This window comes from Solanum dulcamara, chromosome 1 (genome assembly GCF_947179165.1).
Source record: "Solanum dulcamara chromosome 1, daSolDulc1.2, whole genome shotgun sequence".
NCBI classification, from domain to species: domain Eukaryota; kingdom Viridiplantae; phylum Streptophyta; class Magnoliopsida; order Solanales; family Solanaceae; genus Solanum; species Solanum dulcamara.
This window is the reverse complement of record NC_077237.1, coordinates 56189030-56261118: the sequence shown is the minus strand read 5'-3', so window position 1 is coordinate 56261118 and position 72089 is coordinate 56189030. Positions and strand designations below refer to the sequence as shown.

The 72089-nt window shown below is 35.1% G+C and overlaps 2 protein-coding genes, 1 long non-coding RNA gene and 1 pseudogene across 3 annotated transcripts; 2 read left to right on the top strand and 2 right to left on the bottom strand.

Moving 5' to 3' along the window:
• Positions 1–23375: 23375 nt before the first annotated feature.
• LOC129893242 (uncharacterized) lies at positions 23376–25830 on the bottom strand. The gene is made up of 4 exons (XM_055968750.1): positions 25533–25830; positions 25276–25427; positions 24180–24610; positions 23376–24075 (listed from the first exon to the last, which is right to left on the bottom strand). The coding sequence occupies exons 1-4, from the start codon at positions 25828–25830 to the stop codon at positions 23376–23378; spliced, it is 1581 nt and encodes a 526-aa protein (XP_055824725.1).
• A 2047-nt stretch (positions 25831–27877) lies between these two features.
• Positions 27878–32581, top strand: LOC129886727 (uncharacterized). The gene is made up of 2 exons (XR_008766249.1): positions 27878–28567; positions 31979–32581. It is a non-coding gene; the product is annotated as an uncharacterized LOC129886727 (long non-coding RNA).
• A 786-nt stretch (positions 32582–33367) lies between these two features.
• On the bottom strand, positions 33368–35794 carry LOC129886644 (uncharacterized; annotated as a pseudogene).
• Positions 35795–65951: 30157 nt separating this feature from the next.
• Positions 65952–70089, top strand: LOC129886567 (putative glucose-6-phosphate 1-epimerase). Its single transcript, XM_055961345.1, has 9 exons — positions 65952–66313; positions 66430–66555; positions 67676–67750; positions 68274–68330; positions 68412–68569; positions 68661–68792; positions 69207–69309; positions 69514–69613; positions 69707–70089. Exons 2-9 carry the CDS (start codon positions 66487–66489, stop codon positions 69922–69924), a joined length of 912 nt encoding a protein of 303 aa, XP_055817320.1. The 5' UTR covers positions 65952–66313; positions 66430–66486; the 3' UTR covers positions 69925–70089.
• The last annotated feature ends 2000 nt before the right edge of the window (positions 70090–72089 follow it).

The window sequence follows — 72089 nt, the reverse complement described above, 5'->3', positions numbered from 1 at the left end:
AGAATATATCCCAATATATATGAATTTAGGGGACCTATTATATATCTAATTAAAGGTATATGAGTCTAGTTTTCAACTCACAAAACTTCTTGATAATTTGATATTGGAGTAAAGAGTTATGATCATTTTACTGTAGCCTGTCCTGGCAAACCGAATCACAGATCCAACTTGCATTTGCCCACCTTTAAAATGTGCTTTTTGACTTCAAAAAGGATAATTTTGAAATTTTCTCAAAGTAAAAATGTCCAGCAGCCATTGAAAAGGGATCTAAGACCTTTGAGGTAAGAAAATACCCCTTCTAGCTTGATTCTTCCATGCTCAAGTTCGAAGAAATGTTCTCCTCATCGCAAGCGTTGTTTTTTGCTATTTCTTTTTATTTTTTATTATGGTTAAATTTAGTTCATGTGTAAGATGGTTGTTAAGTTAAGTACAAGGTTGAGCTACTTTGAGGTAAGGCTCTACACCTACTTTTCTTAGAATCTCATGGCTTAAAGATTGAAATCAATTCCTATGACCTAGGCTTATTTTGGTTTATTTTCTTAAGGTTTTGGAGTTGGGATGATGTTGGAACCTTGAGGAATATTGTTTTACTCTACAAATAGAATCTTTTTGATTAAGTTAAGTTTCCTCCAATCACCTCCCTCGTATTTTTTATATTTTTTTGTCATTTTGTCAGTTTTTGAGCCACGAGGTGGCACTTGAGTGTCGTGGTTTTGGAAAACCTAGCTGTTATCTTATTGTAATCTGTTTTGATGTTTATATTGATGGTATTAAAATTATGGAGGGATGCGGGATTGTATCACCACTTGTAGGTGTTGCATACGGAGGTTATAATTGAATGGCATGAAGTGTGCCTTGTTATATTACCTTGGGAGCTTGTCTCTCTTGTGAGGTGTTGATAAACTCGTGTTGTTGTTATTAGCAACTGGTTATGTTTAGATTATGCTTTTATTTGTTGAGTTAAAATTCTTCTAGTCATGATGATGATCTTAACGCCTTATTGATTGATTATGGCTCAATTTTGCAGCCTAGTTGATTCTTGCATTATTTCATTACTTTTGATTTTCTAAGCTTCTTAGAGAACTTTGGGAATTCGATGGAAAGATATGTTAAGTCTATTATTTTTCTTCTAGCATGATCCTAATGGACTAAGCTTGTTATGGCCGGACAACTGAATGAAACTAAGGTTGTACTTCTTCATTGTCAACAACTGTTGTTTCAGATTCATGAACTCTTCCATTTTTGCCTATCTCGTTTCTCAAGGAAAAAGTGATCTAGAAATGCACTCTTAAACTCGTTCCAAATAGCAGGCTCAACATCCTCACCACGACTCTCCCCCTAGTAGTTGTACCAAACATTATCCACCTCTTTGAGATGACTAAAAACAAGCTCAACTCCTTTAACCTTAGTGGCATGCATAGCCTTAAGGATCTTCCACATCTCATTGATGAAGTTCTGTATCCTGATCTACCTTGGACTATGTGAAGACTGGTGGATTCATCCTCAAAAAGTCTCTAATCCTTGTAGCAGCTGAAGGATCTTGGGAACTAGAGCTAGGGACTAGAGTGATTTGACGGCCTGACTGGGCAGCCATCAACTGAGTGAGCATTGTTATAGCTCCTCTAAATTCTGCCTCAGAAGTAGGGGAAGGGTGAATAGTAGGGGTTTGTGAAACCTCTTAAGTTCCATTGTCATTCTCTTGCTCAGCTACCCGAGACCTATTCTTTGTCTGCAATCCCGATTGTAGAGGTATGGTAGTCGGTAGAATCTCAGTGTAGGGGATATTTCTCGAGCTATCTGTGAATTTTGCAGGCAATACCTGAAAATGTGTAAGCACACGAGTTAGAAGAAACTTTTATAGATTTGATCTCTATCACACTAATTGAGAGTATGAAAGAAATGAGGCAATCCCTAAAGTCACGTAGCCTCCCCATTATATATGTGGCACCCTTCACACTAATAAGAAGGACTATACTAGACACGACTTCATAAAAATCCTAGGACTCTTGAACTCTGTGTTGTGATACCAAGTGAACCTATACCCTGGATGTGAACGACACTCAGAAACTATTGTTGATCCCAAGTGAACGGTTGGCATGGCAAACTTTCAGTAGAAGACTCAAATCAATAGAAAGAATATCTAAAGCAGTGAGAATTTAAAGTACATTAAAAGTAAAATCATACATATCTGAAATAAGTGTCTAAATAAGATAAAATCAATGTTTAAGACATCACTTAAGAAATACAGGTCTGACTCTCTACTCTGTCAATGAAGCCTCTAAATACTGTAGATAGGTATCCAGACAGGTTCATGTCCACCTCAAAGACTAGAAATCGTGAATAACTGAACTAAAAAGGAGTTACTCTGTAAGCAAGGATGTCTCACCTAAAGCTAGATGAATGCGATCTTCAACGATGCATCTATTGAGGATCTCTATCACCTGTATCTACATCATAAAATGATGCAATTTTAAAATACATCAACACATGTAATGTATGTATATAAAATAGCTGGAAAAAAACATACTCGCTGAATACTCAACTGAAATGAATATTGAAATATCTAACTAGAAGTAAAGCATGTAAGTATAAAGAAAACTTCACAACTTTACAATAAAATAAGGTAATAAATGCAACTCAAAATAATATAGTGTATTCTCTTATTGGGGAGTTTCTCTAACTAACAAAAATCTCTATGAGTCTTGTGTTGATACAATGTAATGCTCTCATTGCTAGAACCGTCCATTATCTTGCCAGGATAAGGGATGCAAACTCAACTCATAAATACATATAAAAATATGTATCAGGGACTGAAATAAGGAATCGCCTGAATCAACAACATGATCGTATCCTACGGTGGCTATCTAGTTTATGGGGTTTGACTTATCTAAACTCTTACCCAAATAGATGCTCAATACTACTCTAAAAAATATGCAATAATGCATATATACTCAGGTGAGCGAAATTACTCAAAATATATCTCATCTAGTCTCATTATGCTTTACTTTGATAAGCCCAAACTCTTTTCTGAAAACTCTTTAATACTATTTTTAAACAGACATGCATTTTGGGATTACTCGTGTTCCTTCAAAACTCATTCTCAAAATAATTCATAATACTCTTACTCATTTAAACTTGGTAAACTCATGCATAAAATTAGTAATGAAAAACTTCATAAACTCAAGTAATGCACTTCTAACACTTATGTTTCCTAAAAATTCACCTTTCCTTAATACATGAAAATACATCATTCTTCAAGTCAAAACAATGCATAGTAAAAAGCATTGTAAATACTCAACTAGGGTTCATTTGAATGTAAGAATAAGCAATAAATTCAAGAATTCAAATTATGAAAATAATCGCAAAAAATAAATAAATATATACAAAACTCAATGAAGCAAGCAGAGTAAAAGGTGGGTAAAACTCACATAAGCAGAGGGGGAGGCACATTCATGAAAAGCGAGAAGCTCTGCTATGAGGGACTGACCAAGTATGAATAGATCTTACTTATGCTTACAGGTAAGAACATATATTAGTCTGTATCGTGGGTCTATTTGTTATAAAAGGTGAATATCCCCTTTCCAAAACATTAACATAGGTCTTCAGGCAGACATCAAAAAGGGGGCGAAAAGAGTCTATTTACCTTTACGATATTTCAGAATGTATCATGGCTCTATCAACTCAATATAATAGAATTAAAACTCAAGCCTGAACTCTTTAGTGATATAATTGATATGCAAGGTGCAAGGACAAACTTGATATAATGCTATGATTAAATTTACATATCCACAAGAACGATGCTCTTTGTGAAACTCGAAGAACTTAATGAGCGCTCTTGAAACCCTATATCTTCTCCTCTTTAAAATTTTCTCTAAGTCTTTGAACTGTTAATGAGGGAAAAAGTGTCATAGGGTACCAATAAGGGACTTAATTTAGTCCCAAAATGTCAGAATTTTAACTTGAAATGGTGGAGAAAATAAAAAAATACCCCTCATTAAAAGTTGATTGTTCCTCTATGGTTACGTCCTATGATCCACAGGAACTCCTACGGTCCATATGATCCTTCTCATAGAAGTTAACTGCAAAATTTGAAGCTCACTGGAAATTGCAAGATTGGATGTATGGATCCCTTCTACAAGTAGTAGGAGATTGTTCGTAGAAAGTGGAACCTGAGGTTTGGGTTTGTGGACCATTCTACGGGTTGTAGACCCTTTTATGGGTCATTGAACCTAGTCATGGAAACTTGGTACAATTTCCATTTTCTACTGGAAGTGTAAGGCTGGGTCTATGGGCCCTTTCTATGGGTCGTAAGAGTTGGCTCATGGAGTGGATATGAAACTAGGCTTCAAGGTCTCCCTTCCAAACACTACCTACGGTCCGTAGAAACTTCTATGAGTGGTAGAAGCCATTTGTAGAAGAGGCATGATAATCTTAGGATTTCACTAAGTTAGGAGGTGACCTACGAGTCCCTCTTACAGACTGTAGAACTTCCATGGGTTGTAAATAACACTCGTAACAATCCTCTTATGCAAAAACTCAACTTTCTTTCAGGGCAATTTAGACTGATCTAAGTTAGGATATTTTGAGGTGTTACAAGAAATTTTTGAGAATGAGAAGATTGAACTAATGAAAACTGATTAACTTTGGCTTTTGGAAAAAGTTAATAGTTGTGGGTTGGGGTTATGGGATGAGAAAAATTAAAAAACACCCCTCCTAGAATGTGAAAAGAAGAGAAAAGTAAAAGAATTCCAAAGTAACATATGCAGTCGCGCAACTAAAGCCTTCGCTCGACTGACGTCCACTTCGTGTGCCGGTTTGCACATACTATGCAGTGTCCTAAAAAATGATCATAACTTGGATTGACAAACGGTCAAAAGAAGTTGAAAGAATACTTCAAGACCTTTCATTTGATTGGTATTAAGTCATAAAACTCTTCATATGCTAGGATATATGATTGATTGAAGTTGATCCTTGAATGAACTTACACAAAAAGCTTAGCTGATAGAAATGCTTTGAACTTGGGTTCGTGTTTGAGGTACCTTAGGATCCTGAAACACATATGATACACTTACTACACTTACTAAGAGACCTTAACATATGTTTACAACTTAAATATAATCAGGTTCAAGTCTATATGCATATAAAAAATGGTTTGGATTCTAGCTTAAATGTTTTTGAGGTGTCATAAATTCGAAGACTGGGGTGATCTCCTAAAGTTCGAACTTTCCATTTTCATTCGATGGTTGCTAGATTAGTCTTTATTTTATATTCAGAGACTAGCCTATATATATATATATATTTGTAATGCCTTTATATCTGATTTTTTATTAGTAGCTCGAGTACCGGCTGATACCAGGTCATGTGAAATGTTGTTGTATATTGATTCTATCTACCCCTTTCATTTTGAATTGGTTTCTTGTTTTCCATATATTTATCTCCCACATAATAGCCTGTTGCTTCTGGCGTAGGCTATGGGTTGAATTTACCTATTGGTGGAGTGTTAGTAGTTTTCATCATGATCTGAAATTTTGGATTGTGACATTACAAGAAGCAAAACGGTAACCATGTTAATGAATATTAATTATCCCTGGCTATTCTTATTCATTATTCCACTGTTTCATGTATTAACTAAAGCATCAATTCACAATTCTATTCATATTCCCCACTAATGATCCCTAAATTTTAAGAAAGCTTTAGTATACCACCGTGACAAATCAAGATTTATATATGGTAAACATATATGAATGTATTTCTTTACTTAATTCTTTTTCGTTTCCAGATTTTCTTTGTTCATGTGTTGTAAAATTGTTTGGTAACTTTTCTTTAAAAACTTCACTTCAATTATAATTTTATCAAGCATCTATGTTCATCTCTCATCTAAAAGTCTCAATTATCGCACTGCATTCATTCATATTTCTTACTAATGCAAATTATTATTCTTATAGATCACTACTGTAAGGCCCCGTAAGTTGGAAAATTGGAAAATGAGGTTAAAAAAGAAGTTACTCTGAAAAATCTCAGTTTTTGGCACCAGGTGGACTTTTCGGAGCCCTTCATAGTATGTGGAGAGATCACATGGTCCAGCTTTTGGAAGTGGTCACTTAGGGGTGGAGGACCACGAGAGGGTTCACGGACCGTAAGGTGCATCACGAGCCATAGTGGTGTCCTATGGTCCGACCCCCTCAAGGGTCCTGAGGAGTCCAAACCATGAGTGATGTCCACGATACGTAGAGACCTCCACATAACATGGTGATCTCCGTGGAGGGAACCCCTACCAAACCCAATTTCCCCAGAGTTCAATTCCCTTACCACGACCACCACGACGGGCCGTGGTGGGTCTCCTATCCAGGTTAAAATTCAATTTAAGTTAAGGGGTGTTTTGATATTTTTCTATATTTTTATTAATGAATATGGACAGTTTTAGGGATTTATTCTAACCTATTAACTACCCTAAGCCCTCTCCTAATCCTCTCATTATCATCAAAACACTCAAAATAAAATCCTCTCTCTAAAAGTATTCTCTTAAGGGTCTTCTTCTTCCTCAAGCAACCCAAAGGATTTCTTCAAGATCAAAGCCTCAGTTCTTGGCAATTTAGGGCACCTAAGGTCAAAGGTATGTGGAAATTCATCCATGGTCCCTTTCACCCATGGAATCCCAAGTTTTCTCTCAAAATCTCTTATGAATTCCTCTTCTAAAAGCCCTAATTTCATGATTTCACATTGGATCTTCTTTCTTATGATTATTCTCATGATTATTGATTAAATTATGCATAATTCACATAACATTAATGATTTCAAGATAAATTTCAACGATCTGTGCTATGTGCTAGTTCAAGTATGTTTTCAATGAACTATGATCATGATTTTCAAGAAATTTTAATGAAAGTTTTATAAATGATTACCAAGGTTTATTAATGACTCATGAAAGAATATGAATGATGTTTCAACGATACTTTAAGCAAGAAATCATAGTGCGATAAGTTCAGTTCTCGCACAATCATGTTAAAGAGGCTATAAGGACAATTCTCACCAACTCATGGATTCTATGAACCAATCATGTTAATGAGCTATTCCTATAATTTTACTATGATGAGTATTGATATCTATTATTATATTTCCTAATGATGTTAATAACTATATTTTAATATAATTTCTTTGGGATAATTACTAAGCACCGAGATTACTTTTAGGTAGGGTTCGGTCCGGTAGCAATTATAGCTACCCAAGGAAATCCTAGTAGCAACCTTTAATCCCTAACTAGGTTTCCCGCATAGGTTTAGGATGCCAATATAGCGTACCTAGTGGATGCACATATAGCACAAAATTAGAGTAAGTATCATCAAGAAGTCTACCCTGGCAAAGGAATCATCAGATTCCATGTTATAGTTTCCATGGTCTTATATGCCGGTTAAAGATACTATCCCACATTATGGTAAAGAAAAGGTATAAAGTTTTCATGATGATATTTTGATGCATTGACTAATGATTATGATGATTTTAAGGTTTCATGGTTTTATTCATGGTTTAAGATATTGGTCTTGCATCTTATATTTCATATTGATTATGTCGTATATTTATTGTTGATGCACATTTCTCACATACTTAGTGCATTACATGTACTAACGCATACTTTTGCCTATATTTTTTATCATAAGGTTGGATCTGATGATCACGGTCATCCTCTTATTCTTAGCTAAAGCTTTTTATATTTGTATTAGTGGTGAGTCCTCATGTTTCAAGGAAAAGACTTTCATCTTTATCATTTTTATAACTTTCTATATGTTGTCATGGGTGAGCTGGGATCTTGTCTTACGCTCCCGCTAGTTAGTAAAGGCATATTAGATGAGTTTATGTTGTCTTTCATTTGAGTTTGAGATTTATTCTCCTTTATCGAGACTTTAATGTTGAGACATTACTTTTGCATCTATATTGTTGTTTATTTCCTTTACTTACATTATGTATGCTTACGTATGATATGCTTAGAGGCTTGGTTGGGTCTTTCAGGATTTTAATTGCCATATTCACCTAGGGTCTAGCTTGGGTCGTGACAAACTTGGTATCAAAGCACAAGGTTTAAAGTGTCATAGAGAGTCTAACATACCGCATCGAGTAAAGTCTTATTAATTGGTGTGAAGTGTGCCACATCTATGAATAGGAGGCTATGAGGCATCATAGTAAAAATATTATTTCTTTCATGATCTCATCATGTGATAGAGTTGAACTCTAAGGATTTTCCCTCTAATGCTTTCTCTTTGTGATTTTTATAAATATACCTCCAAGAAAGAACCCTTTTCGAAGGAATGTTGAAGAGAATCAATAAGCTCTAAATGACCCTTTGAATGAATAAATGTCTCATGCAGACTTCCAAGCTGCTTCCCAAGTTCTTTCTCAAGCCATGGTGGCTCAAGTTAATTAAGACGTGGTAACTCTCGTGAAACCAAATATGGGTAACGAATCTAGCTGAGTTTTGATTTCACCCATATAAACCCTCGTGATTTTCATAGTTTTAAGGTGGATAAGGATCCACAAGAGTTCATGAAGGGTATTGGTAGAATTATTGATATCATGGGTGTTAGCCTAGTGGAAAAAGAGGACTTAGAAGCGTATCAACTCAAATGGGTTGCTCAAGTTTGGTATGATAAATGGAAAGAGGAAATAGGTAGAGATGATGGTCTGGTTGATTAGAAGAATTCAAGGATACTTTTCTTGACTGATTCTTTTCGTTGGAGTTAAGGGAGGCTAAGGTGCAAGAGTTCATTAATTTGTGCTAAGGTAACACAAGTAAGTTGTCCAAATATGCTCCTTTCATGTTTATGGATCCAAGGGATCATATGAGCAAGTTTGTTTCGGGTGTGTCCGATTTGGTGGTCAAAAAATGTAGAAATGCCATGCTTATCAAAGGGATGAATATTTTGAAACTTATGACACATGCCGATACATGTCGACACATGCCGAGCAAATCAAGGAGGAAAAGTTAAAGGAGACATCTAGAAGGGAGTCTAAGTGGGCTTGAAATGATAGTGGCAATATCTCTCATGGTATGTTCGAGAATGGTGGCCTCGTCTATTTTGTCAGAAGTATTCCAGCCAAAAATCTTCAAAAACTCTGGCTCCAAAATTTAAGAGAGATAAGGTGCCTAATCCTAAGGCATAAGGAGGAGCTCTGGGTGGTTAAGGCATCCCTCCATGCAAAATGTGTGAGAGAAATCACAAGCAAGAATGCTTAGCCAAATCAGATTTGTGCTATAGATGTGGAAATTGGGTCATCATGTGAGAGAGTGTAGGAGTGGTACTAGACCCCAGACTTAGACTTAGGGTATCGGTCGTCCGGATTTGCATGCTACTACTTCGGGTGGCAGTCAAAGCTAAAACAAATTTTATGCCCTTCAGACTCGTCAGAAGTTATAGGATTCGCTCGATGTTGTGACTGTTATGTTAAAAGTATTTGACTTTGATATTTATTCATTTTTAGATTTGGGTGCTACTCTACCATTAGTTACTCCTTATCTTGCTATTAGGTTCATTGTTAGTCCTGAGATCTTGCTAGAAACTTTTAGGTCTATACTCCTATTGGTGATTCAGTTGTTGCTAATAGTCTATCGAAATTGCCCAGTTTCAATTTTTCATAAAATCACCTCAGTTGATCTTGTAGAGATTGACATGACCGATTTTAATGTTATTCTTGGTATGGATTGACTACATGCATGCTATGCATCAATATGTTGTAGGACCCAGGTGGTCAAGTTCCATTTTTCTAATGAGCCAGTCCTAGAATGTAAAGGTAGTAATTTCATATTTAAATGTGAATTCATCTCATGCCTTAAATATCGGAACATAATTTCCAAGGGTTGCATTTATAATCTAGTTCGGGTAAGGGATATAAATTTCAAAGCTCTTACTCTTGAGTCAGTTTCAGTTGTTAAAGAGTTTTTGAACATTTTTTATGATGATCTCCTAGGTATTCCTCCCGAAAGAAAAATAGAATTTGGTATCGATTATCTCCCCGATACTTAACCTATCTCTATCCCTTCTTATCAAATAGCCCCGACAGAGTTGAAGGATTTAAAGGATTAGTTGAAGCATTTATTGGATAAGGGTTTCATTAGATCGAATATCTCTCCATAGAGTGCTACAGTTCTCTATGTTGGGAAGAAGGATGTCTCTTTCCGTATGTGTATTGATTACCGGCATTTGAACAAGGTCACAATTAAGAATAAGTATCTCATTCCAAAGATTGATGACTTGTTCGATAAACTTCAAGGAACAAGTTAACTTTGAAAGATTGATCTTTGATCGGGTTATCATGAACTCTGAATAAGAGAATGTGACATTCCAAAGACAACATTTAGAACTTGGAATGGTCATTTTGAATTCTTGGTTATGTCTTTTGGACTAACGAATGTTCCTGCAACTTTTATGAATTTGATGAATAGGGTGTTCAATCAATACTTAGATATGTTTGTTATTGTGTTCATTGATAATATTTTGATCTATTCTCAGAGTGAGAAAGAGCATGCCGATCATTTGAGGATTCTCTTGCAAATTCTCAAGGATCGTCGGTTGTTTGCTAAGTTCACCATGTGTAAATTTTGGTTGAGGTCTGTTACTTTCCTTGGCCATATTATCTCCGATGAAGGTATTATGATTAATCTTAAGAAGACCGAAGCGGTTAAGAATTGTCTTAGATCGATGTATCCTTTCGATATTTGGAGTTTCTTGGGCTTAGCTGGTTATTGTAGATGATTTGTGAAATATTTCTCTTCCATTGCATCACCTTTGACTAATTTTACTCAAAAGTAAGTGAAATTCCAATGGTTCAAGCCATGTGAGAAGTGTGTTCAAGAGTTGATGGATAGACTTACTTCCGCTTTGGTGTTGACTTTATTGAAAGATTTTGATGGGTTTTTTGCTATTGTGATGCTTCATGAGTTGGTCTTGGTTGTGTTTTAATGCAAAACTGTAAAGTAATAGCCTATTCTTCTTGGCAACTCAAGGTGCATGAGAAGAACTAATCAACCCATGACATGGAGTTGGCGGCAGTGATCTTTGCTTTGAAGTTGTGGAAACACTGTCTTTATGGCATCTGTGTCGATGTTTTCACCGATCACAAGAAATTGCAATATGTGTTTACTCAAAAGAATTTTAATCTACGACAAAGGAGATGGCTCGAATTGTTGACGGACTATGACATGAGTGTGTTATACCATCTGGGAAAGGAAAATATGGTTGCCAACGCTCTTATTATATTGTCCATGAAAAGTGTTGCCCATGTTGAGAATGAGAAGAAAGAGGTAGTTCAGGATGTTTATACATTAGTCTGTTTGGGAGTTCAATTGGTTAATTCCAAGGATAATGGTGTTATTATTCAAAATTGTTCTGAATCGTCTCTTATGGCGAATGTTAAGGCAAAGTAAGATGATGATCCTACTTAGGTTGAGTTAAAGAAAGCGATTTACCAAAAATCCATTGAGGCTTTCTCCTAAGGGGGAGATGGTATGTTGAGATATCAAGGCCAATTGTGTGTTCCTGATGTTGATGGCTTAAGGGAAATGATATTGTCTGAATCTCATAGTTTACGATATTCTATCCATCTGGGTTCCACCAAGATGTATCATGATTTAAATAAAGTGTATTGGTGAAATGACATGAAGAGGGATATTATGGAGTTTGTGGCTAATTATCTAAATTGTCAATAAATGAAGGTTGAGCATCAGAAACTGAGAGGTTTGATTCAAGATATTGAGATTCCTACTTGGAAGTGGGAAGCCTTGAATATGGACTTCATTATAGGTTTACTTCATACCCGTAGGCAACATGACTTGATTTGGGTGGTCATTGAACGAATGACTAAGTCAACTCATTTTCTTCCTACTTAGTCTTCATATTCAGCCAAGGATTATGCTAGATTGTATATCCGAGAGTTGGTTAAGCTTTATGGTTTCCCATTGTCTATCATCTCAGATCAAGGTAATCAGTTTATATCTCAATTTTGTAGATCTTCCAAAAGGGTCTTGACACTCAAGTGAAGCTTAGTACAACTTTTCACCCGTAGATGGATGGCCAGGCTGAGCGTACCATTCAGACCTTGGAGAACATGTTGAGAGCTTGTGTTATTGATTTAAAAGGTAATTGGGATGATTAATTACCGTTGATAGAGTTTGCCTATAATAACAGTTACTATTCGACCATTCAGATGGATCCATTTGAGGATTATATGGTAGAAGGTATAGGTCTCCTATTGGTTGGTTTGAGGTGGGTGAAGTTTCTTTGATAGGACCCGAGTTGGTGTACGAGGCTATGGAAAGAGTGAGATCAATTAGACAAAGATTAAAGACTTCCCAGAGTCAAGAAAAGTCCTTTTCAGATATGAGGAGAAGGGAACTTAAATTTGAGGTTAACGATTGTGTTTTATTTTAAAATCTCACCCATGAAGGCTGTGATACGCTTAGTCAAGAAAGGGAAGCTTGGTCCCCACTATGCTGGTCAATCAAATTTTAAGGCGGATTGGCAAGATGGCGTTTGAATTGGATTTTCTTTCTAAGTTGACATCCGACATTTCATGTGTCGTTGTTGAGGAAATTTATTGGTAATCCTAGCTCCAATGTGACTTTGGATAGCATTGGTGTGAAAGAGAGTCTTTCATATGAGGAAGTTTTGCTTGAGATCCTTGATCTGCAAGTTAGAAAATTGAGGTATGGAACCAAGAAGTTGAGGGTGGTACATGGGAACCCGAAGACGATATTATGTCACAATATCCTCATCTCTTTCCCTCCATTCCAAGTTGAGGTACTGAGTTCCTTCATGAACCACTCAGTCAAAATCATGTGTTACAGTCATTCTCATATTTTCATATGCATTCATGTTCATGAAATGAATTTTAAAGTCATGTTTTAGCTTGGGATTGAATATTTCAAGTTTTTTATGCATTATCGAGATGTTTTGCATTTATGTTGGGCTTCTATGTCACTTCCTATCCTTCTCATGCTAGTTTGATTCCCATTCAAGGCGAATGTTCTCAAGAAGAAGATATTCTAAGGCCCTAAAAGTTGGAAAGTCGAAAAATGAGGTTCAAAAAAGGTTTCTCAGAAAAATCTTAGCTTTTGGCATCACGTGGACTTCACAGAGCCCTTCACGGGATGAAAAAAGGACCACGGGCCTTGGAGAGATTACATGGTCTAGCTATGGAAATGGTCACTTAGGTGTGGAGGACCAAAATAGGGCTTACGGACCTTGAGGTGCACAACAAGCTGTGGTGGTGTCCTGTGGTTCGACCCCTTCATGGTCCTGAGGCGTCCATATCATGGGTAATGTCCATGATCCGTAGAGACTTCCACGGACCATGGTGGTCTCCGTGGTGGGAAACCCTGCCAAAACCAACTTCCCCAGAGTTCAACTCTCTCACCACAACCACCACCATAGGCCGTAGTAGGCTTCACGGGCCGAGGTGGTTGCCCTGTCCAGATGAAAATTCACTTTAAGTTTAGAGGTATTTTGGAATTTTTTTAAGCTTTCATTAATGAATGTCGATGGTTTTGGTATTTATTATAACCTATTAACAAACCTAAGCCCTCCTAACCCTCTCAATATTACCTAAACACTCAAAATTAAAATTCTCTCTGTAAAAGTGTTCTCTCAAGAGTTTTCTTCTTCCTCAAGAAACCCAAAGGATTTTTTCAAGATTAAAGTGTCACCAAGAACAGGTTCATCACAAAACAGGCTACTAAGTGATCATTTTACATAAAATCTAGCATGTTTCCCTATTCATATACACATATGCATACTATGAAGCAATTTAACAAGTATATGAAACACTTACAGGAAACTAAACCATCACCTACCTCAAATTCGAGCTTCAACAACCTTAACGTGCAAGAGCGTTCCCTTTTCAGGTTTGTTCCACTAGTTCTTGCTCTAAAATAAGTCACATATATACAAAGGATCAATACAATGACCTAGCTCACATGAATTATAAGATAATTCCTTTCCTATACCAAACCCATAATCCTAACCCTACCCTAGGGCTATTTTTCACCCTTACCCACATGCCAAAACCCTTCTACAATGACCACCCATCCTAGTTTATGGGTTTTAGGAATCTAATGATGGATTTAGGGAGTAGAATCCTTACCTTAAGCGTGGAAATCCATGGAAAACCGATGAAAATCGCCCTAGGTCTCCTCATGTCGTTTTAGGAATTGTATTTATAGAATAAAATCATTTCTGGGGTTTTACCCATCTTATTTCACGACTGTCCTGCTCTACGGGACCCCTCCCTCTTTGGCGGGATATGCAAAAATAGTGAGCTTGGAACTTGAGCTCCAAGCCCCCATTTTACAACACACACCCTTCCAAAGACGTATTAAATTGTACCTTTCACGCTAACTCCAATTTCGGGAGTTTTACTCGCCCGAATGCGATTCTGTGAAGCTGTAAATACTCTGTATCATCTTAGCTATCATATTACCTAATAAAATTAGAGATTGGATCCCCCACCATTTACAAGGTCATCCTAGACCTCACCTGACTTAGAATTCGTCCAAGTCTGGTCTAGGCTAAATTTTTCTGAAGTTACTACCCAAAGTTTTCTAGCCCAAAATCCTTTCCCATTGGCCTATCCATAATAATGGGGATAGGTCATTATAGATATAGAATATAAGAAAAACTAAATTTGCATAACAATGACTAATACATATAGAGTTTGAGGACACAAACTAACTTTACTTGTTAGGTAGCTAAAAGTGCGTGAAAGAGCTCTTCGGATAGAGGTCGGGAGTATCCAATAAGTTATATAGAGTGGAGGTAGCCTTTAAAACTTTATCATTGATCTGCACATGCCATCACCTAAGAACAGGCAAAGAGACAATATTTCATTGGCTAAAATAGAGACATGAAAGTGAAAAAGCTCTTCAATAGTTTTTCAGTAGATAATCTGGCTATCACATTACACCAATTGCTGAAATAGCATGTGGGTGTGGAAGAGGCTAAGTGTAAAACCTGGGTGATACTTCTCTACCGTACTGCTTCACTTGAAAAGTAGAAGTTGATTGCATATAGCAAGGGCAACCGGAGGTAGATGCTACTACTTCTTGACAGCTAGTTGTTTAAAGCATTTATTCACGCTTGAGGAGGAAGAAGAGGATTTTGGTGACAAGTAGGGATGGATAGCTGTACACCTGTGGTACTTAGATTTGTTTCTTTATTTCAAAAATCTCTTCCGTATATATTGACATCAATCTTAGGTCGGTAGATACATAGAGTATAAAAATATTGTGAATGAGAAGGACAAGTTATCAAACTTTGTGTTGGTTGAAGACAGATCTATTATAGAGCATATTTTTTTACTAAATAAGGAATTGAGCTGGTTCCAAACCCTAGCCATTTCTTGTTCAGTCAATACAACTTATAGCCTTATATAGTAGTAATCAGAAACCTATTGAGGACGTGGAGTTACTTTGGCAACGAAAAACTCTATCCTCAAAGACTAGCGTGGTTAGAGTAGAGAGTATTGTGATTTATGGTTGCGTTTATGGAGTTCTTTTGGAATCAGGCTGACTGTTTAATTTTTCTTGCATGTAAATTTTCATGCTGAAGGACCGGAAGATTCACTTTCTCCTTATCCTTTTCTTCCACAGATGATAATGTTTACAACAACAACATACCTAGTGAAATCCCATAAGTAGAGTCTGGGGAGGGTAGGATGTATGCAAACCTTACCACTACCTCATGGAGGTAGAGATGTTGTTTTCAAAAGACTCTCAGCTCAAAAGTTACATTCCAAGTAAGGGAGAAAAATAACATATATAGCATATAGAGGGAAAAAATGTCAAGTAATGCAAATTTTACAAGACAAGAACAATAATGATAGAAAATTAATGTGATAATAAAAGACAATAACAACACAACTATAAAGGCAGGCTTATACCTATGACCATCCTAAACTGACACACGACAAGACACCATTTTATCCCTACTAGCCTTCTACCCTAATCTACGACCTCCACTCTTTTCTATCTAAGGTCATGTCCTTGATGTTATGGAGTAGCGCCATATCTTGTCTAGTCATCTCTCTCCAATACTTTTTCGATCTACCCCTACCCCTCTGTATAACCCCTAAATCCAACTGCTCGCACCTCCTAACTGGGGCGTCGATACCCCTTCTCTGTATATGCCCAAACTATCTAAGTCTCGCTTCTATCATCTTGTCTGACACAGATGCCACTCCCACCTTCTTCCGAATAACCTCATTCCTGGTTTTATCACTCCTAGTGTGTCCATACATCCATTTCAACATGTTCATCTCTACAACATGCATCTTCTGAACATGAGAGTTCTTTACTGGCCAACACTCCACTCCATATAACAACGATGGTCTAACCACCATTTTGTAGAACTTACATTTAAGGTTAGGTGGTACTTTCTTATCACACAAGACTCTTGAGGCTAGCCTCCATTTCATCCATGCTGCCTCAATGCGGTGCGTGACATCATCATCTATATTCCTACTGCTCTGGATGATGGATCCAAGATATTTAAAGCTTTCTGTCTTGGGGATAGGTAGGGTGGAAAGCCTCCCTTCCATGCCCTCTTCATCCATCGCAACACTAAACTTGCACTCCAAGTATTTTGTTTTGGTCCTGCTCAATCTGAACCCTTTGGACTTCAGCGTTTGTCTCCAAACCTCCAACCTATCATTAACTCTGTCCCGAGTCTCATCAATCAATGTTTAATATCCAAAATTAAGTTCAAGTCAACTATCTATATTTAACATCCAAAATTAAAGCACAAACACGTCTTCTTCCTTTTGCATTGAAAAAAAAGTCATGATGCTCAATAGTTCCTTACAACATCACATGAGGTGGTTTTGTTGGGAATCCTTTTTATCTGCTGAATTTAACCTTCTATTTTCTTCTTTCCTCAAGAACTATGAGGGTTACTCACCCGTCTTCCACTGGAAACACCATTTCTCATGTTTCCCATCTGACTTGCATGTGTTAAGCATGCCGCCAGCTTTCATCTTGTGGCAGGATCGAACTTTCCATGAGATTCATAGTTGCATTACTTATAGCTTCCTTGTTCGTAGACAAAGCGGATTTGAAATTATTTTTTCATTCCAAGGCATAATATATATCTAGGAGCGTATATTTACCCCAAAACTGAGCATGGTCCATATTTAATATTTTGAATAACCTTATTAATTATTATAGCGTTACAAAGCTTCCACCTCCCAGTCCTGATGTGCATTTTCTTTTCCCACCACAAGTATCATATAGTTAAAAGTTAAACTTGTATTCAATTATCGTTGCATCATTCTTCTAATTATTGCACAATCTGCTGGTTGATGGTTATAACTCAAAGTCTGGCATTTGGTTTACTAGAATATGTGCCAAGTAAAGCCTTGGATTTCAACGCCATGTTTGCTTCACCCTCATTTAGATTTGCTAACATCACTTTTTCCCCTCTGCAATTTCACTATCATGGATGTTGTACTGACTCAACTCTGGTTGTTGTCATGCAGATGAAAGCTGAGGTGTAGAATAATTGATTTTGAGAGTTTTGACTTTTTCTTTTTTCTGTAAGTTTGATATTCGAAGAAGACATCATCAGGATCACCAACTAGCCAGAATCTTTTCTAGATGGGATGTACATACACATATATAGTAGAAATCTTCCTGTCTACTGTGATCCAACTAGTCCTTAGCTACTGACAGTATATTATTGTAGCTAATTCTTTTTGGCCAGGTATTTAAAGAGGTATAGAATATTTGTTTCTTCAAATGTTGAGTGAAGTGAATAGTATGAACTTATCTTCCTCTGGTATCTGACTTAGGTTAATATTGTTCATCTTAAACTTCTGTTGGTTCTTCAAGGGGGAAAAAGTCCCCTATTTTTTTTTTGAGTTTTGTCATGCAAAAGTGATTTATTAGAAGATCTATCTACCTGAGTTGTTTGTTGAAATAAGCATCGAGTCGAGTTGTTCTATTTCACAGGCAAGTTATACGAGGATGGTCATGCATGGGGTGGATTGAACCCATAACTTTCAATGTCGAGTATAAATTTATATGAAAAAATTTTAATAAAATTGTGATATATAGTAGACATGAACCTCTAACCTTAAGTATTGTAAGAATTGATGAACACTATTAGGAAATTTTCTGAATATGTCAAAAGAGAGAAAACTACAACTGATTTGTCCCAAGGATTGATGCACCTATTTATACTACATACAAGTAGGGAAAATTAGCTAAAAGGGATGTTTGAGAGTTGAATAAAGGATAAGCAATTTGTATTCTTTTTCTTTTTCTTTTATTATAAATATTTAATTAGGGGCTAATTATTAAGAATTGGGGTTGATTTGAAATATTTATAAATTTAGGGTAAAAAATTAAAATATCAAAACTTATAATAAAAACCCTAAATCTATTCATTTCCTTCATCTATTTTGTTTCCTCCTCTTCTTCTCTTCTCTTTTCTTTTTTCGAATTCGTTCTCCTTTATTCGAATTTCTTTGTTCTCCTCTCCTCTCTTCTCTTTTCTTTCCCCAATTCTTTCTCCTTTATTCAAAAATCAAAGGTAGATCAACATTATTTTGTCAGCCTTCAAGTTCACCTTGAAGACAATTTTAATTTTAAGGTAATTTTTTTTTCCTTTTCATGTTTTCCTCTTTTTGAATCAGTGAAATATTGTATTATGTGATGTCATAGTTGTATATGAAATTAATTTTGTGGCTGCTATTATTTTAGAATTTCTTCTATGGGTAAACAATCGATGATTGTTTAAACAACTTGTGTTTATTTTATAACTTCCAGAAGTTTATTTATTTGGTCTATTGTTGATAATTTTATGATAATTTATGTATGTAGATAAAATGGCTAGCTCAACTGAAGAGGAATCCGCTTCTGTTGGAGAAGCGGATAGGTTTCCATAAGCTCAAAAAACAGAAGAATTGACCTTATCAGCCCGTGGTTCAGTTAGAGAAGATGAAAGTGTAGAAGATGAGGAATCAATAGATCAGGAAGATAAAAATGAAAGTGGAAAAGAAAGCGTAGAAGATGAGGAATCAACGCATCAGGAAGGACAAAATGAAAGTGGAGAAGAAAATGCAAAAGATGAGAAATCAACGAATCAACAAGAAGAAAATGAAAGCGGAGAAGAAAGGGAAGAAGAAACAAATCATGTACTTTTCGAACAAAGAAAAAAAGTATTACATGATGAGAATGCTACCCCTTCAAAATCAAATGTGAGTGTTTTTTTTAAATTGTTATTAGTGAAAATAAAGAGTAGGTATTTTTCTTGAGCTTGTGGAAACCTGCAGTTGTTTAAACAACATGCAGTTGTTTATAAACAACTGCATGTTGTTTAGTTGTTTATAAACAACTGCATGTTGTTTAGTTGTTTATAAACAACGTGTAGTTGTTTATTAACAATATAGAAGAACAGAATGTTTAATTTAGAAAACGATAAAGAAGTTAAATTATTACCTTAAATCACTGAGATGAAATGTTTATCCCCTTTGAAGCAAATTCCCAAACTATGTATTAACAAATTACTATCAAGAACACAAAAGTAACACAATTCAATAAACAGCATTCAATACACTACATGTTTCAATTGATCATGTTTCAAACAAACAATTATTATTTAAGCATCAACTAGTTGTTTAAACTACCACCAGTTCAAACAATATATGTTTGTGGATTTTTTATACTTTCTTTTAATTAATCAATTTTATAATCATGTACAGTTTGCTGATGACTCTGATATTGAGATTCCTGAATGCATCAAGTCCATTGATCTTACAAAATATAGCTTCAAGACACATTATTCCACGCACGGTGATATTCTGGGAAAGATTTTTGTAAGGTCACCTCTAGGAGGAAAAGCATTTCTTGAATTTAGAGGACTTCTAGTAGAACAAGGTATTTTAGAGGTGTTCAAAAAAAGTTGTTTTGGGCATTTTATAGATATTCCGATGCAGCGGATAAATTTTGGGTCGATGATAGTTCATGGTCTTCTACTCCGACGCATCATTTATCAGAAAAAGTTAAAGCTATGGTTTGAATATGAAAATATGCCTGTGTGTTTTGAATTAAGGGAATTTGCCTTGATGACGGGACTATGGTGTCACCCTTTTCCTTCTGAAAAAGTATTGGCTAGTCGGGTAAAGAAGGGTGAACCATTATGGAAATTTGTTTCCAAAAAAGAAAAAACTGTTACTGCTAACCTCCTCCTTGAAAAGATCAAATCACCTGAAACACCAAAAAATTATAAGTTTTCACTTGCCTTGGTTTGGTTCTATCACTGCATCTTATGTGCAAGAGATATATCATCAAGTGTTGATGCCGACATGACCAAGTTAGCTTGCAATTCCTCGGTCTTCAACGAATATCCATGGGGTCTCAAAAGCTATCTTTTGACTGTTGAGTATCTTGCAAAACCAATAAAATCTGAATACAACCTCTACGGCTTCCCGTGGGCATTCCTGGTAAGTAAATATTTTTTTTAATATTATTTTCTTTTAATATTTATATTGATTGTACTTTATTGTTACGTAATTTAGGCTTGGGATTTTGAAGCTATTCCGAAACTTCAACGAAATGCTAAGAATGTTCCCCCTGAGAGGACATTGCCACGTATGCTAAGGTGGATGTCGTATGGAGGCCTAAAAAAATCTATGGATCCATTCGGTACCACTGAAGAAAACGTAAGTCTCTAAACTTGTTAAACAACTTGAGACTTGATTAAACAACCTGAGACTTGATTAAACAACTTGAGGTTGTTTGAACTAAACAATTTTTAGTTGTTTAATATACATGATGTTGTTTATAAAGGAAGATCATAACATTGAATTTTTTGTTCTTTCTATGCAGGTAATGCATCCTTTCTTGTTTCCTACAAATGTAGAAAAAAAAAGAAAAATACATGAAGGACTTTGAGCCATTTTTCAGTGAGGAAGCTGATGAAAAAATTGATATGTTAAAAGCAAAATTGGTTGGGGTGAAAAAAATCACAACGGGTGAAGTAGGAGCTACGGAAGTTGGTGGTGAGGACAAGATCTCAGTAAGGAGTGGGGCAGAGAAAAGGAGCCCGCAGAGTCCTTTAGTGAATTCTGGTGACAAATTTGTTGGTAGTCCAGCCAACTTTGATTTTGGTGGTCAGTATAGTGAAGCAGGAGTTGGTGCAGGATCTTTTGGTGTTTGTCCTTCAAATGCAAAGTGCTCCTGTGAATGTCTCACTTGTGCAGAGAAACAAAGACAATTGGAACTGAAAATTTCTAAAATGGAGGAGGAGTTCAAAAAAATGGGGAACTCTGTCAAACAACTTGTAGAAGAATTATCCACTTTGAATAAAAAGCTCGAGCCTAGGAGGATGTTAAGGAATTCCAAATACATAAGAACTCCATTTACAGCTAGTGCACGTAAAACGAAGAAGAGGATAAGTGTGACAAATATACTACCTGATATTTACAAGACTCTTGACATTGATAAGAGCAAGGAAAGAGTGGAACCATAAACTAAGAATGTGTTTGTTGGATAATTTTTGTTGATAAATTTGTGGTGGATCTTTTTGTTGGACTATTTGTTGATGTGGAAATATAATAAACTATTTATGGATAATTTGTAGAAGATGCTATGAGTCTTTTTGTGATGTTGATATATGGTTGCTTAAACATTCACAATAGATGTTTATAGATGGTTGTTTACTAAAACAACATGATGTTGTTTAACAGCTTCAGTGGTTGCTTAAACATTAATAGTAGTTGTTTATGCTATTCATAAAAAGTAGGCTTGTTAACAGTTTAAAGTTTTTCCCTTAAAAAGTAGGTAAACAACTAGTGGTTGCTTAAATAGACACTAGTTGTTTCAGACACTAGTTATTTTAGAAAATATATAATTATTTATACTGGAAAATTATTGTTCATAAAAATATTGTTAAAAAAGTAGTGATTGCTTAAACAAATAATTGTTGCTTAGAATAAACAACAAGAAGTTGTTCAAACAACTCTTGATTGCTTATACAATAACTTTATATCTCGTAAAAATAGGTAAACAACTAGTGGCTGCTTAAACAACTATGGATTGTTTACAATAAACAACTAGTGGCTGCTTAAACAACTATGGATTGTTTACAATAAACAACTAGTGGTTGCTTAAACAAATATTGATTGCTTACAATAAACAACAAGAAGTTGTTCAAACAACTCCTGATTGTTTATACAATAACTTCATATCTCGTAAAAAGTAGGTAAACAACTAGGGGTTACTTAAACAACTATGGATTGTTTACAATAAACAACTAGTGGCTGCTTAAACAACTATGGATTGTTTACTTTAAAATCCATCAAATGACTCGTTTGATGTTGAATTGTTGTCAAGTCAATAAGTTGATGTTCAAATATTCATATAATCAAACAACATATCACTTGATCAATAAGTTATAGTTATACTATTAGTAGGGTCAATCAGTTGATGATCAAATTATCAAGTTGGATTAAATTACTAATTGAACGACTCGTTTGATGTTGAATTATTGTCAAGTCAATAAGTTGATGTTCAAATATTCATATAATCAAACAACATATCACTTGATCAATAAGTTATAGTTATACTATTAGTAGGGTCAATCAGTTGATGATCAAATTATCAAGTAGGGTTTAATTACTAATTGAACAACTCGTTTGATGTTGAATTATTGTCAAGTCAATAAGTTGATGTTCAAATATTCATATAAATGTCCAATTGAAATTCTTGTATAAGTAATAAGAAGTTGTTTGAAGAACTTCTTGTTGTTTATTGTAAGCAATCAATATTTGTTTAAGCAGCCACTAGTTGTTTATTGTAAACAATCCATAGTTGTTTAAGCAACCCCTAGTTGTTTACCTACTTTTTACGAGATATGAAGTTATTGTATAAGCAATCAGGAGTTGTTTGAACAACTTGTTGTTGTTTATTGTAAGCAATCAATATTTGTTTAAGCAGCCACTAGTTGTTTATTGTAAATAATCCATAGTTGTTTAAGCAGCCACTAGTTGCTTACCTACTTTTTACGAGATATAAAGTTATTGTATAAGCAATCAAGAGTTGTTTGAACAACTTCTTGTTGTTTATTCTAAGCAACAATTATTTGTTTAAGCAATTACTACTTGTTTAACAATATTTTTATGAACAATAATTTTCCAGTATAAATAATTATACATTTTCTGAAACAACTAGTGTCTGTTTAAGCAACCACTAGTTGTTTACCTACTTTTTAAGGGAAAAACTTTAAGCTGTTAACAAACAATATCCACTTGTAAAGTCCAATAGAAAAAAACAGCCAACTTAGTACATTGATTCAGTTTCAAGCACAAAATAGATTGATTCGGTTACAAGTACGAATTTAAGAAGCTACACTACTGCTTGTTTCTTCATTTTGTCTCGCTCTGAGACTACATGTAGTTCTTTTGTGACCAACTCTTTTGCATATGGAACTTTTATTTTTCTTCTTCTTTGAACCCCGCTCCAAGACTGAAAGTGCACGTTTTCTCTTCTTTCGGCCTGGTTTGCGCACCACATATGGACAAGGTATTTTACTCTCCAAAAGCTCTAGAGGAAGCTCCCAAAATTCTTCAGATAACACTGGATGAATTAATTTTTCATATGCATGTTTGTATGACCATACTGAATAATATGGAGAAACAAAATCATAAACTCTTAATCCATAATCATCTCCGAACTGGATTCTTGTTGCTGCAATAGCATGTGGACAAGGTATTTTGTTCAAATCAAACTCTCTACAAGAACATGTTCTATTGTTTAGATCAACCATAGCCACTGAACCATGACCAATGATGCTAAAAGTGTGGAAGCTTATTTGATGGGCCAATAGTGTATTGCCTATAGTTACATTTTCTCTTATTTTTCTTTCAACAGAAGGGACACATATGGTTGATGTGTTGGCCAACATCATACGCCTCTCATGAAATTTTTGAGCAAATCTCCTATTTATAGAATTGAATAGAGCAGTGATTGGAAATTCTCTTTCCGCCAAGAACATCGAGTTAATTGACTCAGCAATGTTGGTGGTCATTACATCATACCTAAAACATCAACAAATACATACATATTAACTAAGAATCTACAATATTGTTTAGTGTAAGCAAATATAATTTGTTTAAGCAATCAATGGTTGCTTATAACGTACCTATTGCCAGGAAAGTGTGCTCTACTCCATCTGTGGAAATCAACATCCTCAAGATATTTGGCGACACTCATATCCAAATCTTTGATTTGTTGAAAATGATCATTAAACTCGTCCCTCTGATATGCTTTCGCTGCATCATAAAAATGGTGCATCCAATCTCCACAGTGAAAGTTTTTGCAAATGCTTTCACCAAGATGCCTCACACAAACTCCATAATGAGCTTCAGTATAAATCTTTGAAATAATTTTCTTTATAGATGGATGTCTATCAGAAATTATGCACAACTCATTAGTGTTGGGGACGATCTCGAGCAATTGTTCAAAAAAGTACTGATACGAGGCATCATCCTCTGAATTTACAATACAAAATGCCAAGGGAAATATGTGATTTTCGGTATCCAACACCACAGCAGACAACAACACTCCGCCATACTTTCCAAACAAATGTGTTCCATCAACAGCTAGGACTTTTCTTGTATAAGCAAATTCATTTATTCAAGCTCCATAGGATACAAAAAAATACAAGAACCTACCATAAGAATCAACCTTCAAATCTGTCTTGCTTCTTTCATTTGTAACATGAATCATATGACGGTACTTATCTATAACTTGATATCCGTATTCTGGTGTTCCTCTTGTCAAATATTTTACAATATAACTACCCGCCAAACATTTCCAATAACTAATCTTGCATCCCAATTCTACACGAATTATTTCCTTAATTTCTCTTGTAGATAGACTGTTCCCCTCGATAAATTTATTTTCAATGTGTTTAGCAACGACTTCAGCTGTTGCGTGTCGATGATGGCTTGTAAGATGTTGTACTCTACATGTGTGCATATTATGGTATGTGGTAATATAAAATCTATCGGTACCCTTAAACTTCATAGCTCGTAGTCGCCACTTGCAATTCTTATCTACACATTTGACATTGTAGTTTTTTTTGTGTTCTTTACCTACTCAAAACTAAAATTATTCTTCACAGCAGCAAGGTTCAATAGGATTTTCAATTCTTGTTTCTTCTTGAAAGTTAGGCCCGAGAAAAATCATGTGTCGTCTTCACAACTGTGGCTACATTGTGTTGAGACCTCAACCACCTGTGTACTGGACAGATTAATAGAAGCATATGTTTCTTCTTCTGCCCTTTCTGCCCCTTCGGTATTGTAATCAAAATCTGAAAATTCTGAAGTAGCTTCAACTCTCGCTGTATTGTAATCAAATCCAGAAAAATTTCCAGCTTCTTCTTGCCCTATTGTATTACTAGCAAGTCCAGGGAACACTCCAATTGCTTCTCTAAATTGTGGAACTTATGTCGGCCCAATTTCAACCACATTTACCCTTAGAATGGGCCAACGACGATCATCTTTGTCAACATCATCTAAATAAGTGAGCAAATCATCATCATTCTTTATTTCAGAAAAATATGCTTTTTCCGTTGCAACAATGCTGAGCATGTAAGTGATTGAGAGATTCTTTGGCGCACAACATAACTTACACCTAGTAATGATGATATCAACAAACTCATCATACGCAACATCCCTCCTCACTAATATCGGTACTGTAAGACCACCCTTCGACTTCCAACTATAACGCTCATCGATCTCTATCCATTCACCATGTAGATCAACTGCTAATAATATTGTGTCCCCCATTAATTGTCACAACACCTGTGGATATTACATAGATACATATTATAATTTGTGACAATATTATAGTCAGTACAGTATTTAAACATAGATAATTTATTTGCAGGTTCACAATGCAAATAACTTTTGGTTGTTTAAACAAAATTTGATTGTTTACATGGAGCATGCATGTGCAGTGCAAACTCTTAGCATAAGTACCATGTTGTGCAATGCAGATCATTTGTGTAAACATAATGCAGTTGTTTATAAACAACTGCATGTTGTTTAGTTGTTTATAAACAACATGTAGTTGTTTATTAACAATATAGAAGAACAAAATGTTTAATTTAGGAAACGATAAAGAAGTTAAATTATTACCTTAAATCACTGAGATGAAATGTTTATCCCCTTTTAAGCAAATTCCCAAACTATGTATTAACAAATTACTATCAAGAACACAGAAGTAACACAAATTAAAAAATCTTTGATTTAGTTATGATGAAGAAGGCAAATGCATATTTCATTTTTGTTCAATGAAGATAAATCTAACCCTAGTTTGAAGAGAGCATGGAGTTTGGAAAGCTGAAATGTGTTGAGATTGAAAAAAAAAAGATATGGAAGGAGAGGAAGATAATGTGGCTGCTGCTGCTCCCGCTAAAAAAAATGAGCAGATTTGCTGGAAATTGTTGCCGCCCTTTTGGCTAAACCTCTTATATGTTGGGTCTGTTTGTAAATAGCAAAATTTTGGGGTGTATAAAAATATTCTTTTTTTAAATTAGCATAAACCATTAATCTCTAATTATACTAGAGTCCCTTTTACCTAATTCTTATAACTTGTGTCCTAAATCTTCAAATACATAACTCAAAGATCCCTTTTAATTCTATCCCCCCATACAAGTATGGGTGTCTTGGATTATAAAAAGGGAATATCTAAAGTAGTTGCTCCTCTAAGTCATGAGTGGAAATTGTGTAATCATATTCTAGAGTGGCAGCTCCACTTAGTCAGAAGGACTTGTCTTCTTCGATTCTTCATCTGTTTTCACCATAGTTACTTCGGGAAAATAAGATAAAAGGGACCTTTGAGAGTGAAATGAAGGAAGGATAGGGGTTTGTATTTTTTTTTTTTTTATTATAAATATTTAATTAGATGTTAATTATGAAGAGATGGGGTTAAATTAGAATATTTAAAAGTTTAGGATAAAAATTAAAAGATCAATTTTTTTTAATAAAACCCTATTTTCATTCATTTACTCCACTTTTTTAAACTTATGTTCTCTATTTCCCTCTTCTCTTCTCTTTTCTTTACTCCATTTTTTAAAACTTCTGTTCTTCATTTCCCTCCTCTCTTCTCTTCATTTTTTTAAACGCTTTTGTTTTTTTTTCTTTCATCTTCTTCTTCCTTAACTTCTTTACTTTTTTTCTTCTCCGTTTTTCCCTTTCTTTTTAAACTTTTTGTGTTTTCATCTTCTTCTTCTTCGGATGTTGTCATTCTCATTTTTTTCTTCACTCCGATTTGATTGTGAAAATTATATTAAAAAATTGATGAAAAGAGAAGAGAACAGAAGAGAGGATATGTTGTAAATGTTTATATAAACATGAGTTGTTCAAGCAACCAAGAAGATATTTAAACAACCAAAAGTTGTTTAGTTCAAACAACCAGAAGATATTTAAACAACCCTAAATTGTTTCGTTCAAACAACAGAACAGAAGTTGTTTAAACAACCAAAAATTATTTAAACAACCAAAAGTTGTTTAGTTCAAACAATCAGAAGATATTTAAACAACCCTAAGTTGTTTAGGTCAAACAACCAGAAGTTGTTTAAACCACCAAAAGTTGTTTAGTTCAAACAAGAAGATATTTAAACAACCCTAAGTTGTTTAGGTGTTTTTTACAACCCTCTTATATATTGGATCTATTTATAAATAGCAAAACTTTAAAGTGTATAAAAATATTCTTTTTTAAATTAACATAACCCATTAATATCTAATTATACTAGAGTTCCTTTTATCCAATTTTTAAAACTTGTCTCCTGCTCAAATAGATATCTCAAAAATCTCTGTAAACAATCAATGATAGAATGAATAAAGAGAGCTGAAACAGGGGGCTTCCCTTCAACATCCCCCTCAAGTTGGAGGGGAGGGACGACACTCCCAACTTGCACAAAATATTTCAATGAGAAGCCCCTGAGAGAGGTTCAGTGAATAGATCGGCAAGTTGAATGTGTGAAGGGACAAAAGACAAGGAGATCAGCCCGCAGAGATACTACTAGCGCAAAAAGCGGCAATCAAGCTCCACATGCTTGGTTCGCTCATGGAAAATAAGGTTTCGAGCAATATGAAGTGCGGCTTGGTTGTCGTAATGAATGGGAACCGATAGAAATGGTGAGCTTGACAGGTCCTCCAAGAGACAAACAAGCTAAGTTAGTTCAGTCGTGACCTTACACATAGATCTGTACTCCGCTTTGGTGGAGGAAAGGGATATTAAAGGCTACTTCTTAGGCTTCCAAGAAATAAGAGAACCCCCAAGTGTGATGAAAAAAACACTCACAGATCTGTGTGTGTCGGAGCATGCTTCCCAATCCGCATAGCAAAATGCCAGTAAGGATAGAGAAGGATCAACATTGAGAAGAATCCCTTGCCCTGGATCCAAATGGAGGTACCTCAATACTCGGAGAGCTGCCGAATAGTGAGAAAGACAGAGTCTTTACCGAAATTAACTGAGTTTGAGGATCGAAAATGCCAAGTCTGGACGTGTATGAGTCAGGTAATTCAATCTTCCCACTTAATGTTTGTAAATAGTAGGATCTTTCAAGAGCTCATCACACTCGGATGTTAACGTTGTGGAAGGATCAAATGGAGAGGATACTTGAGGAAGATGGTTGCAATCAAAGTCCTTGAGGAGATCCAATGTAAATTAACGCTGACTCACAATAAATTCTTGTTGTTCCCATAAAACTTCCATGCCTAGGAAATAATGAATATCACCCAATTGTTTTGTTTTGAATTTTAAGTGAAGAAAATTGGCAATATGATCGATTTCTGAAACATCATCCCCTGTAAGTAGAACATCATCTATATATACAGCCAAAATAGATGTCAATTGACCTGTTCTTTTGAAAAATAAGGAATAATCATTCAGTCAAGCAGTGTAGCCTTTGTAGTAAAGGGCACTAGCAAGCCAGGCGTACCATTGTCGTGAAGCTTGCTTTATCCCATAAAGTGATTTCCTGAGAAGGCAGACATGATTAGATGCAGGAGGGATAAGACCGACAGGAAATCTCATAAAGACCTCTTCTTCTAGAGTGCCATGTAAAAAGGCATTATTTACATTCAATTGGGAAACTTTCCACCTCTTCTTTGTTGCTACTGCTAACAAACACTGATTGTGGTCATTTTCACCACTGGTGAAAATGTCTCATTGAAATCAACACCTTATTTCTGAATGTCCCCCCTCACCACGAGTCTAGCTTTCAGCCTCTCAATAGTTCCATGTGAGTTGTGTTTTACCTTGTAAACCCATTTACAAGGTAAAGCTTTCTTCCCGGCCAGCAATTCAATGACATCCCATGTCTGATTGAGCTGAAGAGCTTCAATCTCTTTATCTATGGCAGCTTTCCAAGTTTGATATGATGCTACCTCTGAGTAACTGTTAAGTTCAGAAATAGTAGACAAAGAGTGTAGAATATGTTGATTAGATATAGATAAGGCACTAAAAGGATGGGATGGAGTTGTGGTGGGATAAGCAAAACAAGAATTAGTGAGGTCGGTCAAATAGACACTCCCACAAATGAAATCATGCAAGTAATCAGGTTTCTTGGGTGGTCTTGTTGATTTGCTAATAGGGATAGGAATTGATGGAGAAGGAGAGTCAATAGGATGAGTAATGGTAGGAGAGATTTGGGATGATGGTGGAAAAGTAAGTGATTCTGTCATGTCTTGATGTGAGCGAGGAATTGGAAGAAAAGAATGAGACGGAGATTCATCAATAGGATCTAAAGCAGAAATGGGAATAGTAGAAAAAATAGGAGAAGGATATGAAGGTTGAGAGTCAAAAGGAAAAATGTCTTCTTGAAAATGCACATCTCTGGAAGTGGTAACTTTTTTAGTGATTAGTTCTAAAACTTTGAAACCTTTCTGATCATGGGAACACCCCTAAAAGACACATTGACCTGCTCCAGGATCAAATTTCCCTCTTCCATGACTTAGAGTGGAAATGTAGCATAGACAACCAAAGGGCCTTAAATGCTTATAAGAAGGCTTTCTGTTGAACAACATCTCATGAGGAGTTTTTCCTTTCAAGACTCTTGAAGGAAATAGATTGATCAAATGAGTTGCTGTAAGAATACACTCTCCCAGTAAATCATAGGTAGTTTGGATTGAAAAATTAAAGCCCTGGCAATTTCTAATAAATGCCTATGTTTCTTTTTCACTACCCCATTCTGTTGTGTAGCTACACAACTTTTCTGATGTAAAATGCCATGTTCTCTCAAGAAACCTGCTTCTTGAGAACCTGATCCTAATTCTAAAGCATTATCATATCTTATACTCTTCGCCTTTTTATTGAACTGTCTCTCTACCATGTTCAAGAAACATTTTAAAACTGGGAAAGCATTACTTTTGGTGCTTAGCAAGAAAGTCCAAGTTGCCCTGCTATAATCATCCACAATAGTTAAGAAATATCTAAAACCATTTATAAGTAGTTTGCTTATATGGAGCCCAAGTGTCAATATGAATTAAATTAAAAATGTCTTTGGATTTGGTTTCACTAATGGGGAAGGAAGTTCTTGTTTGCCTAGCTTGCGGACAAACATGACAGATGCATTCAGAATTAGAAGAAAACTTGACAAAACTTAAATGTTTCATTATTGAAAAGAACAAATGCTCAAGTCTAAAGTTCCAAAGTGTTACATTAGAAACAAAATTAGCAACAATAGGAAAAGAGACAGAATTTGAAACTAACTCGACATCACAAATGACACTGGAATTTCTTCCTGTTTGAAAAGAAACTACATTAGATTTTTGACTTGAAGGTTGCAATAAGTACAAACCCTCTTTAACTTCACCAAAAGCTTCTACCCTCTTCATTAAAGGGTCTTGCAATAGACACCCCCACATAAGTAAATAAGACATTGCAGTTGGCTTGTAAACACAATCTATTTACTAAAAGTAAATTATATTTGAAAGCTGTCGCATAAAGCACATTCTTAAAAGTAAGATTGGGCAGAACAATAATATTCCCTGCATTGTAACAGTCAGCTTGGAAGAATTAGATAAGCTTATGTTCAAAGGCACGATAGGAATCAGAATTAAAACATATATGCTCTGATGCGGTGCTAGAGTTAATAATTGAGAAACAAGTTCCTGATTATTTAAGGATGGTAACAGCTATTGCATTTATATCTGGTCCTGAATAAGCTAGTTGTCCCATCTGCATTTGTCTAAACATTTGTGCTATTTCTATTCTCTGTTTCTTGTTAAAATGCTGAAAATTGCCAAAAGTGTTTGGCTCAGGAATTGGTGAATTGTTTTCATGCACCTCATCACCTGCAACTACTGCATTTCCTTTAATGGTATTCTGGTAATTTTTCCCTTTATTGAACTCAAAATCTTCTGGAAACCCAATAAGTTTGTAGCAGTCCTCCTTGATGTGTCCTACCTTTGAACAATGTGTGCAACTCACATTGGGATTGTAATTACTCATTTTATCTTTGTTCCTTGATTGTGTTCCTGAAAATCTGTTGAATTGATTTTCAGATTTATGAATGTTGTTTCCACCCCTGAATGGTTGATTTCCTGTCTTGAAAATGGGCATTCCTTGATTAGTCACCATAAAAGAAGATGAATCTGAGAAAACTTGTGCATTCACATAAATTTCTCTCTGATTCTCATCATGTAACAAGAGTGAGTAGGCATGATCCAAACTCGATAGGGGATTCTTCATCAAAACGTTTCTTCTAGCCTGAGCATATGCGTCATTTAGCCCCATTAAAAATTGATTGACTTTTTGATCTTCCTACGACTTAGTCAGCTTGTTTTTACCTTCACAAGTACATACACAATTGCAACATATGCTCAAATTCAAGGATTCTAGTTCATCCCACAGTTTTTTTAGTTTAGTGAAATAACCTGCTATGTCACCATTACCTTGCACTAAGCCTGAGAGTTCCTTTTGCAGGTGATATATTTTTGCACCATTTGATTTCTCAAATCTATGTTTTAAGCTCTCCCAAAGCTCCTTTGCAGTTTTGGAGTAGATGACACTGTCACCAATTTCTTTTGAAAGGGAGTTCAACAACCAAGATATGACCATGTCGTTGCAACAACATCTTTTCTCAAACTCAGGAGCAGTCAGATCTGGAGGTTTGCAAGCTCCATTGATGAAGCCAAGCTGCTTCTTCGCAGACAAAGCTATCAAAACTGATCTCCTTCATCCTGGAAAACCCTTTCCATCGAAGATGGAATTTACCAAGTTAATTCCATGAGAACCAGAAGCATTGAGGTGGTAGGGATGATTAGTATTGACATTGTTGGTGTTCACAGAACTTTCTGTGATGCGAATTTCAGTGGTATTGGATTGTTCACCCATAGTTTTGTTACTTGAATTATAGATCTAGAAAGATGATTGAATTTGGATCGAGCTACTGCTCTGATACTATGTAAGAATTGATGAACAATATTGGAAATTTTTTGAATATGTCAAAAGAGAGAAAACTACAATTGATTTATCCCAAGGACTGATGCACCTATTTATAATACATACAAGTATGGGTGTCTTGAATTATAAAAAAATATATAGAGAGAGAGAGAGAGAGTGGCAGCTCCACTTAGTCAGAAGGACTTATCTTCTTCAATTCTTCATCTGCTTTCACCATAGTTACTTCACTCTGTAAACTATCAGTGATAGAATGAGTAAAGAGAGCTGAAACAAGGGGCTTATCTTCAACAAATATATAATGAATGCAATACTAAGAATCTTATAAGGTTGAATTTAAACTCTATGCAATACTAAGAATCTTATAAGGTTGAACTCAAAGAGTTTAAATTTTAGATCCACCTCTAATCATTCAGACCTTATGACGTAGGAGATGATACTAATTACAAGATTATTAAATTATTATATCTACTATCACCAGGTGCTTTCTTCATCATAATAAATCTAAGTTATCATGTTTGATTTAAATTAGATGTTTTTATCCTAAAAGTACCATTGGCTCAGATTAAACCACTTCATCCAATGCAGTTTTGATTTTTCATAACCATATGGAATGACAAAAAAGTTTAAAAAATTGACATTCTCTTCCAAAGGCGATATTTTATTCGAACCAATTGTGACTATAAATAACATTAGAAACAAACTATAGATAATAAGAAGAAAGGTATGAGTATCAAAAGAAAGTAGTAGTACTATTAAAGCATATTTTCGTCGTTTATATAATGTAATACACGTAATAACACTAATTTGAATTTAGTATACAACAATGTGTCAATTGTATCATAACCAAAATTGTATTATTAAATGCAAAATCTTATAGTATCATTAAGCAGGCAACGAATATCAATTTAAATATTTGAAAATTACGAGCAAAATTGTTGGCCAATAATTTACAAGCTGCAAAACTGGTGGCAGATATACAACAGAAACAGAACCCTTTTCATTTTGCTCTCTGAGACACCCCTTCTCCCGGCCAAACATCTCACAAGGGTTTGATTAAATCAAAATCTTCACAGCTGCAGCAATATCACGCAACTCCTCCATTGAAACCTTCTTCCACACTCCATCAATCATCAGGTGGCCTTTTGAGCCTTCCAAGGCACATCGTTATGGCCATTTTCAATCTCCATATTCTCCGTACACTGATTATCACCAGGCTACTCTGTCTTCCTCATTTTTTTCATATTAGGATCGTCCAAGCATTCAACCGCAGAAGCAGCCTCCCGCTTGCATCCACATTTATTGGTTTCTGGGATTTCATTGTCTGATGATTTTGCAACTTCTGCTGAATCATCAATAAAATTAAGAACAGGAAGACGACCAGTAGAACCAAATGCATGGGGCAGCATACCAATGGGGCATGCTTTCCATGTTTTTGCAACTACCCATTGGCTCCCAGTATCTGTTGTATGCATGTTATTGCTCTTTACAACTCGACAGATAATTAGTTCAAGCTTTTGAGCAGCTTGACGAAGAGAATCTTCTTCCCTGGATAGTAGGAAGCTTTCTGAACTATTGGTGGAAGGATCTGAGTGGATAATCTCTGAATCAAATACACTCAGTGAACAGAGCTTATTTAACTTATGGATGAAAGAGTTCCAATCATCTGAGCAATGAGAAGGGCGGATTTCATCAACTGATTGTTGTCGTGAGAGGACAAGAATAAACATTTACGTAATAGTTCTTGTAGCGTTGCCTCTGGAAGACTCAGTTTTCTTGAAGAGTCTTCCCTGTCAGCAGCAAGATCATTATGGTTAAGAGGCTTTAGTGTCTTCAGGTTAGCAACTATCTGTTCACACAGGTAAGATAACTGTCCAATCAAAAGAGATTCATTTACATTTCCTGAGAGTGAATTTGCACCTGGCAATGATCCGTAAAAGAAATGAGTCATGTTGGACAGGAAATTAAGCTAAAATCCATTCCACAACATGAAGCAAATGAAAATCATAAAATCGAGAGAAACATTGTAACAGATGGCGCGCACATACAAATAACAACATACCCAGTGGGGGTAGAATGTATGCAGACTCTACCCTACCTTTGTAGGGTAGAGAGGTTGTTTCCAATCCACATATTCAGATGTGGATTGGAAAAAGACAAGATAGAAGACATGTAGAAGGAAAACAGCAGGATTCGAAAGAATAGTTAACACTGCTGTAGACTGAGCAAATCCTCCCTATAAGTTAAGCTAGAGAATTTGTTCATGTTTTAATGCCTTCCCTTGTTAGATGAAATGGACACAACAAATATTGTAATATGACAATAATATCATACATATTTGTATGTGATAAATGATAATCTGCAAGCTGCATTTCCAGTATCAGTGAAAGCAAGAAACCCCCACAAACAAGGATTCCATTCAGCGCACTCTGCGCTCACTAAATCACAAACAACAATTCAAATTTTCAGCATCCATGGCATAAATTCTAAAAAGAAAATCCAAAGTATCTCTAATATAGCTCCCAGTAGCTATTTTACCAATGTCCCAAATTAACTACTCCCTCCGTTCCATTTTAGTTGTCATGATAAGATTTTGCACAACCCTTAAGAAAACATTAATTAGGAATGTTATTTGACTAATATACCTCTTATTAATTCTTTAATCTTTATCTATTTGTGTGCCTCTTAATTCTAGAATAATTAATGGTAAGGGCAAAGTTGGAAAAAGATAATTATACCTCTCTTGATTGTTTAAATTGAAAACTATTTTGGGACAAATATTTTTAGTAAACATGACAACTAATATGGGAAGGAGGGAGTAATTGCTTATTATAACAAGAATAATCACTATCTGTGTGTTTCCAGTCTCATATAGTAATAAGTGTATCTTCAACAGAGGCATTCATGATACTCCAAACAATACACAGAAGGAAAGTTGTTATATTGAATTTTTTTTTGCCAGAATACATCACTTACCAAGCTCATGCTTAGTGGCTTCCATAGTCTCAATCTAGTCTGCGGCTGCCCTGAGAAGAGTCGGAAGCAAATCCGGTTCTCTATTTGACAATTTCTTCAGGATTGGTTTCCAGTCATCATATGAACTATGCATGTCAATAGTTTCATGGATTGTTGGGGTATTCTGTGAGTCCCCTAGCAAATTTGAGGAATCTACTGTCTGCAGCATAAGTTCCAAAAGCACAGATGCCACTTCTGAAGATGAGGAAGTATATAATCGAAGAATGGCCTTCATAGATCTAGTAATCTGTTTCTTAGAACCTGAGCCAAATTGTTCTGGAAAAACTCAGGACATCCAGCATTCCAGATATGCTGATAGTGAAGCACTTTGGAACAGTGTCACAGACAACATATACACTTCAAAAAGCAAAAATACAGTATGCACCACCTTCATGAATTAAGAAATCATATACAACTTTGCAGAAAGTAACTCTATATCCTAATTACTATGTCAATGCCAGATTTAGACTCTAGACAGAATTATAATGATATAAACAAACAACAGAAAAGATGCTAAATTCAACAGTTTATGAAACCTTAAAAAAAAAATACAAATGGTGGGGGCTGATGACCGGACAGCCCTGAAATCTGCCGTGCAAGGATAAACACTTGTAAATCTCAAAGGATACACTAGTTCATCTTACTCTTGTCTTTCATTGAACTAACAAGCTAATGTTTCTTTTTATATAAGTGAACTAACATGCTAATGCTATCAGTGCTAAAATTTGACATTGTACAGATGCTTTAATAGTCACAATATTTTAATGCTCATTTTCCAGTAAATTGTTACAGTACATAGTGGTGGATATAGCAAAACACTGCCAAGTGCCAATACTCTCATGGGCAGAAGATTTGTCAAAAGAAGCAAAGAAGTCTTAAAGCAAACTTCATAAAGTAGATGCAGCAACTCTGCTAATGAACCATGAAGTTACAGATCTGAGGCTGAATAGAATTACCAGAAGTTTTAGAACATGGTAGATTCGCAGAAATGAAAGGGAGAAACTTGTTTCTAGCACAAAGTTGCCCAAGTCTAATTCCTGTATAAGAGAACAAAAATTGTTAAAAAAATCAGAAAATAGTAAATGTATGACAGAAAGAAAGCCAGAAAATTTGCATTAGTTATTTTTGCTGAATTGGATAAAAAGAAAATTAATCCCAGTAAAAGGTGGTATTGGATGTCATAATGCCAATCAACTTTGTACAGAAAGTACTTCTCACTCCCTTTCTTTATACTTGTTCTACAATTACATCCTCTGGTTGTCATAACATCATCACCATCTTGAAGAGGTGGATATTATGAAATGCAGCTTTGTCTTGATAAGTCTGCCATTAAATTAGCCTTCAAATCTGTTTTGAACTTCACATAAATTTACTTCTGGTGTCTGACATTACTGTCAACTTTGACGACTTGATGTAATAGGCATGTTTTTTTTTTTGAACTATTTTTGAACTTCACACTAATTTACTTCTGGCGGTTGACATTCCTGTCAACTTTGACGACGTGATACAATAGACATGCATTTTGTCACCCAAAAATGTTCCTAGACAACAGAAGACTAAGAATTAAATAGTAGTTACTATAATAACATGGTCTTTACTAGGGTAACTGTGTGCCCTAGTGGTCAATCAAGTGGAATGAAGATCATGAGGACTCATGTTCAAATTCCAGCGGGGACAAAACACTAGGTGATTTCTTGTCCACGGTTGAAGTTGTTTGTATAAAGACCTCATGGTTCTCATCCCATTTCATCAATCATCCAGAGTCATCATCTGGTTCAATAATCTATGAGAAATTCAATTCAAACGACTTCAATCGTGGGCTCGTGTCCAAGAGCTTCCGTGCAGTCACATCGAGATCCAAGTTCCATTTCCCATCGAGAGGTTATGATTTGGTAAAGAGTCCAATCCTTCTCCTTGGGTTATGAAATAATTCACATTTGATGAGAATTGGTAAGAGAGAATGTCAACAAGAAATTTATCATGGAACATACAATTACTTACCATTTAGTCTCTACGTTGCCATAGCCCATAGAAATAGTGTATTTGGATCAAAGTGACAGGCGCAACACAAAGGTAAGTTAATAAAGTCAGAAAGTAGAAGGTGCATGGTACTTGAAAAAAGAAACTGACTTCAGGTAATAAATTTACGACCTAGTTTGGTATAAGAATACAACCATGTATACCATTTTAATTTCTCCTGAAGTTGACAGTTTTTAGCTTAATTTTAGTTTATTTTAATTGATTTCCCAATTTTGTGCATGTTACTTGCATCCTTCATTCACAAAATACCAAAAAGATTTTTCTTTCTTTATTTGCACATTGTAGGATTAATTAATTACTTAATCTTTAGCTTAATTAAGTTAAATATAATTAGAGGGTTATAGGGAGTGGGCTGATCTGATCTTTTTCGAAACAAATTTTGGGCCAATTCTTGACCCAAAAGTCAGCAGTCCAAAAGAGCTTAACCTGGTCCAAGTCAATCTCAGTCAAGAAGTAATCCTAGACGTCCGTCTCTTTTTCTCCAACGGCTGAGATTGAAGAGGCATTTGGAACACAAGTTCATTTCAAATTCCATTGCAATTAAAAGGAAAGAGCAGTAAAAACATTAGTGCCGGGTTGCGAATGGCTTCATTGCCAGTTGTCAAAAGAGACGCTTGAAAGAATGAAGTGTGTTTTTAACCCCAAACCAAAAGGAAATTAGAAGTTACTTACTTAAAGCAATAATCAACAGTGAAATCGGAAAGCATTGCTACCAATAAACAATTTTTCATAAAGTAAATTTACCAACAATTTTTTTTTTGAAATTGGTAACTTCATGTATTCCTCAAAAGACAGTACTAAAACTGTACTGGTCAATATTTACAACATGTACTTCAAATCCTACTATCTTTTACTAAATTGAGTCTAGTACATCAATTATGGAGATAGTATCATTTGAGTATAATTGATTACACCAAAAACATCGTAGCATAAGACAATTTAGTTTGACTTTTTGCATACTATTCTCTATATTATCAAAAGCTCTAGAGTTCCTTTCCTTCCATATTGCCCACCATATACTAGCTGGGACAATTTTCCATCTGTCTTTGTTCTTGGATTACTTTCCTGCTTCCTCCCAACTCTGGATTGCTTCTGTGATTTTGGCAGGCATGGTCCATGACATACCCTTAAGATTTAGGAATAACCTCCATAGTTGGCCAGTGATCTTGCAATGTAGAAAGAGATGGTTAATTGTCTCAGCAATTTAGCCACAAAAGAAACATCTAGAACATAATGGTATTCCCCTCCTCTTTAAGTTGTCTTGAGTCAATACAACTTCTTTGCTTAACAACCTGACAAAACATGCCACTTTGAGTGGGATTTTTGACTTCCAGATTCATCTCCATGGCCAATGACTTTGAGGCTGATTGGTGTGGTTCAGCCAGTTGTATGCACTACCCGCCTTAAAATTGCCCTTTCGATTGCCTTTCCACCACAAAATGTCTTGACCTCCTTCCGGTCCATTAAATTGCCCAATGGTGTTGAAAAAATCTACTACCCTTTAAATCTCCCAATCATTTAATTGTCTTCTAAAAATGAAGTTCCACCCTTGAGGAGTCCAGTGATCTACTATGGTCCTCTGTTGGTGAGATACTAGAAAATATATATTAGGATACAAGACCTCAAGCCTACCTGCCTCATGCCAAACATCCTTCCAAAATTCTGTTCTCTCACCATTATTCACTTTGATCTTTGTGTTAGCCTTAAACTCAGACCACAGAGATCTAATGGATCTCCATACACGGACCCCATATGGTGTAGTCACCTCTTTGGTCATCCAGTTGTCTTCCTCTACATATTTTGCCTTAATGACTTCCTTCCAGTAGGACTATTCTTCATTATTGAACTTCTTTCATCCTAAGGGCTTTGCTCTGATTCATCAAGTTCTTTATTCCCAGACCTCCATGCTTCTTTCCCACTATCACAGTATCCCATTTAACCAAGTTGTAGCCTTTTTTCTCATTGTTTCCTTGCCTGAGAAATTTTCTTCTGATTTTATCCAACCTAGTGATTACACTTTTGGGAATTGGGAACACTGACATCATATAGGTTGGTAGTGAATCAAGAACAGAATTAATCAACGTCAACCTACCACCCTGATTTCCATCTTGCTAACTTTATTTTACATTTCTCAACCACATTGTTCTAGATTTCATATGACTGAGAATTGGCCCCCAAAGGCATCCCAAGATATGATGTAGGCAGTGCTCCAATTTCCCCTCCTAGAACAACATTTAAGGCTTCCATGTTGTGTACTTCATTAATTGGATAAAGGTGGCTTTTCCTCTGATTATGTATAGACAAGAGAACCCTTCAAACAACACTAGGATCACCCTCAGCATCTTTAGTTGGCCCTCATCAGTATCACATAATATCAAGGTATCATCACCATATTGTAGATGGGTAAGTTCCACACTCTCCTTCAGGTCTGCTGATCTCAAAACCTCTAAGCCATCCCTTTACTTTAGCTGATTTGATAATATTGTTCAACCCTTCAATAGCAAGTAGGAAAAGGAAAGGTGAAAAAGGGTCTACATGCCTCAGTCCCCTCTCCGCACTAAAGAAACCAATAGAGGATCCATTTATAAGTACTGAGAATCTCACAGTGGTGATACAATGTCTGATCCACTTCATCCCAAATCCCGTTTTCCCCATTGTGGTTAAAAGATACTTCCAATTAACATGGTCATAGGCTTTTTCTATGTCTATCTTACAAAGTATTCCAGGTTTCTTTTGCTTTTGTCTGGAATCCACTGCCTTATTAGCTATCAGCACTGCATCCATGATTTGTCTTCCTTGGATAAAAGCTATTTGTCGGGAATCCACAAGTTCAGCCATTACCCCTTTCATTCTCTCTGTTAGAACTTTAGCAAAATGCTTGTAGATGTTGCCTATTAAGCTGATAGGTCTGAAATCTCTTAGTTCTTTGGCTACCTTCTTCTTTGGGATGAGAGTAATAAATATTGCATTCAAACTTCTTTCAAACTCTTCTTGCTTATAGAAGTTTTGGAAAGCTTTCATGATGTCCTCCTTTACCACCTCCCAGCATTTTAAGAAGAAACCCATGGTGATCCATCAAGCCCGAGTGCTTTATCAATTGCACACATTTTCATACATTTTAGAACTTCACTCTCCTCAAAGTTCCTTTGCAGGTTCTCCTATTCCTCCTCTGTTAACTCGTAGCAATTAGCATCATTATAGGCAGGTCTCCAGTCAGTAGTCTCAGTATATAGCTTCTTGTAGAAATCTACTATCTCCCCTTCAATTCTGGAAGGATCTTTGGTTAGTTCTTCTTGGATTACTAGTTTATCAATGTTGTTGTACCTCTTGTGTGCGTTGGCCATTTTGTGGAAGAACATAGTGTTCCTATCAGTCCCCCTCCTTTAACTACAGTGATCTTGATATTTGTCTCCATGAGATTTCTTCATATTTGAGCAATTCCTCAAACTCTAGTAATCTAGAATTCTTCCTTGTCACCTCATCCTATGTTAGTGCTCTACCCTTCATCAAAAACAACCAGTTCTTTGAGTAAGTTCATCTTTTTAGCTTCCAACTTCCCTTGATCACTCCTGCTCCAAACCTTAAGTTTTCCTTTTAATGCCTTAAGTTTTGAAGCAAGTGTTAAATCTGGTCTCCCAGAGAAGTTGAAAGTGTCCCACCGTTCCTTGATTCTGTTTGTGAACCCTTATGTGTCTAACCACCAGTTTCAAACTTGAAATAATTTTTTTTTGGTTCTTCACTCCTCCCAGCAATGCAATAGGAGTGTGGTCTGATCCGAGCCTTTGTAAAACAATCTGTTTGATGTTCTTGAAGCTATCATCCCATTCTTTTGATATTAGAACCTTATCAATTCTGGAGGCAATGTCTTGATTATCTCCTTTAAACCAAGTATACGGGCCATCCTCTAGTTGAATGTCAATCAACTTCAGATCTTCTATGAAATCTAAAAATTCTCTCATGTCTTTTGTTCTTCTCAAACAGTTTCTCTTCTCTGAGATGAACCTCACCACATTGAAATCTCCACACACAGTCCAAGGTTCTTCTATTAAACCTCTTACAGCCCCTATTTCCTCCCAAACAAGCCTTTTTTCCACGTAAAAGTTGGGGGCATAAACCCCTGTAATGTGACAAGTGAAGTTTTGAAGTTGAGCTTCAAATTTGCAAGCTATAAAGTAGATGTCAGTCTCCAAAATATCCCCCTTCCACACTCTGCTGTCCCACAACATTAGAATTCCCCCTCTAGTCCCACTAGCTTCCAAACAAGCATATTTAACCTATCTCCCTCCCCAAATCTGCCTAACCTCCTCCATCACTTCCTCCTATTCCTTAGTTTCTTGCAAACAAATGATGTTTGCATTCCACCACCACCACCACCCCATATTACTTTTGACTAATCTTCTCTTGTCCTTGTTATTCAGTCCCCTTACATTCCATGAAACTAACTTAAATTTCATCTATCACTGATGAGCAAGTTTCTCCCCTTACCCCTATTTCCACTATTTTTAAATTTCACATCAAAGCTTACTAAACTTTTTAACTCTTGAGTACCTCTGAATCTTATTTTTTTGCATACAGCCTCTGCCTCCATTCTTCTGGCTTGTCTCGAACTGTCCACTTGAAGTAATAACTCTAAGGCCACCTCTTCATGGCCCTGGAAATCAATACCCAAAACTCTAACCAGTTTGATCAAGTTTTGTTGTACCAAGTTTGAAGTCTCCCTCTCCTTGTTCCTTATTACTTCTTGTTGTTGAATATGCAACGGGTCTGCTTCCTCAATCTCCCAGTCCTTCATGAGAGTGATCGATCCATTGTCCTCCTTTTCTGAAATCTTCCCCCTTAGTTCATTATCATCTATCTCTATTAATTGGCGTTGAGATTCGATAATTGATTCTCCGACCATGTTTACCATCTCCTCTCCGCATGGGCAATTTGATTTGAGTTCTGTGTGGCAGTTCTTTCTGTATCTTGATCATATTGAAGCTCTGGTGTTCTAAAAAATTACCATTGTTAAGAGGTATTGGGCTTTTACGAGTTATCATTAAAAATGACTTGACTTGAAAAGTCTGGCCCATTCTTATATGAGTTTCCTCTTTCTATTGGGCTCCTGATAGCCTAAAGCTTAGAGGTGTACATGAATCGGGTTGATTCGGATTTTTTACAAATCAAACTAAACCATTTGTGTCGGGTTATTAAATCTATAAACCAAATCAAACTAATAAAAGTCGGATTTTTCGATATCAATTTTTTTCGGGTTTTTCGGGTTTTTTCGGTTTTTTCGGGTTTCTCGGGTTTTTTGGATTTTTTCGGATTTTTTTGGGTTTCTCATAGTATCTAATAAAAAGCACAGAGCAGTGCTTCTTAAAATGAGTTCTAGTACAAAATATCAACATATAAGATGGAGGCACAACACTGTTTGAAGTTTTAACTTTGTAATATAACTTTATAAGATAAGTTTTTTTTGTATATTATTTAGATGGGCTACTCAAGTCCAAATCTAAATGTAAGAAAGAAAACAAAAATTATGAAAAAATTTTAAAAAATATTTATAAATTACATTTTAATAAATATTTTTAGTATAACATAATTTAAAAGTAGTATATCTATAATCGGGTCGGTTTGGGTTCGGTTTGACTTTTTTTAGTTAAAACCAAACCAACCCTATAATAGTCGGGTTTTTTTTCAAATACCAAACCAAGTCAAACCAAACCACTAGTCGGATTTTTTTTCTGGTTTGGTTTGATTTGTCGGTTTGATGCGGTTTATCGGTTTATCCTGTACAGCCCTACTAAAGCTGCTCTCTCAATTAAATGAGATGTGTGCCCTACATGTGGCCCTCCCTCTCTTTCTTTAACAGTTGTACCCACTTGTCCTCTGATGCAAAATCCCTAAATTGATGGGATTGTACGTTTCCGCAGACTTTACTACTAACTTTACCATAGCCTTTACCACCTTCAGACTATTGTGTAAAGGCATAGACCGGGTACTTCTGTGCTCTATCTTCTCCCATGACTATTTCCCATTTGTAATGATTTCGACTGTAACTCAACTCTAACTTGGCACTCAACCCATATCGAAAAGTGGAATATTACTCCATTTCTGGAGATCGAAACTTCTTTGGGAATGTTACTTCTGTCATTTGCAACCAGGATTCTTGCCCACTTCATGTGATTTCTTAGTTCTGTTTCCTCCTTTGTGGCCACCCAACCTCCCCACAGGTTTTCGATTTCTTGAAATACTCTCCACGACCAGAGATAAAGGGGGATTTCGACAATTCTGATCCATGTTTCCATCTTCAGTGTATTATTGGGGAGACAACCCACCATCGGATTCCACCATTCCAAATTGAATCTGCGATTCTTTCAGTTCCACTGCCCTTGTAAGGATTGTTCAACCATGTTTATGCTAGGGAAGTCGAATAGAAACACACCTCCATACATTTCATAGATGTTAACTCTGAGTGCCTTCTTCTAGAGTGTTGACGACCATCTTATTATCTCAGATAAAGTTGGTTTTCCCTTCATATGTCCTCCCAGATGACCTACTAGGCATCTTTCTAGAAGCCCATTCTCTTGGTCTTCAGCATGAGTGCGGACTTCAATAATGCTAGCATTGTTCGTAATCTCTACCTCCTTTATAGTCTTCGATTGCCATTTCCTATCCTTAACTGCTTTTGCATAAGGGTAATTGGCTTTGGTTACTATAGGAGGTCCAGACACTTCCATTCTTGTAGAGCATTTAATGAACCTTTCAATTTTAAATGCTATGTCGTTCCATCCCGCATTCAAGGCTAATTCTGGGATGACCAGTATGGACCTACCCCATTATTGATGGAAATGATACTTATAAATCTTCCATGTTCATTATGTTTCCTAGTACAGAAATGCTCCGCCTATCTTTCTGCAATTTTCCATCTTTTGAGCAATACACATCATCCTTTGTTTAATTAGCAGCACGTGAATCAGATAACATTAGAGCTATTCATGGACCTGGGGAACACGCAATCTTCAACAAATTCACCAGTGAAAAGTGATTTGGACTATAGGTTCAACCATATGGATTGAGCTTGGATGAAAAATAAGCCCATAGAAAAATAAGGGGAAAGTTAAAATGGGTATATTTACTCACAAAGGACAGAAAAATTATGAGTTCTGCAGTCTGATCCTAAATTTGATTGCGTACTGTAACTAGACTTCATTTCCTTCCTTTGATTTATTACTTTATTTTGTTCGACAGATTTTCATCTAGCTAAAATTCGATTAATGTTAATGTACAAAGGTTGTATGAATCATGATTGATAATTGGTAGCTAAAAGCCTTTCAGTGATCCAAAAAGATTGTAGCATAATCCATAGATCCTACAAAAACCACAACATTAAAGGGAAATTAATTGGCACTATTCAAGAGGATCTCCATTGCAACACAATTCCTATCAGGGTTGTGAAGTCTGTTTATTCAGTATAGCACAGGCTAAAAAGGAGCATCAAAAATGGCACAACCCTCGCAGCTACATCTCTTTTTCTTTTCTGGATGGATGCCTCGTAGATACATCTATATACAGATTCCAGATATCAATCATCTTATGGTAACTAGAGAATGAGAACAATCTATTGCAGAAGCGGAAGATCTGCCACATGCATGTTATCACCTGTCAATGATAGTTCTAGGCTTTCTATCTAAGCAAATACAAATTTGTGCCTCCTCCAATTAGTTTTACCATTATAAATGACAATACATCTCAGTATTGATAACAGAAAATCCATTATGAATACAACCATTAATCTTAAAAAGGAATGGAACTTCAGGAGGAGTCACAGCTTCAAGTCTTCAAAATTTAAGAGTTGTACATATTAAGCAAAAAGTTATAGAGCCTATGGAAGACATCGACCTTGGTAGAGGCAAGACGGACCAACTGCAGTGAAGGAAGATCACAATGAGAGCCCTCTACAAGAATATATTAACCAATGGTAAGAAATCAGTTTTCACATTAGAATTCAATTAGAAAATCATAAGTCGTAGCAAAATAAACATTGCTGACTGATGCAAACATTAAGCAAGCACTTTTATAAATAAGCAGTTGAGTGCTTGGATAAAAGTGCTTAAATGAGGAAAATTATGTGAATTTTTGGGTTAAAAGAATAAAAATGTTAGTTTGGGAATTTAGTTAAAATATAAGGGATATAAAAGTAATTTTCATGGTCAAAGAAAATGACTTTAAGCACTTAACAAAAAAAAAGTTAGCAATCCTAACTTTTCATTTTTGACTGACTTTAAGAACTTTCTGGCTTAAAGTTAGCATTAGGCAAACACGTCCAAAAGCTGAAAAGGGGCTTTAAGTTGGTTTTGACCAACTTAAAGCAAATCCAAACGGGCTCATACACAGTTTTAGAACATCCAGCCGCAAAAATCGAATCAAATTGATAAAAATATTATTGATTTAATCTTTATTGATTTTTTAATATTGGTTATCGATTAAATCGATAACTCATTAATAATATAATAATTCTATTTTTTTATTCATACACAAATATCAAATTAAACAAAAAATATAAAGAGAACCTATCGATGGTCTCCTAAAGTTGACACTAATTTTCACTTATACACCTTAACTAAGTTTTGTTCATTTTAAACAGCTCACGTGGAGGTTGTAACACCCCCTAAAAAAACATTGTATATGGTGTTCCAATTCTCGATGAAAAATAATATTGTTTCTGTATTTTGGACATAACTTTTCATATAATGGTCTAAATTAGATGATTTAAATTTCTAAATAACCCCAACATTATTACCCACAACTTTTGTGAAACCATAACTTAAGTTTCGGAGGATAGGTGGGTCAAATAAATAAATCTTTGTAAGACCTGATGCTGTGACGAAATGAAGTATTTGTAGAACAAATATCATATCTCACTATAGAATGCTCCAAATCAGTTGATTCTTAAACAAATGAAAGAATACTTCTAGAGATACAATTCATATGAGATAGCAAATCCTAATTAGGAAGTTATCTTGTTCAAACATGATTTCGAAAAAGGGTATTTCGTAAACAGAAGATTTATCTCACCAACCATAGAAGATCTAGATCCATTTGATATCACCCATTTCATCAATAGTCCTCCATTTGACATCACTCATGATATCACAATCCTCCGTTAAATTTTCAGATTTTTCTTTACGATTATTTTAATTATTGTTAGGTATCTCCTTCACACCTATAAATATCCACCTTTTTCATCATTTTGTTCATCAAACTTTCTCAAGCAACTCTTCTCTTTATATACTTCTTTACTCATTCTCAAAATATATTTTTAGTTCTTAGTAGTATAGAAATACTATTTCTATGATTAATATACTCCGGGTAGTACACAAAACGCTCTGACGAGGAGAAAAGGCTAGGATTCAAAAGTGTTCACTAAGTCATTTGATTCTGAGTAAAGCTTCAGATTTCAGGTATATAAGGCTTCAATAAAAGTATTCCTTCCACTCTCATGCCTAAAGTATTTTGATTATATGATAAATTATGTTTATTTTCATTAAGTTTTACCCTAAGGTATATGGGTGTTTATTCATGGGTTCTTCCATCCATGTAGTTCAAAACTTTTTCAACTAAATCTCTTGATTTCAAGTAATATTTTCTTATGGTATAATTCTTATTTCTACTTAATAGCATGAATCACATTTAAACTAATGATTATTGATCTATTTTGATGCAAAATGATTTCATATGTATGAATTGATGGTTTGCAAGTAATTTCTCTATTTATCTTTTTAAAGGTTCTTGAAATTCATGGAGGGTTGTTTAAAGTAGGATTTTTAATTAATGGATTTCAAAGTATTTATGCATAATTTCATTTACATACATGTTTGAAAGTTGAAGTAATTTTAACCCACATAATTTTACTATATTTTCAATGAAGTTTGACTTGAAAGTTTTGACTCCAAATAAATGTTTATGAAAGCAATGTTTATGATAAAAAAAAGGAGTCTTATAAAATAAAAGATTGATGAAACGCTATGAATAATAGATTCTTTATGTTATAAGGACAATTCTTGCATATTTGAATCACCAAAGGTTTTAATGAGCTATCTACCGAATATGATGTTTTGAATTCTCAAGTTATATGTTATGACTATTTCAAAGTATTAAACTATTTCGTGAGATTGACTTAGCACCGAATGAGTCATTGAGGTGAGATTCAGTAAGGGAATCCTAGTAGCAACTCCTTGTCTCATTAACTATGTGCCAACATATGAGCCTTTGTAGGCTTAGGCTAATGGATCCATGAAAGCCCTTAAAGTTAAAGTTAGAGAATGAATGTAAAGTTGACGGAGTTCTACCCTAGGCAAGTAGACTCCCCGGCCAACATAGAGGGTTATGTTGGATTCCATGTAATAGCTCATATGATCTTAATGTCGGTTATAGTCAATTTCCCACAAATGAACGTTTCAAATGCTATTTACATGATTACTCATGCATGTATATATCCACATATGTATGATTTAAATGATATCTACTTGATTACTCATGCATGCACTTATTTATGTACTTTACCTTATAAATGTCCTAAATGTTTTACTTTGTCATGCATGCCTACATACTTAGTACATTCAAAGTACTAATGCACACTCTTTTGCCTATGTGATATCACCATATAGGTATCGGTGCTCCTCCTCGTTCTCCTCCATGTGGCTAGTTGAGATTTCGTTTGAAGGCGCTACTTTTGGTGAGTTCCCATGTTCCGGGAACAATAATTCTTTATCTTTCTAGCTTATGATATGTTGAGATCTTTAGACCCTTACTATGATATTTCTTTCTATTATGATTGAGGGTGAGATAGGGACTTCTCTTAGCCCCGTTAAATCTAAAATTTAGAGGTATTATTAGACATATGTAAGTTGAAGATTTTCTAGTATGATTTTTGCTTGTTTATTTATTGTCATTAACTATTAAAGGCTAAAAGAATGCTAAGAAGCTTATTTTTGAGGTACTTTTGGGTTCCTCATTCGCCATGTCACGTCTAGGCTCTAGGATTGGGTCGTGAATAACTTGGTGCCTGAGGTTTTGAATGGTCTTCGAAGTCCAACATACCACGTCAAATAGGATCTTATTCATAATTGTGAAGCGTGCCATAACTATGCATAGGAGACTATGGGACGTTTAGAAAAGTTTCACTTCTTTTAAATTCATGTCGTGCCTTTGAGTGTCCTAAGCTTTCCTTTAACTAACGACCCATTTCTTTCTCTAGATAATGACTCGTGGAAGAACACCTCCAAGAGTAAGGGTTGACAATGAGCACCAAGCTCCTCCGGTTCCCAATGCCCCACATCATAAGGAAGGGGTAACCCATGCCGAGTTTCACAATATCATTACATTGTTGGCGCAAGTCGTAACCAACCAAGGGAATCAAGGTGTTCCTATTCCTCAAATGTAAAATTTGGCCTTTAGAATTCAGGATTTCCAAAGGATGAATCCTCCCGAGTTCGATGGTTCTAAACTACATAAGGACCCTATGGAGTTCATTGATGAAGTGTATCAGATTGTGGCTATTATGGGTGTTCCACCGAATGAGAAGGCCAAGCTAGTGGACTATCAACTAAAAGGTGTTGCTTGAGTGTGGTACGAACAATGAATTGTTGAGAGGAATGAAGAAATGAGGCCGATATGATTGAAAGAGTTCAAAGGTGCCTTTCTAGATAGCTTCTTCCCATTGGAACTAAGAGAGGCCAAAATCGAAGAGTTTATCAACCTCAGTCAAGGGAGTATGAGCATGAGGGAGTATGCTCACAAATTCACTAAGTTGTCAAAGTATGCTCCTTTTATGGTCTCCGACCTAAGATATAGGATGAGTAAGTTTATTTCCGGTGTCTCAAGCTTGGTGTTCAAAGAGTACAAAACGGCTATGTTGGCAAGGAGATGGACATCTCTCGGTTAATGACTTATGTAGAACAAATTGAAGAAGAGAGGTTGAGAGGGAGATCAAGGGGGTTTAAAAAGGCTAGAGTAGATGGTGGAGGGTTTAACCCTTAAAGGTCCGGTTATGGTAACAATGACAAGGGCCAAGTTGGGCAATGGTTTGTGGGACAAGGTTCCACCAATACTCCTCCTCCAAGGTTCAACAAGGACAAGGGTGCTAAACCAATGGTTCCAAGAGAGAATGTTGGTGCTCAAACTTTCCCCGCTTGCAAGAAGTGTGGAAGGACTCACAAAGGAGAATGCTTAGCCGGCTCCAATGCATGCTTTAAGTGTGGCAACATGGGCCATCATGCTAGGAATTGTAGATATGGTGATGGTAGGCCTCAAGACCAAATTGCTCATGGTCAACAAGCCCAAGGAGGTGGCCAACACACCAACCACTTTTATGCCTTGCATGGGATACGAGAGGTTGAGGACGCACCCAATGTCATTACCAGTATGTTAAAGTTCTTTGATTTTAATGTGTATGCACTATTAGATCTGGGTGCAAATTTATCATTTGTTACTCCATTCCTTACTAATAGGCTTGATGTGTCACTAAAATGTTATTAGAGCCCTATTTGGTGTCTACCCCCATTGGTGAGTTGATTATTGCTAGAAAGGTCTATAGGGGTTATCCCATGTCTCTCTTGCATAAAGTTATTCCTTGTGATCTCATTAAGCTTGACATGGTAGATTTCGATGTCATTCTTGGGATGGATTGGTTACATGCATCTTATGCTTTCATAGATTGTAGGACTCATCGAGTCAAGTTCCAATTTCCAAAGGAGTCCATTATTGAATGGGAGGATCGTGATTCGGTAGTGAAGGGTAAGTTCATTTCTTATCTTAAGGCCCAAAAACTGATTGCTAAGGGTTGTATTTACCACATTATATGGGTTAGGGATGTCAACTCCGAAAGTCCTCCTCTTGAGCCGGTTCCTGTAGTCAATGAGTTCCCTGATGTTTTTCCCGATGACCTTCCCGATGTTCCTCTCGAAAGGGAAGTTAATTTTGGTATCGATCTCCTCCCTGATACCTAACCTATATTTATTCCACCTTATCGGATGGCTCCAACAGAATTAAAAGAGTTGAAGAAACAATTAAAGGACTTGTTAGAAAAGGGGTTCATAAGGCCAAGTATTTCTCCATGGGGTGCTCTCATGTTATTTGTGAGAAAGAAGGATGGGTCGCTTCGAATGTGATAGACTACCGATAATCAAATAAGATGACCATTAAGAACAAATACCCAATCCCTAGAATAGATGAATTGTTTGATCAATTGCAAGGGGAAAGTCACTTCTCCAAGATCGATCTTTGGTCCGGCTATCACCAACTAAGAGAGAAGGAATGTGACATTCCCAAAATGGCTTTTCGAATAAGGTATGGTCACTTCGAGTTTATGGTGATGAGTTTCTTCTTGACGAATGTACCGGCGGTGTTTATGGACTTAATAAATAGGGTGTTCAAACCTTACCTTGATACTTTTGTGGTGGTTGACGATATTTTGATTTACTCGCGGGGTGAGGAAGAACATAAGAATTACTTGACAGTTGTGCTTTAAACGTTGAGGGATAGGAAATTGTTTGTAAAATTTAGTAAGTGTGAATTTTGATTGAAGGAGGTGACATTTCTTGGTCACGTAGTGTTCGATGATGGGATCAAGGTTGATACTAAGAAAATGGAGGCAGTCAAGAATTAGACTACACCGTTGTTTCCTTCAGACATTAGGAGTTTCTTGAGTCTAGTCGGTACTATAGAAGGTTCATCGAAGGGTTTTCTTCTATCTCATATCCTATGATGAAATTGATCCAAAAGAAAGTCAAATTCATATGGACGGATTAGTGTGAGAAGAGTTTCCAGACTTTGAAAGATCGACTTACCTCCGCTCCTATTTTGACTCTACCGACAGGATTAGAAGGATTTGTGGTTTATTGTGATGCTTCAAAGATTGGTTTAGGTTGTGTCTTAATGCAAAATGGCAAGGTCATAGCCTATGCTTTCAGACAATTAAAGGTGCATAAGCGTAACTACCCTACCCATGACCTTGAATTGGCGACCATTGTTTTTGCTCTGAAGATTTGGCGGCATTACCTCTATGGGGTACATGTGGATGTGTATACCGATCATAAAAGTATTCAATATGTGTTCACATAAAAGGACCTTAATATAAGGCAAATGACGTGGCTAGAACTCCTTAAGGACAATGATATGAGTGTGCTCTATCATCCAGGTAAAACCAATATTGTTGCCGATGCACTTACTAGAGTGTCTATGGGGAGTGTGGCCCATGTTGATGAAGGGAAGAGGGAGCTGGTCAAAGATGTCCATCGATTGGCTAGATTAGGGGGTGAAGTTGTTTGGTACCAATGATAGTGGTATGGTTGTTCAAAATGGGTCCGAATCCTCTTTGGTGGTGGATGTTAAGTCAAAGCAAGCTCTTGACCTGACGTTTATTGAGTTAAAGAAGTTGGTGAAGGAAAAAAGGTAGAGGTCTTTTTCCGAGGGGGAGATGGGGTACTATACTTCCAAGGTCGGCTATATGTTTCAGATACGGATGGTCTAAGGAGTTTGATCTTGATGGAGGCTCATAATTCTACATAATCCATTCATCCCGATTTGATGAAAATGTACCGAGACTTAAAAGAGTTCTATTGGTGGGGTGGCATGAAGAAGGACATAGAAAGGTTTGTGTTCGAATGTCAAAATTGCCAACAAGTGAAGGCTGGACATCAAAGGCCGGGTGACCCAGTCCAAGACATTGAAATCCCTACTTGGAAGTGGGAAGATGTGAGTATAGATTTTGTAGTGGGTTTGCCTCATACCCGGAAGCGTTATGATTCGATTTGGATAATTATTGATAGAATGACTAAGTTAGCTCACTTCATACTGGTTAAGACTTCCTATAGTGCCAAAGACTATGCCAAGTTATATATTTGGGAGTTGGTGAGGTTGTATGGTGTATCGTTATCCATTATTTCAAATCGTGGTACCCAATTCACTTCTCACTTTTGGAGATCATTTCAAAAGGGCCTCGGTACTAAGGTAAAATTGAGCACCACTGTCATGACCCAGGCCTAGGGCCTAGACATGACAGGGTAAATAAGATACCCGGAGGTACCTCATCCAAGCCTCTTAGCATTCATTAAGCATTTCATTGGTAATGATAAACGAAACAAGCGAAAAGCGTGAAGGAAATAGGGGATAAGGGACTTCATGTTAATAAGAGTCAAAATAATATAACATATTTGACTATGTTCAACAATACCTTCTACATTTAGACTTGGCGGGGGCTAAGACATTGTTATGCCCTATTTTTAACCGAGGTTAGATAAAGCACAACATATGGACTCTAAAAGGATTGATTATTGTATGGAGTCGCCACCTAATTTATTTAGGAAAATAAGGAAAACCTATTTGATGCATAACCTGTATGACTCACGTTTCAATCTGCGAAAAACCAGTTTAGATTCTAGGTAAGGGTTTACATTATTCCAAAGGGAAGGTGTTAGGCACCCTTCAAAATTCACAAAATGTGATACCCGACTAGACTTAATTTATCAATGAGGGAGGGATAAAATTATTATTTACAAGTATAACACATATATATGTAAAGAATATGTATTAAAATTATATAAAATATATGTATAAAAAAAATATGAATCAAGAAAATATATGTTATTGTCAACTATGTGTATGAAAATATGAGAAAAGATATATATATATATATATATATATATATATATATATATATATATATATATATAAGTAATTTTTATGCAATATTAAAAGAATAACCCTTTATTAATATGAACAAAGAAATCTTTTATCATATGAAAAGAGAAATAATTTTGAATATCATTTGCAAAAAATATCTCCGAATACCTATACAAACACTTGGTAAAATATTAATAATGAATAAATTATTATCAAAATAATTTTAAAATATATGTGTCTATATGTATACTACAAAAAAATAGAATTTTATTATATAGTGGGCTCAGAAGCATAACTATAATAAGTGTTATATCCCTATTAAATGTCGTGGTGATTTGTAAAAAAATCAATTCAATTGTTCAAAAGAGATTTTAAAAGAAACATATTTAATTTAAGGAATCATCATAATTTGGGATAATTAAAACCAATTAATTATTAAAAATATCTACGAAGCCAATGGATCCTAAGTAAGGGGTTCAAGTTTTTCCGAAGGGAAGGTATTAGCATCCTTTGAAATCCACAACTACAGGTCCCAGCTAAACTCAGTTTTTAAATTGAGGAGATAAAAATATTGTGTAAATATATAATAAAATATACATAAAGAATAAATTAAAATAATAATATAAGGAACGGCCTAATGTTTGCCTAACGTCAATATTATACACAATAATAAATTAAATATATTATTCGAACTTAATTCGAATAGCTTTCTCAGGAAGCAATTCTGAGTACCTGTAAAAGACTTAATAGAAGTGTTAGTAAGGAATAAATATGATGATGATAATAATAATAATAATAATAATGATAATAATAATAATAATAACTAAAAATAAAATCCGTCTTATAAACATGGAAGGCCTTGGAAATCGACGGTAATTTTTTCATCGACCTATTACAATTTGAACTATATATAAATTTGAAGTAATATTTCATATTATCACTTAAGGCTATACAACAACAACAACAACAACAAACAACAACACTTAAGGCTATCAAAACAGTAAATCCGACCAAAAATATACCTTATATTGTACCTAAAATTTGAAACTCCAAACGGCAAAACTGGACTTTATGTCCTCATGAAAGTTGTAGATATATGTCTTAAGCTTGCAAAAAGAAAAGAATCATCACAAAATACATTTTGTACAAAAAGATATGATCAAAATACTAGCGGTTGTACATGCTGGAATTTTAAATAAAAATCTGGACAAAACTTGTCCTATGTTGCGTCCTATTTTTCGACCCAATAACAGCAGATCTAGGCTCCAACATAAACATAAAAGTTGTAGGTACGTGTTTCATCTTTCCAAAACATATTTATTTACTAAAAACAAAGATCTATACAATGAGATACGCCAAAATTACTAACAGCTATGCAGTTTCAAAAATCGAATTCGATTTACTTACCAATAAGGGAGGGGTTGCTTTGTTCTAGCTGAAAGGACAAGCTTCATTGGAGACTTTTTGAGGGAGAAAAAGAGAAGAGAAATGAGAGAGTAGTTTGTTTATGAGGGAGAAAAAGAAAAGATAATAGAGAGAGTGGTGTTGAAAGGGAGAAAAAGAGAAGAGAATGGAGAGAATAGTTTGTTTATGAGGGAGAAAAAAAAAGATAATGGAGAGAGTGGTGTTGAAAGAATTTTGTTTTAAAATTTTAATTTTAGCTTGGATGAAATCTTCTATCTTAGACTCCCTAAACAAGTTGTTTGAACAATTAATCAACCAAAAATCAAAAGTTCTTTGACTTCTTGTATTGATAAAAAAAAAGTTCTTTGGCTTCTTATGTTAATTAAAAGAAAAGTTAATTGGTTTCTTGTGTTAATAAAAAGTTATTTGGTTTCTTGTGTTGATTAAATTGTTGAACATGAGTGAGAAATCATTCTCAAAATGACTTAATGAGTCATTAATATATATATATATATGTATCGATATGTAACACAAAAAATAAAAAATGTAATCGATATTTTTTAAGATATATTGTGTTGTAGAGAATAAATTATAGTGTTATGTTGTGTACGTTTAAAGATGATTGTAAAAATAATATGACTATTAAAATTTTCAAATGACAATAAATTCATAAGAATCTTATTATTTACGAAATTAAGAATGTTTATCCATAAATTATTAAAAGGGAAAAATAAAATAAAAAATCATAAAAATGCTAAAATAAGGATAATTATTAATAAAAAAAATAATTAAAACTAAAAAATATATTTAAAAAATTATATTTTGTGTTCTTTAACGATCAAGTAGTCTGAAGACGTTAATTTTGAGTACAGAGAGCCAAAATTGGGTGTCAACAGACATGTCCCTAACTCACCCTCAAAATTAAGTCAAAAATACCGATCTTAATTTAAGCATCTAAAAATAACATAAGCTAGATAAGACAGGAGTGTCGTTTCAAGAAGATGGAACTCACCAAAGTAGTAGACTTCAACGCTCAACTAAGCCATGGGGAGAAGAGTGTGGAGCAACGCCGGTCCCTACATGGTGATATCATGTAGGCAAAAGTATACGTTAGTACTTTGAGCACAACATTCCATCCTCAAACGGATGGGCAAGCCGAAAGGACGATTCAAACACTAGAGGATATGTTAAGGGCTTGTATGTTGGAGTTTAAAGGGAATTGGGATGATCATCTACCTCTCATCGAGTTTGCCTATAATAATAGTTACCACTCAAGTATTGAGATGGCGCCATTTGAGGCTTTGTATGAGAGACGATGTAGATCACCGGTTGGTTGGTTCGAAGTAGGTGAGATGACCTTGTTGGGCCCCGATTTGGTACTTGATGCTTTAGAGAAGGTGAAGATCATTAGAGAAAGGTTGAAGATGGCTCAAAGTCGTCAAAAGTCCTATTCTGACACTAGAAGAAGGGATCTTGAGTTTAATGTGGATGATTGGGTGTATCTGAAGGTTTCACCCATGAAAGGTGTGGTTCAATTTGGTAAGAAAGGGAAATTGAGCCCTAGGTATGTAAGGCCTTATAGAATCGTGAGACGTATTGGTAAGGTTGCATATGAGTTGGAATTACCATTGGAAATGGCCATGGTTCATCCGGTGTTTCACGTGTCTATTTTGAAAAAAAGTGTGGGTGATCCTAGTTCCATTGTACCTATGGGAGTAGTGAATATTGAAGAAAACTTGACCTATGAAGAAGTTCCTGTGGAAATTTTGGATCGGCAAGTTAAGAGATTGAGGAACAAAGAAGTTACATCTGTTAAAGTCCTTTGGAGAAATCAACAAATAGAAAGTGCAACATGGGAAGCGGAAGCGGATATGATTAAGAGATACCCTCATCTTTTCCCCTCTACCCAAACCTAAGGTATTAAGTTGTCCTTGCTCAATTACTTGAAATCTTTACATCTCAACTTTTCTTGTCATATGCTTGCAAAATTATGAAATATGTTTTAAACAATATTTTAAATTACACTGTTGCATTAATGATAGGTTGTTTGTTAACACTCTACTCTACTCAAGCTAAGTCTTTTCTCATTTGAGGATGAATGTTCCCAAGGGGGAGATAATGTAACATCCCCTAAAAACGTTGTATATAATGTTTCAATTTTCGCCTAAACATGATACAACCTCTGTATTTTGGGCATAACTTTTCATAGGAATATCCAAATTGAGTGATTCAAATTTTTGAGTAACCAGAAGATCATTACCTACAACTTTTATGAAGACCATATTTTAATATTCGGAGGTTAAGTAGGTCAAATAAATTAATTTTTGTAAGGTAGGATGCTGTGACGGAAATGAGTGTTTATAGAAGAAAAATTATATCTCACTGTAGGTTTATCCAAATTGGTTGATTCTTGAACTATATGAAACTAGACCTCCATATCTACAATTCTTATGAAGACACCAAATCCTAATAAGGAATTTATCTTATTCAAACGTAGCTCCCAAAATGAGTATTCTGTCAAAAATAACTCATTTCACCTACCATAGAAAGATCTAGATACATTTGACATCATTCATGACATAAATTGTCCTCCATTTAACATCATCCATGACATCAATATATTCCACTAAATTTTCAGATTTTTTTTATATAATTATTTTATTTATTGTTAGGTCCCTCTTTCCCACCTATAAATACCCACCTTATTTCCTCATTTTATTCATCAAGCTTTCTCAAGCAAATCTTCTCTCTATACACTTCTTTACACATTCTCAAATATAGTTTTAGTTCTTAGTAGTGAAAAAAATATTATTTCGGTGATTCATATATTCCGGGTAGTACACAAAACGTTCCGGCAAGGAGAGAAGCTAGGACTCAAGAGTGTTCATTAAGTCTTCCGGTACCAACTAAAGCTTCGGTTTCCAGGTATGTAAGGCTTCAATGAGAGTATTCCTTCCACTCTCATATCTAAATTATTTTGATTATATGATAAATTATGTTTATTTTCTTTAAGCTTTACTCTAAGTCATGTGGGTGTTTATCCATGAGTTCTTCCACCCATGTAGTCCAAAAACTCTTTCAATTAAGTCTCTTGGTTTCAAGTAATATTTTCTTATGGTAATTCTTATTTTACTTAATAGTATGAATCATGGTTAAACTAATGATTATTGATCTATTTTGATGCAACATAATTTCATATGTATGAATTGATGGTTTGCAAATAATTCCTCTATTTATCTATTTAAAGATTCTTGAAATTCATGGTGGGTTGTTTAAAGCATGATTTTTAATTAATGGATTTCAAAGTATTTATGTATATTTATTTACATACATATTTGCAAGTTGAAGTGATTTGAACCCACCTAGTTTACTATGTTTTTAATAAAGTTTGACTTGAAAGCTTTGACTCCAAATAAATGTTTATGAAAGCAATATATATGATCAAAAAGGGAGTCTTATGAAATGAAAGAATGATGAAATGATATATGGATTCTTTATGCAATAAGGACAATTCTTGCATATTTGAATTTGATGTTTGAATTCTCAAGTTATATGCTATGAATATTTTAAAGTATTAAACTATTCCGTGGGATTGACTTAGCACCGAATGAGGCATTGAGGTGGGATTCGGTAAGGGAATCCTAGTAGCAACCCCTTGTCTCATTAACTATGTGCCAACATAGGAGCCCTTGTAGGCTTAGGCTAATGGATCCATAAATAGCCCTTAAAGTTAAAGTTAAAGAAATGAATGAAGTTGACGGAGTTCTACCTGGCAAGTAATTTCCCCGGCCAACGTAGGGGGTTATGTTGGATTCCATGTAATAGCTCGCATGGTCTTAAATGTCGGTTATGGTTAATTTCCCACAAAATGAATGTTTTAAAGGATATCTATATGATTTATTATGCATACATTAAATTATGTTCCATATTACATAAATGTTTTAATGTTTCTTCAATGTTCATGCATCCTTACATACTTAGTACATTCAAAGTACTAACGCATACTCTTTTGCCTACATGATATCACCATGTAGAGATTGGTGCTCCTCCTCGTTCTCCTCCACGTGGCTAGTTGATATTCCATTGGAGACTACTTTTGGTGAGTTCCCATGTTCCGGGAACAATACTCCTTTATCTTTCTAGTTTATGATATGTTAAGATATTTTACTATGACATTTCTTCTATTATGATTGAGGGTGAGCTAGGGACTTGTCTTAGCCCCGTTAAATCTAATAGTTAGAGGTATTGTTGGACATATGTAAGTTGAAGATTTACTATTATGATTTCCGCTTGTTTATTTATCATCATTACCTATGAAAGACTAAAAGAATGCTAAGAGGCTTGATTGAGGTACTTTCGGGTTCCTCATTCGCCATGTCACGTCTAGGCCCTAGGCTTGGGTCGTGACACATTCATTCTTTAACTTTGACTTTAAAGGCTAATTGTGAATCCATTAGCCTAAATAGCCTACAAGAGCTCCTATATTGACGCATAGTTAATACATCATGAGACTTTACTTAAGGAACACTTAGATCGAATCCCCATCTACATGCTACATTCGGTGCTAGATCAATTCCACTGAATAATATTTAAATATCATAATAACATAAGCATTGTATAACTTTAGACATCAAATCATCATCGGTGGAATAGCTCATTAAAACATTTCATTTGATTCAAATATGTGAGAATTGTCCTTTCACATTGAATCATTTCTTTGGCTAAGAGCCTTTTCATCACCATTCAATCATTTCACAAGACTCCCTTCCATAAACATTTACTTCATAACATTCATTGGAGTCAAACTTCATTTCAACTTTACTTTATCATAAAAAATTAGGTGGGTTCATTTAAAAAAAACTTCAATGCCTCTAATGAATTCTTGCATGCATGAGAGTAATGAAAATGCATAAAATACACATTATTAAAGCAACCCACCATATATGTCTTAAAACTCTTTTCAAGCCTTCATATAGGCACTTTAATAACATCATAACTTCATAAAATCAAGAGTCAATATCTATCAATATATGTAAAGAAGTTTCAAATATATCATAATCTATATATTTAAAGTCATCATGAGCCTATAAGATTTCATCATTTTCAATTGAAATGCCAGATTGAGAAAATATTTAGGCTCCATGAGTGGAAGGACCCATGGATGAAAACCCACATACCTTAGAGTAAAGTCTGAAGGAATCTTGATGTTTGGTCTTCAATAAGGAGACTTGAATCTCTCTTATTTTGAGAGGAGTTGTTTTTTGTAGGAGGAGATTTGAGAGTATAAGAATGTTGTTAGGTTGAAAGATTTAGAAACATGATATTTTAATGAGTTCTGTCGGCCAAATCGATGAGTTAGAGGTCTCCTTGCCGACCTATTTGGTGAGTCGCCAAATGATGCTTTAGCTCGCCCAATCTAATAGTTTCTGAAGGATTTCGGGCACTACTCGGCGAGCTAGGTCGTGGTTCACTAAATTATTCGGCGAGTCACCATATTGGCTGGTGAACTCGTCGAATTATCCTGTCCAGATATGCTTTGATAAAACAACCATAACTTTTTCTTTTGAACTCCAAAAGATCTAAACTTGGTGGAATTAAAAAGAAGACGCAAATAACTTTAATTTAATAGGTTATGGGTCACCCAATTCGTTATAGTCTAGGAGTTATGATTGTTTGAAGTTGACCCTTATATGGATTCATTCGAAAACTTAGCCGATAGAAATCCTTTGGATTTGGCATGGTGTTAGAGATCCCTTATGACCCTAAATCACATCTAATACCCTTCAAATACTTAGAAATTGATCTTAACTCATATTTAAAATTAGAAGTCGTCGGGTTCAAGCCTATACACCTATGAAGAATGGTTCAGATCATGGTATAGAAATTTTTGAGGTGTAATAACCGCAGTCCATCCTCAAATCAATTGGAAGGCCAAAAGGACTATTCAAACATAGAGGATATGTTAAGGGCTTGTGTGTTAGATTTTAGAGGAAATTGGGATGATCATCTACCGCTTATCGAGTTTGCCTATAATAATAGTTACCACTTAAGTATTGAGATGACGCCATTTAAGGCTTTGTATGGGAGACGATGTTGATCTCCGGTTGGTTGGTTCGAAGTAGGTGAGATGACCTTTTTAGGCCTCGATTTGGTACTTTATGCTTTATAGAAGGTGAAGATTATTAGAGAAAGGTTGAAGACGGCTCAAAGTCATGAAAAATCCTATTCCGACACTAGAAGAAATGGATCTTGAGTTTAATGTAGAAGATTGGGTGTATCTGAAGGTTTCACCCATGAAGGGTGTGATTCGGTTTGGTAAGAAAGGGAAATTGAGCCCTAGGTATGTAGGGACTTATAGAATCGTGAGACGTGTTGGAAAGGTTGCGTATGAGTTGGAGGTACCATTGGAAATAGCCATGGTTTATCCGGTGTTCCCTATGTTGAGAAAATGTGTGGGTGATCCTTGTTCCATTGTTCCTTTAGGAGTAGTGAATGTTGAAGAAAACCTGACCTATGAAGAAGTCCGGTTGAAAATTTAGACCGACAAGTTAAGAAATTGAGGAATAAAGAAGTTGCATCTGTTAAAGTCATTTGGGGGAATCAACAAGTAGAAAATGCTACATGGGAAGCGAAAGCGGATATGATTAAGCGATACCCTCATCTTTTTTCCTCTACCCAAGCCTAAGGTATTAAGTTGCCCTTGCTTAATTACTTGAAATCCTTGCATTGCAACATTTCTTGTCATATGCATGCAAAATTATAAAATATGTTTCAAAGGATGTTTTAAATTATACTATTTCATTAATGATAGGTTGTTGGTTTACACTTTACTCTACACAAGCTAAGTCTTATCTCATACGGGGACGAATGTTTCCAAGAGGGAGATAATGTAACACCCCCTAAAAAATGTTGTATATGGTATTTCAATTCTCTATGAAAATAATATGCTTCAGTATTTTGAGAATAACTTTTCATAGGATGCTTCAGTATTCGGCCCTTGTGGCTGCCTCCAACCACTTTTTCTGACCAAATTTGAGTGGACTGTTCAAGCGTTAGCTGAACCGAATCTCCCATCTCACGTACGTGCCGCTCATAATCTTGCTGCATATTAGAAAATAAAAGTTATAATCAAACTATATATATATATATATATATATATATATATTAAAAATAAAACTTAGAAACAAAATACATTATAATATATCTTAAATAACTTACATAGGCTCGTTCGGCTCTTTCCTCCACTCACTCATTCGGATCCGACTCATTAGTGTTTTTCTTCACATGAGTCTTTTTAAAGACTTCATGGCGATAGGGAGTGCGTCCCAATTCTTTTTCCTACAAATAAAAATAAAATTAATAAAATAATATTTTGTGAAATAATTTATTTCAGAAAATGAATTTAAACTTAAAATTTAGAAACCTTACCATCTCCTTCTGAATCGTACCAACACTCTTTGCACCTCCGGTGTGCAACGAGCCACCCTTTAGGCTACAAATTCATCGAGACTACAAATTCTAATTAATTCAAGTTATAATTTATTAATTAATATAATAATTAAGTTCAAGTTATGATTAATTCAAGTTATAATTAATTAATTCATATAATAATTAATTTTAAGTTATGATTAATTCAAGTTATAATTAATTAATTCATATATCAGTTAATTTCAAGTTATGATTAATTCAGGTTATAATTAATTAATTCATATATTAGTTAAATTCAAGTTATGATTAATTCAAATTATAATTAATTAATTCATATAATAATTAAGATCAACTTATAATTATTAAGTTCAAATTCTATTTAATTCAAGTTCTAATTAATTAATTCATATAATAATTAAATTCAAGTTATAATTAATTAATTCATATAATAATTAAGTTCAACTTATAATTAATTCAACTTATAATTAAGTTCAAATTATAAATAATTCAAGTTTTAATTAATTCAAGTCAGATGTTCTAAGTTAAATAAGAACAAAATTACATGTTTCAAGTATATACAAATTAAAGTTCTAAAATAGGAGTATTCAATTATCTAATTAAAGTTCAAGTTCATGACAACATAAAGTTCTAATTAATTAGTTTTAAAGTCTAAGTTCTAGTTACTTCTAAAGCTTACAGAATTCAAACATATACAAACCTAAAAATTTCAAAGTTCCACTTCCAAAATTCCTAAAGTTTAAGTTCATGACTATGAATATGGTCTAACTCTAATTAGCTTAATTTGTTCATAAGTACTACAATTCAACAAGATTTCAAAAGTCAACAAAATTTCAAGTTCAAAATTTTAAGTTCAAGTTTCAAAATTCAAGTTCTAAGGTCAAGTTCTATATTATATTCAAGTATCCTAAAATTCAAGCATCTAAGTCCTAATTAGTTCCAAAATCTAAAGTTCACAATTTAAACAAACCAAAAAAAAATTCTAAGTTCAAAAATCCTAAAGTCCAAGTTCATAACTTGAATATCTTCCAAACATCAAAAATCATTCAACCCAATGTTTTTCTAACTTGAATATCTTCAAAACATAAAAAATCCTAAATTCTAATTTCTAATTAGTTCATGTTCTAACCGTAATTTTATCTTCAAAAATACTTCAAGTCCAACTAACACAATACCCAATTCACAATCTAATTTTAAAAAAACCACAATTCAAACTAAGGCCCTAAAATTTTCATTCACATCCTCACTTCAAGAACTAACCAACTTAACATAACATTTGAATATCAACAACACTTTAATTCCAACTCCAAAAAATATATGTAATTCACAATTTAATTCAAAAAAAATCCCAACTCAAACAAAAGACCTAAAATCTAATTTCTAACATTCGCCAATTCAAAATCACATATACAAATTAACTATGTTAATAACATACATTAAACAAATTAAATAAAATAAATTAACTAACAAATCAACAAATTAATATTTTTTTTCAAAATTAAAACCTTAAAACTAACTAAACTTATTAACAATACGAAGAGAGAGAGAGAGGTTGACAGTGGGGAGGGGCGGTGGCAACAACGACGATGGGGGAGGGCGTGGCGGCGGCAGCAGCGATAGGCGACGAAGGGGTGGGGGTGGAATTTTTAGAGAGAAGGGGGAGGGTTTAGAGAGAGAGAGAGAGAGAGAGCAAAAATGAGAAAAAAATCGGGTCTCTGTTTTGAAATATTTCAGATGGAGCAATGGAAAGTGTCGCTCTGTCCGTCGCTTTTTAAAAATATTTGACCGCCTTTGACCAAATAAGCAACGGACTTAGAGACGCTGTCCGTCCCTTATTTCAAAAAAAAAATAATAAATAAAATATAATAAAATACAACGGACGAAGACACAATATTTAAGTTATATTTAATTATTTTCAATTAAAAGCGACGGACTCTGTCGTTATGTTTATTTTATAATTAATTTTTAAATATATTTAAAAAATCCGCCAAAAATAGCGACGGACATATAGTCTCTGTCCGTCGCTATTCATAAAAAAAAATTAATTATTTTTTACAAAAAAAAGCGACAGACTGCGTCTCAAATGCCATCGCTTTTTTGAGCGACGCAGTCCGTCGCTGTTAGTTTCGTCATTTTTTACCAGTTTTTTAGTAGTGTATCCGACTAAGAAAATTAGTAAATAGACATCTTAGTAGAAAATCTTCTACTTAAAATTTGAATCAATAAATATTTATTTTCTTTAGCGTTGAGGATAAAATGTTAAGTCCATGAATATAGATTAGCCAAATTTTATCCTTTTTTCTTTATTTTGTGTTACTAAAAAGTTTGATACATTAAGAATTTATTTTTCATCTCAAATATATTTAGACTTAAATTATTTAAATATTTTTGATGAACTAATATTAAGAATTTGTATAAAAAAAAATTGTCTTTTAGAACAAATAAAAGAATTAACTAATTAATAAAATAATTCAATTTAATCAAAATTTCGGTTGATATTCTTTTTAGAGTAAAAGTGGAATGTGTGGTATTCTTGAACCAAAAGCAAAGGTTGAGTGAATTTTTGGACCAAAAGATGGAAGGATGATATTTTAAAATTATTTACAATAAGTTAAGAATATTTTTGAGCCAAAAAAATAGGTTGGAGATACTTTTAGACTAAAAGATGGAAGCAGTGTAATCATTATCCTTTTTCCATAGGTGAGAGATATTTGTGAGTCTTGTGTAGATTTAAACACTATTTAAAAAGTACTATAAGTTACAATAATTGATAATTTAAAATATTTCCTCTGTTCACTTTTATTTGTCACTTATTCCTAAAATAGATTTTTATTTTTATTTTTCAATTTTGACATATCAATAACAGAAAATTATTTTTTTTCCATATTTTAACCTAATCATTAAATACTTTTCTCCAAATTATTTTCTAAGACCTAATATTAAACATCAATTAATTGGGATAGTTTGATAAAATATCTATATCAATAAATATTATTTTTTTAATTGGATGTGCAAAGTCAAACAATGACAAGTAAAAATAAATCGAGGAAGCATTTAAAAGATATATATATATATATATATATATATATATATATATATATATATATATATATATATTTTTTTTTTTTTTTTTATGGGAACAGACCCTACACGAGGCTCCCACCTCTCGTGCACAGTCAGGGGTTGAGCATCACCCCCAAGCCTTAACATAAAAATAAAACAGAAAAATACAAGGAGGGGGACATAAACCTTACCTCCGATCCTATGTTGGTTCATAAGTCGACTAACCTATTAAGGTCGGCTAACTCATCCCCGTAGCAAAAGGAGCTATCTATAACTAGAAAGCAGTAAACCTATGAGAGGACTCCTCCCGATACAAGTCGACTAAGAAAGCATAAATGAGGGAGACTCTCCCCTTCCATGAGAAGACAAGAAAGTAACCTAGACTAGTCCTGTTCAACTATGCTACGTACCATACATAGCTAAATTGAAGAAAAACAAGTATATGAACCTTCTATCTCGCATGGGGTGAAGAAGCTCTTTTCATCTTTGCCCTTTCTCGTCTTGTCGTACCAAGTGAGTCCAGATGGAAGGATGCATCAACTTCAAGATCATGATTATAGCAGCTATGGAGGATGAAAAATAGAAAGAAGTGTAACAGTCAACAGCTTTGGAGCTGTATCAGTCAGCATCTTTGGAGTTGTTGTTGAGAATGATATGGTCCTGAATTGCTGTATGTAGCGGATGTAAGTGGTGCAGCTGTGGCTGAACTGCTGCTTGGAGATCCAACTGCAATCAAAAACTAATGAGGCACAAATGCTGAAGAAGTGCATCCACAATATTTTTAAAAGATATATAAAAAATGGGAATTGTAGTTTATAATCATTGGATAATTTTTTATTTTTTATTTTTGGTTGCTAAACACCAACAATGGGAAAAGAATTGTATTAGACTGGGAGGGAATCCAGGCACTTTATACTTTGTACAAGCATGAGTTTTTTCTCCCAAAACAAACCACCCGTAAATGGAAGAAGAAAGATTGCCATCGTTATCTGAAAATGACGCAAACTACATAGCATCCCACAAACTCGACCTCATTGGATCTTCTTTCCTTGTATTTCCCGTTACCTTTGAAATCTTTTACTTCCCAAGTCTCTTTCTCTTCCAACAAGATGATGACACATACTTCCTCTCTTTGTTCCTATGTATAAATAGACATTTCATTTTTGTACATATGGGGTCAAACTTGAAATAGATAATTGTGATAAGGACAAATAGAAAAGCAAGGTACTTTTCTTTATTTTCATGTATTCCTAATGCTCTGATCAGTAATTCTAGTTATGTTTTTTCCAAATAATTCTCTACACCATGTTGTTCGTTCCCATTGTTTCTTGTTTGTGTAGCTGGATTGGTGGGTGAAGAAAATTATAAGGTGGAGATTGTTAAGTCCAATAAAGCAGATGCCTTTTGATGTAGTAGATGGCTTTCCCCGTGTGTTATTGTCTGAGCCTGGTGGTTCCTCAGCAGAGGTCCTTCTCTTACTGAAATTACATATTTGTGATTCTACTGCTGTAGATTAAGATTTATTCTCTCAATTATGAATTATTATAAACCCAGTAACTCTTCCATTTTATTCAGCGAAATTAATCTGGACGGAGATATAATTGGTTTAGATATCTGACTAAAACGTAAAATCTAGGTCCATGGATTACATGAACTCCTTGGCGTAGCTACTACGCTCTGTTTCTTCCGCTGGTTTTGTTACTGCGAGACTTTTATAGATATTAATATAAAGGTAACATATAGGTATATATGTTTTGGGGGTGAAGAAAAACAGAAAATGTTTTCCAATTTTCCCATGGTCAATTATTTTGGAAAAAAAAAATTTCTAGAAAAACAAGCCCCTTGAAAATGAGTAAAATGACCTTCCTAATGATAAGAGCGAAAACAAACTCTACTAATGACATTCTACGGTGATTGTGTGCTTATTGCCCTACACTACTCATCTCCATCCCCATCCCACATAGCCCTCATGCCCACCATCCCACACCTCCCACAATATATGTCTAAATTATACACAAATACTTTTAGGATAATATTTTTCTTAGTTACAAACACAAGAAAAAATTGAGTGGGTTTCTTATTTTCTCGTTTTTAATATATGAGAAAAATATATTATCTCCAAAGCATTTGTATATAATATTGGGAAATATTATAGATTTGGATATAAAAGGTAACATATAGAGGTAACTCCATATATATATTAACTTCTTCTGAGATTTTAATGTCTGCTTATTTGGTATTACCTGTACTACTTTCCTTTTTGAGGTAGGCTTGAAATGTTTGGTTTTGTTTAAAAGTACATGTTCTCAGATTTCTGATATTCTTTTTTCCCTTGATTATATTTCAAGTTTCTAGAGAGCTTAAGAGGTGGCATAAGGAATCTTCTAACTGAACCAGCTAGTCCATATTTTTATTTTGATCATATAAACTAGAGGTGTCTCTCAGGCTTAAGGCTAGTTCTTGCTGTAGATTGTACTGGCTAAAGTATAACATCAAGTCACATTTGTTGAATCATGAATATGAAAGAATTCTCTATATGGTTTGGTAAATGTATTATTCACTTTCTAATGCTCCAAGCAAAAATAGGTGCTCTTATATGGTGGTCAAGTTGCCTCTTGGAAGAATGAACGAGGAGAAGAACTACTGTTCAGAAGTACCAAGGTATGCAGCATGGTCATATTCCGTTGTTTTCTTCACATGCTATATCTTTTAAGCAATTATGTAAGATGACGAAATTAAATTGTGAAGCAGTCACCAAGATATCCATGCTCTTGCTTATAGCTTGGATGGAGAAGAAAATCCTATGTATTTTCTCGTCTATGCTTCTTTCTCGTTGTGATGTTTGTTGTGGCTATATTCAGCTGCATCCTAGTGTTCTGGCCCTAAAATTTGTAGCTTTTGTATATTTCTTTCTTACTTGGACTACACAATGGCCTGTATTACCTTATTTTCCACACGAAGTCGTATGATAAATAATGGTTGTTATGATCTGTAGTAACCACAAAATGGTTGTCTATTTAATTTTATGAGAAGATGGCCGAGATTAATTCATCAATTTTGGTTTTAGTATATTAATAAATATTGTAAAGCTGTATTAATCAGTGAGCTATGTGTTTAAGTAGTTACTGTATATTAGATCTGCATTAACTTTATCTTACAATCTTCGTGTTTTTTCATTCTTTAGCCTCTTGCAAAATCTCCAAATGCAACTAGGGGCGGAGTTTCTGTTTCGCTTTCACAGGTGAGATCACTTGCCAATATTTTTTAAAGCCTTATTGCTTAATTCTATAATGCATTCAAGAGCCGTAGTTTGTCTATGCAGTTTGGTACAACAGGGAAAGTTCTGCAGCATGGATTGGTGAGGCAGAATCTATGGTCATTAGATAGTAGCCCTTTGCATCTATCTTCCTCTGGAAGCCAGTCATCTATTGACCTCATCTTTCAGCCTATTGGGAAAGATTTGAAAACTAACCCTTCTAGGTATGCTCAGGTTGATGATGTGGTTAATAAATAATCAAACTTTTTAGGAGCCTCACCACATTTTAAGGTGATGTATGGTGGTCTCATGCAGTTTTGAGCTCCGGCTACATGTATCGCTGGGTCCTGGAAGGCTAACCTTGATACCTTCTGTGAAGAATACTGATAACAAATCCTTTTCCTTTATATTTGGTCTATGCAACGACTTGTCAGTATCTGATATCAGGTCTGAGCTTTGTACTTCTTTATTCATAGTCATTCATATAATCATTACAGCTGACCCTAAAACTATTGTTCTCTACACTACTAAAAAATCACTATTTTTCCCACCGAAATTTCCCACCAGAAAATATTCAATAGCTATTCCCACAAATATTTTGAGAATCACTGAGAAGAATAAATAGTACTGCTTTCACAGGGAAAAACTAGGAAGCTTCCCACTATTTCAATGAAAATCTGTTTCTCACCATGCATTTTTCTAGTGAGCTGGTTCGGTGAGAAATGATTGGAAAAATCATGTTCTATAACAAAAATTTCCCACTGATAAGTGGTGGGAAAGACCTTTGGTTCTAGTAGTGCTAACATTTAACTATGTTGAGTTATCGTCCTTTAGAGATTGATTTGCTTTGTTGATCTGTAGTGAGGTGCGCATTGAAGGACTAGAGACACTTGACTACTTGGATTGTTTGCTACGACAAGAGAGATTTACTGACCAAGCTGATGCTATTACATTTGATGGAGAGGTATTTTTCTCTTTGTCTAACTGGTTGATACTTGACAAGGCTTTGTTTGTGCTTCATGTTAAACTTTCCTTATTGTGAATTCTGGAAATTTGAGTTTCAGTTGCTAGTTTATCTGTGTTCTTCTCGTATGGAGCCGTTCAGTTTTTCCTTTTCCCCAACAGGTAGTAAGAATTTATCGTTGCTGAATATTGTTAATTGTGTCAGGTCCATCGTGTTTACTTAAGTACACCTCCAAAAATTGCAATCATAGACCATGGGAAAAAGAGAACGTTTGTTCTTCGTAAGGAAGGTCTACAAGATACTGGTCTGTAAAATCCATACACTAGTTATTTATTTTTGTATCTTTTGGGAGCATTTCGTCTATCTTTTTAAATTGATTAATCATTTTGGCTGGCAGTTCTTTGGAATCCATGGGACAAAGTATCTAAGGTTCTCCCTGACTTTGGCATGGAGGATTACAAGATTATGATGTTAGTAGATTCCACAACCTTTGAAAAGCCAATTGTGCTGAAACCTCATCAAGAATGGAAATGCTGTCAAGAGATTGTCACGGTCTCTTCGAGCTATTGTAGTGGGCAATTGGATCCTCAAAATGTTCTTTATGAGTTAAGCTGAGCTTAATTTAGTAACTTATGGGGCTTCTATTGTTGTTGTGTTATGTATGCTCTGATGTGTATATATAGAAAGAAATACCTGTGCAGATGATTCTGATATTTTTCGTTTTAATGTTATATGTGTTGACCTGCCATGTTTATTGGTGAGGTGATGAGGTGAATGGAACATGAAGTTATAGTAGAAAAAGTGAATAGAACAAGGCTTTGTGTGGTGGTTCTCTGTGAATTGCCCAGCTTCCTACTAAGCTGAATTTTTTTATGTTCTGTGTATTCTATGGGGTAAAACCTCATCTAGCAAAAGGACTAACCAGACCGTGACATGTGGATAAGGCTGAATATGAGGGATGCTTGCATCGGCTTGGGAAAATTTGGAAGGATCATCCCCAATGTGACCTGAGTGGATATTGCTTCCGCACAACCAAAGCAATTCCATAATTGAGTAGCCTGCGAGACCGCTCCTCGGGAAAAGCCATTTTACAGTTGTGGTACCCTTATACTGACTCTCGGGGAGATAACAATCTGTCTCGAGCCTTGCGCTAGCCTTGCCCCAATCTGGCTTGAGTCCAACATCAAAACCCAAGCACACGCTACACTGTAGCCTTTACAGTGCAAGCATGTAGTCATTTCATATTGAGGTGACAAATTGACTATTTGGCCTATGAAAGAGTCCTCTTGGAGGAAGAGAAGGGCACGAGAAAATTCTTGAGTTCTCCCTAGAAGCCTTTTATATTCTTTTCTTAGGATTTCCACGGGAGAAGGCTTTCGACCTTCTCCTTCCATTTATTTTTTTATTCCTTCGAACAATGTCTACACATGTATTCTCTCTCTCCCTTGGAGGGTTTGTCGAAAGGAAATTAACTTGATCGACATTAACATACATGCATTTAACCTTCGCTTACAATAATGATAACCAATAAATGATGATTAATCAAAAAACGGTTTGGCGTCATCTGTGGTGATACACAGCTGAGGTGCTATTTTGATTTGTTGTTCCTACTCCTTGTTGAATTCTCAAGGTCTATCCGGTGATAAATGGTACCATGTCTGGGAATTTATATGATGGACATCTGTCAGTTCTAAACACAATACCCTCATCCACGGATTGTAACACCATGTAACTTCTACCACATGTTCAATTTGTAAACGCAGATGAGTCGGTGTAATATCGAAGAACAAGGTTGCAAATGGATAAATATATCAAGTAACCCATATATTATGCCATTTAAAGTGTTAAGACCATGGTTAGAGGACTACGGGAGCCATAGAACAAAAGTTGAAGTTAAAGGGTTCAGTACGCCAGAGTATTTCAACTGATTCCGAGCATAATCAAAATTTGAACAAGCCTATCTCCCAATATAGGGGGAGTTAATAGGCTGAGCTATCTATCAAAAGAAAGACATATGAGTCTATTTTCCAGCCAACCAAATTTAAGAACATGACATTTGATAGGAGGGTATAGAGATCACAAATTAGGATAGAAGGTTAGCTGCTAGTTGAACTTTTTATTCAACGAGATACGGCTTGGTGAACGTAAGAAAGCACAGTGTGTGTTGTAATATTAAACTTATGTTGTATTTCTTTCTTTTGATATATTCTACTATCTAATGTTTATTATGTTTCTGTTACCATGATATTTCGTTGTTACTATTTTTCTTCTAAATTCTCTAGGGTGCTTCCATCATTAATCGAGAAGTTTCCTTAATGTGAATTATTTTATAAATATAACTGAAAACGTGGTGGTACAATGGGCGTTTGATTTCCCCTTATTCAATAGAAGTGGTATTGTTACAATCCCTCATGGCCTCTGGGTCATGGAAAAGAGGTCACATGACGTGTTCAGTGAAGGATCACGCCCATCATAAGTTAGAGGACTCATTACGCATAAGCGACCAATTTGAATAGTTCATAATCCATAAGTGGAGTGTACTTGTACCCTTCTTGTAAGCACTTCACTGAGTAATGAGTCCAAATACTTGTACCCACATCAAGATGTATGCGAAGGGTACAAGTACACTCTGCATATGGTTATTAATCATTCTGATTGGATGCTTATGAGTAATGAGTCCTCAAATTGATGATGGGCGTGATCCTTCACCGCACACTTCATGTGATCATTCCGTCATGACCCGAAGTCCATGAGGTGTTGTAACAACACCACGCTACTGA

Coding starts and splice junctions, on each gene's coding strand:
- LOC129893242 (XM_055968750.1), bottom strand. CDS start 25,830: ATGGGGGACACAATATTATTAGCAGTTGATCTACATGGTGAATGGATA. Junction 25,428..25,532: donor TGTTGACAAAGATGATCGTC/GTTGGCCCATTC, acceptor GTAATACAATAG/GGCAAGAAGAAGCTGGAAAT. Junction 24,076..24,179: donor GCACACTTTCCTGGCAATAG/GTACGTTATAAG, acceptor TTGATGTTTTAG/GTATGATGTAATGACCACCA.
- LOC129886567 (XM_055961345.1), top strand. CDS start 66,487: ATGCCTTTTGATGTAGTAGATGGCTTTCCCCGTGTGTTATTGTCTGAG. Junction 69,310..69,513: donor CTATTACATTTGATGGAGAG/GTATTTTTCTCT, acceptor TAATTGTGTCAG/GTCCATCGTGTTTACTTAAG. Junction 69,614..69,706: donor GGAAGGTCTACAAGATACTG/GTCTGTAAAATC, acceptor TTTGGCTGGCAG/TTCTTTGGAATCCATGGGAC.